Below are 70,851 nucleotides of genomic sequence, written 5' to 3' on the forward strand. Positions count from 1 at the left end.
CATTTTTTTCCTTTAAAGTGGTTTTAAGCCTAAGTGTAGGTTAGCTCAGGCATTTCAGCGGAGGGGGCGGGGGGGGGGTCCTACTCAATGTGGTTGTAAGAGGATGCCAAAAATTTCATCTGGCCTGTTGATTTCAGCGTGGATTATAGACATTCAAATCATGTGCCTCATGTTTAAACAAGTGTTTCTATCAGGGGAGAAAGTTGCCAAGCAGAGCTTTGTCATGTAAGCTGTATGAATTCACTGCAGCATAATGAGAAAAGTGGCTGTGGTGCTACATTTAATACTGTTTCATCCCCCCCACCTCCATTTCCTCTCCATGATATGGTGAGCATTTCAAGCATTCCTCCAGCTTCCATATGGGCATCAGTGGGGTTCGTACTTTAGAGGAAAGAAAGGTGGTCACCTGAGGCCCATTCCCCATCATGGCAAGAAAACGCCTCACACACACTCTTCAAAGAAACTCTTCTTTTTGGCGTGCGTGGTTCTAACAAGGCCAGCAAGCAGCAGCAGTAAATGATGTGTATATTCAAAGCTGAATATTTCATGTTGATTGATCTTACTGACTGCCACCCACCTGCTCCTCCTCCTGTCCCACCGGAGCTGGCATGAGGAGAATTCAGTAATTGAGAAGAGCAGAGCATGGTCTCTCTTTGCTCACATATGACAGATGGGGCATCATTGCTTCAGAGGAGAGCATTTGGAAACAGGAGGAAGAAGGGAGGGGGCAGAGGGCGAGGGGCTTTGAAGAGAAGCTGTGCCACTCTTTACAGGTGACAGGAACCACCACAAAAAAGGTTGCAACTACCTGGAGCATGCACTCCAAAAAAAAAAAACTGAGGGGCAGAACTTTAAAAAACTGTCAAAAGGTGAATTCATAAGAAAACACACACACACACACACACACACACACACACACACACACACACACACACACACAGGGTGATGTTTAAAGATTCTCAGTCACACTATGAGTCTTTAATAGCTCCTGCTATTAAAGACTCGTGTGAGTCTGCTTCAGTTCTGCTTTCTGACCTGAACCTGAAACTGATCATAAGGAAACAGGCTACTGATCAGCAGGATGACGTGTGATCTGAGAACGTATGGAAACATTAAATCGAACGCCATGACTCTTTTTCACACACACCTCCTGGAAACATACACAGTAGCTGTTTGCCCGGTAAATGGTATTTTCTTTAGTTACACATCGTTTTAATTCTTCGCTCCCTTCTCGCCCTCGGTCACACTTACTCTTTAACGCCACGAGAAAGGCGCAGGTCCACCAGGACCTGCTCAGAAACTTAAAACTCTCTCACTACAGACTGACTAACGGTCCGAGGAAATGTTAGACAGCCGGCGGTGATTCCTCTTACCTGTCCGGCTGGAGGAGGCGCGGAGGACACGCGGTGACGGCTGAAGTTGAGCAGAGACTCAGTAATGTAGAACCGGATGACTGACTGACGGGCTGTTTGCTTCTCACGCTTTGTCACGGCCGTAGAGCGCTCAGTGGAACTCGAATTTCTCCTCAGGCTGCCGCTTCCTGTCTTCACAGAAGCCTCGGACGCTCTCCTCAGACACGGGCAGCGGAACGCGGTGCTCTGGAGTGCTTCCACTCTCTAAAAGAGCTAATGAAATCTTATAAAATAACTGGAGATACTTCGACTTGTCCCGAAGCCGTATGTCTCCCTCATCTGGCCGCTGGTGTGTAAGTGTAGCACCGCGCGTAAATAGTGCACCGCCGTCCCCATCAATCCTCCTTCTGATGAGCGTGTCTGAGAGAATCCTGGGTGTTTGTGGCACTCAGGGTCAGAGAAGTGAAGGCTACAGACAGATTTAAAAAAAACGGTTCAGATTTTTAAAGAACTCTATCAAAAAATGCGAAATAAAAAAGAAATTGAAGAAGGTTTTTCTGTCTAGACCACATCAGATCAGGTCCTAATTCAGATTCCCTGTTCAGAGAATCGACAGATCTGGACACCATTAGGCTTTTTAAACCTAAAAAAGAAACAGGTCAATTAAATAAATAATAATTAATTAATTAATTAATTAATTAATTAATTGATTAATTAATAACAAAGAGATCGAGAGAGGGGATGTTTTAGCCGAATTAAGGCATTTCTGAAAAACTGTGAGGCTTGGAGTAATCTAGCCTAAATCTGACAGGTCTAGGTTTTGTGAGTCAAAATAAGGACCTGGTCCTATGTGGCCAACACAGAAAAAATAGCCCATTATATTATTTCATTTATACTTTTCCATGTAGCGTAGTGGCCCTGAAGCTCACAACGCTGCAACTTTAGAAAGCACATGCAAAAACACAAAACACAGGCAAATTAAGAAAACATCTTCATCAATTTGACGACAAGTGCGCAGCTTTTAGAAAATGCGCTGCAAAGACCACAACACAACACATTAGAAAAACACGCTGCAAATACACCACAACACAACGGAAGTAGCTAATTTCAGACACTAAAGTGATGCACATCTGTCGACACACTCGTTGTTGCCGGGGATTTACAGTCACAGCTCTATTATCTTTCCGTCAGTTGCGTTGAGAAATGAAGTGAAAAGTGCATGTTTTCTATTTATTTTACATTGTATTACAGTATATGCACAGGTCGCTCCACATTACCTCGAGGTGGCTTCGGCATTTCCTGTTACTGAAAGAAAGAGTAGAAAGTAACAGTAGACAGTGTTATGGTTGCAGAGTTTCAATAAATAAGGTGTTTGCTGGAGTTGCCTAAAGTGTCTGACAGTGGTATACAGAGAACTCTAAAGGTATCGAGTACAACACCATTTAAAGGGATAGTTCAGTTTTTTTGAAGTGGGGTTGTATAAGCTCTATGTGACCACTAAGGACATTAGATACAGTAGAAAGTTGTCTCCTCTCCCTCAGTAAGACACAGACTGTAATCGATGGTGATGAGGAAATAGACGCTAACAGGGAGAGACTGTACCAAATTCAGAGATGTTTCCTCTGTATTCCTTTCAGTCGCCATCTGTAGCAGCTCTTCTTCTGTGTACTCCGGTTCATACAGGTATCCTTTTGGTTCCAAAGTGAATGGAACTTCATCGTCGCTGTCATAGTCACTCATTTTGAATTTCCTCCGCTGCCTCACAATCCTTAGAGTACAAACAAAAGAATTACGATACTTGATCAAACTTACACGAGGCTACAACCGGCGCCGAAGCTTGTTTACATTCCCTGCAGCTGAAAGGAGGAGGGGGGACGGAGCGCACTAGCGCTGGGCGGAAGGATAAATGACCAGTTAGTTAGGTCCGGATAAATGTTTATATTTCCGAAGACCTAATGCACTTAAAAAATATTTGATATAGCGTACTCTTAAACTGTGGTATTTCTTTTTGATTTTAGTTCTTGTAGGCAGAGAAAATAGCCTTTGAATTTGGTACTAGCGATCTCCCTTAAAGCCCCATAATGGCTTTATACAAAACTCTCATACGAGAGATTACTATTTCATACTTTCAACATATTATATAGCTCTTAAGCTACCAAAACACTATAGAGCACTTGGCGCTTGATGCTAACGTACAATGGAAATTGTATTGAAATTCTAGCGGTTAGTACACATCCATACAACGCCATTTCTCCACAAAACATCAACTTTTATCACTGAACACACAGAAAAGTGTCATAGTCTGGCACATGAGATTTATTTTTAATCCATTCACATCATAATCAACCAAAACGCTACAGAGCACTTAGCGCTAACTTGATGCTTACGTACATTGCATTAATATGCTAGCGGTTAGCACACATCGATACAACGTTGTTTTTCCAGCAAAATATCAACTGTCATCACTGAACAAATAAATGTACATAACTTCCTCCTAAGAGATTAATTGTTAATCCATTCTCCATTCCATCCTCTTTCCATTGCTAGGCGCTGCCCAAGTAGCTGCCTGTTGCAGAAGCTCTCTAGTCTTTGTCCGTTTCTTGTAATTTTTCTGTCTCTTTTTCGTAATATTTGTATTTGGAGTGGATCATCACTTTGTATGGTTCATTGTTGGACACGGACACCAAACTTTTTGTGGCTTCAGCGATATTTTTACTACTTTTCGCCTGTGTTTGTCTGGAGATCTTACATGTAACCATGGCTGCATTGTTTACATGTGAACTCAGATGTTAGCAGTCTGTAGCATGTCAATGCTAACTAGTGTAGGGCTTGATGATTTCCCTCAAGCTGAGGAGGAGGAGGTGAGGACGACGTGCTGGTTGTCAGGTGTGAGCTGGGAGGTGATGACGTGGACCTGTCCTTCCATCCATCATTGTTGGGAACGTGGGATCCAGGGGCGTCACTAGGATTTAGGGACAGGGGGGGCTTCAGCCCCAGGAGATGCAAATGATCAAATGTGTAACAAACGAAACACAACACATAGAGTTAATTACTGCTCAACATAGAGACTAATGCCATGACTTTTGCAGACAACACAATAATAGTTTTTCTATTTTGAAGTCAGATTGATAAAATTTTGGCACATAAGTAACTAGAAAAGATTTAGAATAGAATTTAAGGTTCTTTTATTAGTCTAAAAAATCTCTTAAATGTCTTGCTCCTTTATATTTATCAGATTTGCTTTTATCATTTGAGCCAAGCAGGGCTCTCAGGTCATCAGGTAGTCAACTTTAATGGTACCTGAAGTTAGAATTAAAACATATGGGGAAGCCTCTTTCTATTATTATGTCCCCCATCTGTGGAACAGCCTACCTCAAGACCTGAGGGTAGCTCCTGCTGTTCATATTTTTAAAAATAAACTGAAGACCTACCTTTTTAGTCTGGCTTTCAGCTGATTGTATTTAGTATAATTTATTGTATCATTTTATTTATTTAAATCCTCTTAACCTGTTTTATTTCTCCTTTTTAGACCAGATGTATTACTTCTAATTTTATGACCGCTCTGCTTTAGCTGTTATTATTACCCACCAAGTTAGGCTATCTCATCTTTACCATATTACTTATTCAAATTTTGTTTTATTTATTTTCAGTGTCCTACAGACAAATGACTCACCTTTCCAGTGGAGGTCATCTCATTCCCTGTGCTCCTCTGCCCTGACTCCTACAGATCAATAGGGATGGTGGAGTGGCTATTGTTAATGTATTATTGTATTATTGTTGTTATATTCATCACAATAATATGATGATAAGAACAATCATAAACTACTGTTAGCCGGGGGGGGAGTCAATTGTTAACTACCATCAGTGATAAATTCTTACTTTTTGGAAAAACTTCCTGATATCCATTCTATATTGATGGCTTAAATAAAGACTCCTTGTGTCTTCCTTTACTCCTGAGTCCATGACAAGAAGATAGCCTCCATCCTTTTGACTGTCCGTCCAGTAACAAGGAAGAAGAGACGGATAAAGCCTGCCCACCGCTCCTAGCTTAGCTGAAAGTCAATATGAAAGTTTAGCCTGTCTCTGCCTCATCAGATAAACTCTTCAGCCCTCCAAACGGTCTTGTGTGCCCTTTGTGAGTCGTTTTTACCTCATTAGTTAAGCTAGCTTCTACTATCAAAGTGTTATCTCCTTTCACTACTAAAAAGAGGCTTTGTTTCGTAACTTCAGTTGTACTAGTACCGGGATGGTTTTCGCGGAGGATGGGACGTTCTCGAACGAGTCGACTCTTTTGAACAGCGCTTTTCAGTGAACAAAAATAACTGATTCGCTGCTCTGTCAGCCCTTTGTTTGCAGGCCATTACTGAATACAAATTGCCTGCACGTTTCAGAACGAACAGCTCACTCACGACTGTCAATTGGTTCTCACCGTTCATTTGAAAAAGCTATACAAAAGACTCGACACGTTCGCGATTTCACATCTCCCGCGAAAACCATAGAGGGTGAGAGTAGTATGTTGAAATCACCTCAAATCATTTAGGGGGGCTTGATGATACTTTAGGGGGGCTTCAGCCCCTCAAATTAGGCCTAACGACGCCACTGGTGGGATCTATCTCTGGTGGGATGGACGAGCTAGCCGTGCTAACCCAGTGGCATCGTGCTGTACAAGGACGTGGCTGACGGAGCTGACATCGGATGCTGGCGCCACATTGGAGGAGCTTCGCCTGCTGTGAGCAGACAGGATCCAGGAGACAGGAGGGAAAGACTGAACAGACTGCTGGGGAGGCTCAGTCCTGGACCCTGTGGAGGTGGAGACTGGCTGGGCAGGAGAGTGGTGGACGGGATGTTGTCATCTATTTTCTTATAGACCTTTTTGCACTTTCAATACACTTGCTTACTTTTGTTTTATTGATTGCTGGTGTGACTCCTGAATTTCCCCTCGGGGATAAATAAAGTATTTTCTATTTCTATTTCTATTTCTATTCAGAATTTTATATCTGTCCTACTCCACACAGCAGTGGTGTGGAGAAGGCTGAAAGAGCTGTCATTCCGTCTATAAAAGGACATTACGTACAATCACACGTTACTTCCTTCAGCGCGTAAAAAAAACAAGCCATACTTAAAATCATCAACATAACTATATAAATTAACCACACAGCAACAACAAAAATGCACCGTTTCTGATGATCTGACGACAAACATTCAGTAAATCCCCGGCAACAACAAGCGTGTCTACAGATGCACATCACTGTAAGTGTCCTCTGGTAACACTTCCATTGTGTCGTAGTATATTTGCAGCTCATTTTTGTAATGTGTTGTCCATTTTTCTAATGTGTTGTGTTGAGGTCTTTGCAGTACGTTTTTTAGATGCTGGACATGTCTTCAAATTGATCAAGATGTTTTCTTAATCTGCTTGTGTCTTGTGTTTTTGCATGTGATTCTTAAGTTGCAGCACCGTGAGCTTTCAGGGCCACCATAGTAAAGAGTTTAGTCTCTAGAACAAAAATTGGAGAGTTTTAGAAAATAGAATCCAGATCAAACAGTCTTGTAGTGGTTTTGGGTCAGGGCCAGGTTTCGTAAACCTTCACAGCAGAATCAGGAGCTGAGTGTCAGATGCCAGACACGTGGTAGGCTGGTGTTGTGTTTGCTCCATGTTCACAGTGTAAGAAAAGATGGTTCAGTGTTTAGCTGGTACATGGCTTAATTAAATTTGGTGCTTGTAACCTTAATCACATTTCTACAACCTCCTAACCTTTACTGCGCAGTCTGTTTACAGGAGAGAGAGCCACAACTTTGGACCAAAAGGAATGCTGACACAGTTTTTGTGAGGACAATCTGTTTGAGTTTGGTAGCTGTGGCACCTTTGGCTGGAATCAGTGGTGGTTTTCTTCGATAAGGACTCAGTTTCCCATAAGCCCCCTCACCCGCCTTTACACAGATGCCACTCTTGCCAAAGTGCGTGTTTGTTTTGGAGGGCAGAGCTTCTTTTTTTTATTTCTTTTTGTATTTTTAATTTTTTTTCTTTTTTTTCTGATTTTATTGGTTTGCCAGGTGCTGCCCCATTGTGGCTGCCTTTTGCGGCAGCTCTCTCTTCCTTGTCTGTTTCTTGTCATTTTTTAATCTCTTTTTTGTCATCTTTGTATTTAGAGTGGATCATTACTTTGTATGGTTCATTTGTTGGTCAGGGACACCCAAATGTTTTTTTTTTTAGGTGATATTTTTTACTTTTTTTTGCCCTTGTCTTTGTTGTGAGATCCTACATGTAACTGTAGCTGCATTATTTACATGTGACACCAGCTGTTAGCAGCCTGTAGCATGTCAATGCTAACCAGTGCAAGGCCTGATGTTTCCCCACAAGGTGAGGAGAAGGAGGTGAGGGCGATGTGCTGGTTCTAAGTTGTGAGCTAAGAATGACAACATCGAGACAACATGATTTCTGTCCCAAAGACAGCGCACCCCAGGGAGCCCAACCACTTCAGACCTGTGGCCCTCACTTCTCACCCGATGAAGACCCTGGAGAGGATCGTTCTGAGGAACCTCCGCCCCATGGTGAGCTCTCATCTGGATCCTCTGCAGTTCGCATACCAACGGAACAACGGGGTGGACGATGCTGTCATCTACCTCCTGCAGAGATCCCTGTCTCCCCTGGAGAACACCGGCAGCACTGTGAGGGTCATGTTTTTTTGACTCCTCCAGTGCTTTCAACACCATCCAGCCTTCACTGCTCAGGGGGAAGCTTCAAGAAGCAGGGGTGGACTGTCACCTGGCTACATGGACTGTGGATTTGTGAAGCTCCAGGACTGTGTGTCTGACATGGTGATCTGCAGCACAGGAGCACCCCAGGGGACAGTTATCTCCCCCTTCCTCTTCACCCTGTACACCTCGGACTTCTCTTATAACTCTGGGAGCTGTCACCTCCAGAAGTTCTCCGATGATACAGCCATCGTCGGATGCGTACCACAGGGGGACGAGCGGGAAAACAGGACTGTTGTCTCTGACTTTGTCAACTGGTGTGACATGAACCACCTTCAGCTCAACGCCAGTAAGACGAAGGAGATGGTCGTGGATTTCTGCAGGAGGACACCCCAGACAGCACCTGTGAACATCCAGGGTCTGGACATCGAGATGGTGGAGTCCCACAGATTCCTGGGTGTTCACCTCAACAATAAACTGGACTGGTCAAACAACACAGACGTCCTGTACAAGAAGGTCAAAGTCGTCTCCACCTGCTGAGGAGACTGAGGTCCTTTGGAGTGTGCAGGACTCTGCTCAGGACTTTTTATGACTCTGTGGTGGCTTCAGCACTTTTCTATGCAGTGGTCTGCTGGGGAGCAGTGAGTACAGAGAGGGACAGAAAGAGACTGAACAGACTGGTCAGGAGGGCTGGTTCTGTTCTGGACTGCTCCCTAGACTCCCTGGAGGAAGTGGGTGAGAGGAGGATGCTGGCTAAGCTGGCATCTATCATGGACAATCCCTCTCACCCACTACATGAGACTGTGAGGGAATTGAGCAGCTCCTTCAGCACCAGACTCAGACTCCCACCCTGCAAGACGGAGCACTACCGCAGGTCATTCCTCCCTCCTGCAATAAGACTTTATAACACACAAACCTGAACTCACACCATGACATCAAGCATTTAAAAATGCATGCCTTTTTGCACCCCATTCCAGTACTCACTGTAAATTCTCATTGTCAAGTGCTTTTCATTTTTATTCTCCAGAACCAATCTTGTATATATACCTCACTCCTGTATAAATATGTAAATAGTAATATTTTTTTCTATTTTTCTATACTTCTTATATTCTTTATATTTCTTCAAATTTTTAATCTTATATTCTATTATCATTATTCTATTTTTATTGTTATTGCATTGCTGCACTTTTTTGTGAGTTGCCGTGGCAAAAAAAATGTCCTCCAAGGGGGATCAATAAAGAATATCCTTTTCTATTCTATTTTATTCTATTCTATTCTGTTCTATTCTATTCTATTTTTTAAGTCTACTTTATTCTGTTCAAGACACCTTTTCTCTGATGCAAAGGTACAGGGGGGTATTCACATAGTTATTGTTTGTATTAAGAGAAAAAAAAAAGGAAATTTGGTAATGATAATCTCATTTTAATTGTGGATTATTAACAAGCAAATATATAAAAGTGGGACTGTTTCTTGATGACCTAGAAGGTCTATATAGAGTTTTTGTATTTGTTACTTCAGAAAAAAATTGACTGACAAATTCAGAAGAAAAGGAACCAACAGAGAAACAGGTCCTGGTCTTGGTGTAGCCGAGTGAATTTGAAGTCTCAATGCTCTGTTTCTATAATTCTGGCAGTTAAAATAATCAAAGGAAGATTTTTACGTTTCAAATAGGCTTGATTATTCTTGTTGGGTTCAGTTTATCCTATGACTCTCATGATCAATAAATCTATTGTTCTACTTTAAAATTTGAAAAAATCTATTAGGAAAAAAAGCCCAGAATGATTTTCTACATAAATCCTTTCAATCCCTGGTTATTCTCTGAAGATTATTTCAGAGAAAAAAACGAGGCAGACACTCTGAGTGTGTCCTGTTGTAGGACACAGGCAGCAGTGTGAGGATGGATGTGTGGTGACACTGCAGAGCTGTGACATCAGTCTGATCACCGGAACATGTTTGTCTCCCACTGAGCTTCATCTGAGCAGCAGAAGCAGGCGCTCTTCTAGGTTGAGTGTGTGTCCAAAGAAGCACTCTTACTGGCTGCTGTTTAATCCAGTGACTCTGACATGCAGAGCAGCTCTTCCTCCCCTCGTCTCAGGCTGAAGTACCTGTCCAGAAAACAATACCTGCTTGATCCTTTATTGCACAACTCCCAACAAATCCCCCCTAATCCCTGGAGTGTAGATCTGTGTGTGTTTCAGGTTCATTAAATAGTTTGTGGGCCTGGTTTCTTTCTAATGTAGCTCCTCTATGTTCCAGCATATACCTTCACAGCTTAACCTACACAAGCCCATTGATCTGTGTCTCACCAACACAACGTCAGCATGTTAAGCATCGCCTAATCTGTCTCATGCTACCTGGATTTTCATATTGGAGAAATAATCCTGATGAAGAGGAGGGGGCAAAGTCACCTAAGGACCTGTTTAAAAGCTCCTTATCAGAGACCTGCACTCCCACCGTTTAGCTTAAAGGGGGGTGATAGCCTTTCAACTCACAAGCCATGGCTTTAATTAAAGCTGCTTGTAGAGGGCTTTAAATACAGGGTGTGTATGAGCCGCCCTGCTGAGAAAATATCAACTACATCACACAGTGCAGCTCAGTCAGTTTGAGACAGCCCTCAGCTGTCCCTCAGGAGTCAGGTCTGGCCCTGTGCTTGTAGGTGACACCAAAATAACACCTCTGGTAACCCTGATTCAATTATTAATAACTCTGTGTGAGAGATGTTTCCACTTCATTTCTAAACTTTTCACCAAACTGAAAAAAAAAAAAAAAACTTTCATTTTCCCTTTGGCCACATGTGAGATCTAAGTAGTTTTAAAAGATGATAAAGACACTATCTATATCTGCTTAAATATAATATACACACCACTTCTCAATGGAAAGGTTACTCCACACATCTGTTTCTCGGGACAGGTGCATTGGAGGGCTGGGTATCCAGCAAACAGTTCAAAAGTGAACACAGACTGTCCAACCTGCAAAGAAAATGGCTTTTTATTTACATTAACTTACATCTCTCTGGGAGGCTCTGAGATTCTCCTGTAGGTTCCTCTGGATTGTAGCTGCTGCTGTGGACCCATAATAAGTTTCACCTTAACAATCGCTTCATCGCCAAAGTTCGGATTGTTCTGTGTGTGTGTGTGTGTGTGTGTATGTGTGTGTGTGTGTGTGTGTGTGTGTGTGTGTGTGTGTATGTGTGTGTGTGTGTGTGTGTGTGTGTGTGTGTGTGTGTGTGTGTGTGTGTGTGTGTGTGTGTGTGTGTGCCCGCACTGTTGTGGAAATTATCCTGTTTCTGGTGAAGAATGAAATAGAGACTTCTGCTGGCCAGCAAGGTTTTATTTTCTTTGCAAAGAAAAGGTCAGTCAACACCCAAGCTGTCAGAATGAAGAAAGACCTTAAACGATGGAGAGAGAAAACATTTATACTTGAGGAAACGCCCCCTAAAGTGCTCTTCATGCTCCTCTGTCTGCTGCAGGAATCCACATTGAGGAATCAGGAGATGGGGCGTCTCAAGAAGTGAAAACAGAGACAATGAAATTACAGTTACAGCACGCACGCATGTATGTTAGAGTATGAGAGTGTGTGTCTTCCTCTACCTCACATCCTGTCCCTCCTTCCCTCTCCCTATTTCATCACCCACCTCTCTCCTTCTCCCACTCCCTCTCTCCTCTATCTATCTCTCTCTCATGCCATCTCAGTCTTCTCAGATGTCTGTCTGTCTGGTTCTGTCCAAGGTTTCTGCCCGTTAAAGGGAAGTTGTTCCTCTCCACTGTAATTTGCTAAACGCTGCAAAGTGCCGTACTTATGTTGGGTTAGGTTGAGATAAGACTCCTTGTCTGGTCTTGATGTTGGGTTTCTGTTGATAAAATTCTATTAACATTAATGGGGTAGACCTGTTAATCTTTCTGGAAAGTTTCTTAAGATAACAGTTGTTATGTTTTGGCGCTACACAAATAAAGACTGATTGATGGATTGATTGATTAATTGATTGATTGACTGATTGATTGATTATTTGCAACAATTCGGGACAAGACCTTGATCCAGCAAACAGTTTGTTCAAAAGGCCAGGACATGTTGGACAGCAGCCACACTTGAGCTGCTTTCCACCAAGCAGACCGGTTCGGTTCGTCTTGGTACAGCGCGCTTTTTGCAACGTTTCCACTAATTTATCCCAGGACAGATCCCTAAAAACCAAGAAGAGCCGGCCTACTTTTTTGGGACCCTTCTGTATGGGTGCCAGACTGAACCGATCCGCTCTCGAAAGGTAGAGCAACACACTGCAGAACGGTGATTGGTCAAAAAGAATCGTCACTTAACCTGACAGCGGCTGCATTTCTCCTGGAGGCTCACAGACTTCTCTGAAACAAAGCTTGATTGTTCTTTGTATCAAAGAGCTACATGACAATCACAGAGAGGATGAAATGCTGCATGTCTTCCATCTATGCTCTTTGTTTACTGTGCCACATATTTCTTCTTTGTTGGATTTAATAGCGGGGTAAGCTGCTATGTGCTATGGCATCACGCTATTGTTTAACAGCTGCAGCTTCCGAAATCCACCTTACACCCCACCTACCACGAGAGGGCACAGTTTGCTGTTGAAACACAAACAGGATCAGGCTTAACTGTACCAAACCTTTGCAGCCACCTTCATGACATCAGAGCTCAACTGATCAAGATGATAGACTTAAAAAAAAAAAAAAAAAGGTGCCATCTTGCTAGGTTTGCGGTGAAGTTGCCACAAAAACTGCTTCCCCTGGTGGCTGGCTGTAGTACAGGTCAAAAAATAAGGCTCTCCAGTCAGATGTGCTGTGGTCAAACTTTAAAAATTTAATACACCTCATAGAAATATTTCTCACATTCTTTTGTTGGGGTGATTTAAAGATTTAATTGGCTGCCTTGTATTCAAGTTCGCTTTTTCTCTGAAAAGTTTTGTTTTCATTAGTTATAAGAGGTTGAAAATTAGGTTTTACGTTTCGTTTAACAATGATTGACGACTGCCATCCTTGTGATTTTTTTTCGGGGATAATAAAATATGTCTGAAAAAAAAAAAATATATATATATATCAAAAAGCACAAAAACAGGTGACTTAATTTGAGCCTGGTTGTCAATGTGCTTATTTCATATGTGTGTAGGGAGCAAGATACTCTAGCCCAGGGAAAAGATTTACCTTAGAAAAATCAGAAATACATCACAAGAACATCCAACAAAACAACTGTTCATGAGAAAACATCCAGGGTGATTTCATCATTGATCCTTTTTGGAGCCAGCGTTTGAAGATTGTGGATCCAGTTTGCCTCCTACTGTTATAATAGTTTAACAAGGGAAAGGAGGGTAACTTGTTCAGTCCCACAGAAGCACAGCACTGATGTCATGGGGTGCATCATTAAAATACGCAGTCACAGGACAGTCTCTGTCATTGGGTCTTATTGCGCTTTTATACTCAGTGACCCTTTAATTTTCTTGTTTTCACTACATAGGCAAGGGCACAAGGGCATCGTGTTATGTAGATCATGTGCGTGGATGCCCAGGTGATCACGCTTTGTTATGGGAAATAGTCTACCTGTGCAGGGATGAGACAAATTGTCAGTCTTCCAGGTGTTGTTGCACTGAGCACAGATGCCACATCGATAGTTTCCTTTAGGGAGTGGCCAGAGGAGCGTCAGTGGGTCTAGTGGGTACATTTTACTCAAAAGTAGTAAGGACTGAGAGGTCCACAATGTTCTTCTGTCTCCAGGGGAAGGGTCCTTAAACACAAAGGAACGATCACTGTCCGACTGTAGAATGTGCCAATGTCTTTTAAAAACTGAGTGGATGGTGTCTATATGGACAGAGTGTTGAGTTTGACATGTTACAGAGAACCTTGTATCCATTTAACCCTCTTTTTATTCATTCCCCACCAGCTTTTTTGCATGCCAGTTCATGTAATCCAAGATATAAGATATAATTGGTGATGAATAAAAATATTTTATTATTACAATCATAAAATAATGTCTGATAAATGAAATTTCTAAAGGATGTTGACTTTTAATTGGGATGAATTCCTGGTCCTTACAGGTGCAAGTCCTGCCCCTCTCTCTGGCTGTCCTGACTGCAGTGAAAAAAATATGAAAAACAACTATAAAGAAGAGAAATAAAAAACAGTGTGGAAAAAGAATGAGAAGAAACCTCTGGATTAAGATTGTCACAGGAAAGTCACATGCCTAAATTGCTGTCTGGAGGTTTGGGTACCACCTACAGAGAGCACCCTGCACTTACTGTATTGTGATGCTGACAAAACGACCACAACAAACACATTGAGTCAGTGTTTTTAACTCTGATTTTTCTCCATGTTCATGGAGCTGAAAAAATTTAACAGTCCACACTAAAGTACAAAACAAGGACAGGTTTTTTGGGATTTACAATCCAAAAATGTTGACAGATTTTAGAGGAAAGCTAAACCTAAAGAAACTCAGCGCTCTAAAAACAATGACGAGTTTGTGGAAAAAAGTCTGTGCGCAGGATTTGTGATGTAAGCTGAATCTGGGACTAAAACTGAGCACAAACATTACTCTGTTCAAGGATCTGGGGCCAGGACAGTCAACTGACCGGAAGTGATCATGATCTGAATTCTATTTGTTTGGCACACGCTGGAGTCAAGTGGACTGGAAGGTGTTGGGTAATAGGAAAAGGTGGACATGCTAAAAACAGAACATTTCAGCCTGACAGCCCCAGATCTGTCCACTATTCTAAGCTAAGCTATGCTCCACTAAGCTTCATGATCAGTGTTCACATTCAGGCTGTATTCAGACCAGAAAAGTCCTTTGCTCCACTTGTTTGGTCAGGACCAAAGCAGACTTTATTTTTTTCGTTTGGTGCAGTTCGTATTCAGATTGTACTTTTTGCAAGTGGGCTATATTCTGTAAACACATCCACGTGTCTCATTGGACAGCACTGACAGAGGTGGCACACAGAGTACAGACCCAGAAATGGAGGTAAAGGTGTGTTTGTGCTCTTATTAGAGCTGCAAAATCATTTTCAGTTTCAAGAGCAGCTCCTTCAAAGCAGCTTAACAACACCGTTTACAATTTTGGAACAGCGAAGACGAATGTGCGCAGCAAGGAGGCGCTATGCTCTGTGTGTCCTGACCCACAACATGCTAATAACAGCGTGGCTAAACAGAAGATGGAGGATCAGGTATGAACCAAAGACGGTTAGGTTACGGTGGCTTTATAGGCCAAAAAGGTGCATGTATCCTGTAGTTAGTTCGGATGAACCTTGGTTTGTATTCAGACCCGCACCAGGGAACCACGAACCGCACCAGAGTTAGTTTGGAAGCAGACCAACACCACCTCAAAAAGTGGGTCTCTGTCTGGTTGTTTGGTCCGCACCAGGGTTCATTTGTGTCTATTCACACCTGCATGAAAAGTCCGCACCAGCGTGGGAAACAAACCCTGGTCCGTTTAAAGTGGACCAAACAGTTCAGGTCTGAATACGCCCTCAGGTGGCTTTCACACCCAAAGCATTTAGTCCGCATAAAGTGGACTGGAGTCCAGAACACCTGCAAAAATAGTTTACTTGGCCTGGTGTAAAAGGGGACCAGTTTTTTTTAGTTTCGGACTAAAGAACCGCACCGAGACCACCAATTGGAGGTGGTCTCGGTGCGGTTTCAAGTGAACTCTGGTGCGGTTCCCTGATGGTGAGAACGCTACTGGCCTCGATTCGGCCCAGCTCTGTAATGTAGCGTCCTTTTTGGTCTACGGAGGCATCCGTGGACGTGGTGCATTCTGGGAAGAGCATTTTTCATTGCTCCGCACAAGTTTGTTTTGGAGATGCTAGAGATGAATCGAGGACAAACGTGGTCGAAGAAGGAGGTACAGTGCCTCATCGAAATTTGGGCAGATGAGTACAGTTGTGCTCAACTGTCCAGCACCCACAAAAATGCAGAAATGTTTGGAATTTTCAGCTAACAGATGACAGAGCGCGGGTTCATGCGATCGGTTGAACAGTGCCGCGTCAAAACCAAAAAACTTCGACAGCAGTATATCTGTATATCTATATATCAAGGAAAAGTTCGAATGGTACGATGCACTGGACAAAATTCTCGGTACTAAACCTGATGTACAACCTGTTGACATTGCTGAGTCATATGAGGACACAATGGAGCCTCTGACAGATGTTGACACTGAGACCGAACCTGTCCCCGGGCCATCTGCGTCCCTCGATGGTAAGAAACTTTTCCTTATAACAAAGTTAAGACGTTGAACTATTAACTTCAATAGATATTGTGCTGTACTCTATTACAGCGGAGGATGCAGACATCAGCGTGGACAGTGATGTCTCATCAGCTCATGAGAGTGAACCCACCCGAGCCAATGGGAGGCTTGAGAAGATTCTGGAGGAAATGAGGGAGGAACAGTCCAGGCAGGTTGAACAGGATCAGGCTCTACAGAAGGAGATGCTCAGTGCTCAACAAGAAGCAGATAAAAGATTCAATGACATGATGACCCAGCTCCAAGCCCAGCAACAAGCCTCAAATCAGCTGATGGTGCATCTTTTTTTCACAGCTCATAAATAAGATGCACACACAGGTTCCTGCTTCAACATCCTGGTCTGGTGTTCCATCTCATCAGAGCCCCTCTCATCACCTTCCACACAGCACCCCTCATCAGCTGCCACCGTCTGGAGCCCCACCACATCACAACACAAATCCAGAAAATTACAACCTTTAAGATTTTTGTGTAGCATATATTTTGTCAGGTCTGTTGCAAATTATGCTGTACCTGTGTGTTTTAAAATTTGAAGTTTACATGTTGTTTTATCGCCTTAAAGGTAGATGAGCTGATTTATTTTCTCATTAGCTACAAAAAAATATACATATTTTTTCAATATGTCGCATAAAATGTAACATAGCAATCCACAAAATTAATGTCAATGTGTGAGTGTTTAAGGAGGAACTTGAGAACTATCAATTCATTAGAGCAAAAATGCTTTTTGTTTTTTTACAATGTTGAAAAATATCTACATAGGACATCGTGAATGTCTGATTGTTGCTGATATCACCAAATCTCACCTCCAGAACAGCTTCAGCATCTTCCTCAGTTTCATTGTCTTCATTCAAATATTCTTCATTGTGCATTTCTGTAAAGTTGTGTAAAATACAACGTGCTGAGACAATTCGGCTCACAAATGTTATGTGGGCATCACATGTTTGTGACAGGCAGCGCCATCATCCTTTAAGTCTTCCAAATGCACGCTCAACTGTCATGCCGGCCTGGCTCAGCTTGAAGTTAAAGTTGATCTGATCTGCTGTAACTCCTGCTCCTTCAGGGTAAGGTTTCATAAGCCACAGGAGGAGTGGATAAGCAGAGTCCCCCAGCAGAACCAGTGGCACTTCAACATCCTCAAATGTTTCTGTCCAGTTTGGGAATAAAGTTCCATTAATGCCTCTTTGGTACAAAGAAGACAAAGCAAATACACGAGCATCGTGTATTTTACCTTCACGACCCACGTTAATGTCCCAGAATCTCATCCGATAATCTACTTCAGCCTGAAGAATTATTGAGTAGTCCCCTTTACGGTTGTGGTAGGAGGCAGAGTTTTGTAATGGAGCACGTATTTTGATATGCGTACCATCAATGGCACCTGCTATTTGCGGGAAACGCCATTTGTCTCTAAACCCTTGTACAATAAATGGGGCCAGCCCGCGAGCTAGTTCAGGCAGTCAACTCGAGCAGCACTGCTATACACATACCACGTGTCTCACACGTCATAACCATCTTGCAATCACACTCTCTCAATTGGGTGGTCTATTTAAACCGGGACTCTCTCATCCCTCTCTGCCTGTCAATGCCTTGGCTGCCCTGCGTTTGTAATGCTGCATGTTTCTTTGCCACTCGTGATTTTACCTTCTGGCTGCGTAGATTGCGGTGTCTCTCGGCGTTTCTGATTCAAAGGGTGGGTCTCGACTTTTGCATTTCCTAATTGTTAAATAATGCCTATGTGGAGTTGGTGTGCAGACAGCCACCCTCGCTCTGTCTTTCAGGAGGCTCACTCCTGCTAAATCGAGGAATTAATAGGAAGTATCTTTCAACTCCGGTGACGTGCTGGCTCTTTCCAAAGCTCGGTCTGTTCTCCCCAATAGATGTTTTGTGAATCATCTGAGTACTGGTTTAGTTAAAAGATTTTAGCAGTCCTGTGCTCTTTAAACAACCTTGTCAAATTCTCAGTAAGTTAAAGTCAAACTCCCTTCTCCATTTGGAGCAAGAGCCATGGTGTTGCCACAAGGAATGTCAATAAAGTTAAAATAATAATATAGGTTTCATTAGATCTCTCTTCAGTTGCAATGACTTTGTGGAGACTTAAGATTCTCTCTAGTTTTTAATGACCCTGCTCCATTAGTTGGTTTTGGGGGATTCTTTATGGTTAATGGTTTGCTCGTCTGGATTTGGTTTTACATTAGGTGCTAAGACTTCAGAGTCTTCCTTCCATTCTGCTGCTCTCAATGACTTAAGGCATATCCTCCAAGCAATGATAAAGAATGCCCCTCTTTAAATCACTGGTGCACAAGTCAGTGTTGAGATTAAGACCTTTTTGACTTCTATTGTACTTCTTTGAGAAGCAGTTCTCTTCATGGCTTTATAGTTTCTCAGTGGCAAATCCAAATCTAGGCCTCTCCTTTATTATCATTTGAGCTCACTATTCTGATTCAACTTAGAAGAGCACATGTATTCCATATTCTTGAAACTCTGACAGATCTTGCCAATGGTTATTGCTGAAACTAATACCATTATTTGTTCTTTGTTTTTATTTATGATGGAATATTGGCATTATCATCCCTCAACCCATCAATCGTCCTCCTGTTCATCATCGATGGTCACAAACCTATAATGAGATTGTGGTTCTCCAAAAGCTGCTTGCTCTCTGCCTGTGCTACTGCCAGCCAGACGAACTCTAGTCCCCTCAGTCCCTGACGATCAACGATGCCCATTGCTGCTCATCTGCCTGCCTCAACACTCAAATCCCTGGGTTGCTGGTTGTCTTCTGCTAGCAATGCTACGATGGTTCTCAAGAGATCCAGTTTGCTCAAAAGCCCTTGAACTTCTGCTTGAGAGTGTTAATAAAAGAAAAGTTGAATTTACTTGCTGGTTAATACCGTCAATGCATATCAGGTGTTTTGCTGGGTTAAAGAAAGTATCTAATAAATGCTATAGGTCTGCATCTTCCACGTAGAATGTTGCCTTGCGGCCACAGTGCAATCAGAGAATGGCCTCACAAAGTAGAGAACACTAGATAGTATATTCCCCGACAGGCGCTGTACTGGCGGGGAATGGCCTCACGGCGGCTGGTGCCATGGTCACACAAGGTAGAGAACACTAGATAGTATATTCCCCGACAGGCGCTGTACTGGCGGGGAATGGCCTCACGACGGCTGGTGCCATGGCCACACATAGAAGGCTCTAAATTCTGGCCCAGGCTCCTAAATTTTGTTTTGGGGGATTATGTTCAGTATGTTTTGCTCATCACTCCTCAATGTCACTATGTAAATTTATTGTGAGGGGTGATGAGGCTGGAGCCTGGACGCCAAACATAAAATATATTTGCTGCTAAATAAACAATTCAAACGTGAGTTGTCTGACTGAAATGGGGCGAGCCCGCGAGCTAGTTCAGGCAGTCAACTCGAGAAGCACTGCGATGCACATACCACGTGTCTCACATGTCATAACCGTCTTGCAATCACACTCTCTCAATTGGGTGGTCTATTTAAACCGGGAGTCTCCCATCCCTCTCTGCCCGTCAATGCCTTGGCTGCCCTGCGTTTGTAATGCTGCATGTTTCTTTGCCCCCACCACCACCCCAGCAACCACCTGCAGGCTTCGTGGGGGGGGGGATTATGTTCAGTATGTTTTGCTCATCACTCCTCAATGTCACTATGTAAATTTATTGTGAGGGGTGATGAGGCCGGAGCCTGGACGCCAAACATAAAATATATTTGCTGCTAAATAAACAATTCAAACGTGAGTTGTCTGACTGAACTCTCATTTCTGGTGTAGTGGGAAGCCGAGTGTAATTTGGTTTCAGGACAACGTTTATAGCAGTCGCTACCTGTTGAGTGATGAGGCAACAAGTGGAAAGTCCTTCACCAATCAGATGTGAAATTGACCTATCCAGCTCTCGCTTCAACTGGCACAGCCTGCCTGTATTTGGTGTTTTGACGGATCAACCAGGGGCGAAGCATGTTGCATAGATTGTTGAAAGTAGATCTTCGTATTCTGAAGTTTGCACTCCACTCAACATCTGTCCAGCTGTGACTGACATACTGCCACCAGTTGCCAGGCCTTTGGTAGGTCCACACACTCCTGAAAAGCATAAAAACGATTAATTCACTGCTATGAGATGTATAGGTATTATGGTGTAGTGACAACAATTAAGAGTAGTATAAAAACCTGTGGTGTAGTGAACATGGATATGTATGTATGTAGGTACTGTGACAAAATAGGTGTGCCATTTTGAATGTTTTTTCGATAGGACACAACAAAAAATACTTACTATCTGGTACTCTTGTGAATTATTGATGTTTTTTCAATGTTCAGTTGTAGTAAGTAGGCATTTACAAATGTTCACTTAATTCCACACGATAAGTAAAATAGATTCTTACCAGAGAGATTTCCGAAAATGCCTACGACAAAGAAGTTGGCTGAGGCTTACGAGCTTAGCCCATTTTCTGCGGTGTTGTCTTGCTTAGCGTCTTCTCCGTGCCAAAAACAAATGTGTATAGTTATAGTTATAGAATGCGCATTTCATGTTGGAACAAGAGCCAAATCTGTACCTGCTGCACAAAGCAATTATGGTAAAATAATGCAAGAAAAACAAGCAGAAGCCCACAGTCCATCCGTACATCCATAAGGAACATCTGCCCATTGTTTTTCTGGGATCTTTCACCTACATCACCCAAAGACACTGTATTTTGTGAACAGCGCTGCCACATGAGGGGGGATACATATCATCTATAGTGGTTGGTCTGTTTGCAAAAACACTGGTGTGAATGTGAACCAAACTAGTTGAGAATTGCAACATTGTTGCAACTTTGAGGGCCAATCAAACCACTTCACCGGACTACCAGGTGTGAAAGCAGCCTAAGACTCCTCAGACCCCTTTCTGTCAGAACCAGCAAGAACAGTTTCAGCACTAAGCGCCAGCAGCTCCTCTGCTGGACCAGAGTGTCCATGATTCACCTGGTTCCCCTTTGGAACCTCCTCTGGTAGGTACTTCCTCCTGCAGGCCAGGAACACCCCACAGGAGCTGCAGTGTATGAGACACTGTGGCCCAGATGTCTGACTATCAGTCTGGTTCTTTTTGGAGTCGCTCACATCCTCACACTCACATTTTTCTGCTTTAGCACATCAACGTGAAGAACACAAGAGAAAACGAAAGAAAAAGGAAGAAGACGATAGATTGTAGTCAAAAGTTTTTATTTTGCATGTATTTTCATTAAGCTTATGTGTCTGTCTTTACATAAAGCTGGTCACAGAAGATCACATACATTCATCAGGCGGCTCAAATAGTTCTGTTTAATGATCAAACACAAAAGAAGGCAACTTGTCCTAACAGGCAGAGTCTACGCACTGACCTACACTGGCACGGGGAGGACTAGACAGGAGCAGGAGACAGGTAAATATCTGACAGACAGGTAAACAGCATGACAGGCCTCAGAGAGTGATGGACAGCTGCAGAAAAAGCTGCTAGCAGATGAGTGCAGGACAGAGGGAAATCAGTGTGCACACAGAGTCAGTGTTGAAGCTAATGGAAGACTGAAGGAGAAGATGAGGATGCTTCAAGAAACCAAAGGAAACTGAAAGGCTTTAAAAAATGTGAAGTGGATGTTTGTTCAGTCACTTCTGCTGCAGCCGGGCAGCTTTGAACTTGGAAACCCTCTTAGGGGCTTGCTCAGGCGGAGCAACATCAGGCGTCACCTCCTCTTGTTTCCTCTCTAGGATAGTGGGCAGAGCTGGAGGAACGATGGTCAGGTGAGGGACACTTGATGGCATTGGGTCCTTTTCTACCACCGTACCTGAAAAAGCCTTAAGAAGAGAGAGATCTGAAATTAAACTGATGATCCATGGCTGATCAGTTCATAAAGGTCAAGGGTCAAAGGCGAGTCAACCTTCCCTTCTCTAAAAAACGCGACTGTGTTTTAACTGATGAACCAACAATGCTAAAAGCCAACTATTTGATTTTTCAGCTGGAGCTGAGCCTGAGCTGCTCAACCAGGCAGTGCAAGTGTTAAAACTGTGACTGAGACTGAGATTACAGCGAAAAGGATTGAGGGACAGCACTGTGGTTTACCTCAAACCTGCTGGCAGGGTGCAGTGGGACCGCCGTGGGGCTGTCCTCCTCTGTGATACCGTCACTGGTGTCACTGTGCATCGCCTCATCATGGCTGAAGCTGCGTCCAATCATGCGGCGCTCCTCGAAGTCTGCAGCACTGCTCTCGCTTGTGTCACTGCACACACTGTTCTCTCTGCTGCGAGACTTGAGGATGGACTTCCTGGGGATGGGCTCACCATTTTTCACATCTACAAACAGCCTGAGTGACAAAACGGACAACTGACACTGAGCTGGGTTTCTTTTTTTTAACTTCACCAGCAGAGCTCTAAACACTTACACTCAAATATCAATCAACAAACTCCACAGAAATCTGACCAAAGCAGATCAACAGTGACGCTAAGAGGGTTCTGTTGTGGTGAGGTAATCCCTTAATTTACCAGTAGGGGTTGTGGTGTTTACCTGTAGATGTCAGTAGGTGTTGTGGTGTTTACCTGGGCCCTGTTCTACGAAGCAGTATTACTGCCTAGCGAGGTAGCTTTGAGGATAGGTTCCGGATTCCCTGTTCTACGACACGGGATCACTCCTCAGCGAGGCGAGTCTCCATGGCAACACACGCTGAACGGCTAACCTGCTCCGGGGCAGGTTAAGTTCCAGATTGAACTCGCAGACTATAAAAACCCCGCCCATTGACCAATGAGCCCTCATGAAAAAATGGCTTGTCCATTCTTAGAGGATCCCGTGGACATCAGAGCTCGCATTGTCCGAGGAGCACTCTGGGGCGCGAGAGTTTTCAGGGACCGCACCGACCCACTCTCTTTTTCAGATGACCACCTTTATGAAAGTTACCGGTTTTCCAGGGAGGGGTTGGTAGTACATGACACTTTCTACAGGTAGTTAAAGGGAATGTAGAACTCTCATTGCTGTAATAAGATCTTCAATGTCAACACTTCTGTTCCATGACAATATTTTATTGCTTGTATTACAATTGTGATAGGAATTCATGTAGGGCTCATGTGGGCTACATATCACACAAAAAATGTAAACACGATAGGAATGAACAAATGAATAAATTCATCTAAGAAATAAATTAGGTATGTTGCATGTTACAGTAAAAGGTCATGGTGAACAGAGCTATTTCAGGATGATAATGGCACAAAAGATTTTTTTTGCTCTACACTTACGCATTTAGACTGTCAGCAATTTTCTGCCAGCACTCCTTCCGTGCTTTAGCAGCAGCGACGGTGTTGCTTTTAACGTTAATTACATGTTTCAGCTCGTCATACTTCCTCACGATCACCTCCTGCTCCTCCTGTGTGAATTATGCGGTCCTTCTCTCTCTGGTCTGCTCTGACTGCTCCATTTTTCGTGATTGGTCAGATGCAGCGGGCCCCGCCTTATATGTGTGCATGCGCTCATTGCCTAGCTGGATCCACTTATGAGGTTGATAACCAGCGTTGTCAAACCGTGTAGCGAGACTGCCGGCTACCGCGCTCAGTTCAGCGAGGTAGCTCCAAGGCTATCTCGCTAGGCTGAACTTGCTACGTAGAATAGGGCCCAGGGGTCTGTTTCGCAAAGCAGTTTCAATAAACTCTGAGTCTTATTCTGAACTGTGAGTTGATCCACTTTGAGATAGAAAACTCTGAGTTTTCGGTTTCAGAACAGCTGATTTGAGGTAGTTTAATCAACTTGGAGTAGTTTTACCTGGAGTTAAGCATGTGCAGCCCAACCATAAAAAGCCATCATCAATGGAGCCCAGATTCGATGATACGCCATGGCAACAGAGAGGAGAAGGGTGTTTTTCACCCCAATTCAACTAGAAATTTTAATATGCTCAAATGAAGAGTCCGAGCATGTTTTGTGAAAAAAATAAAACAGCAACCCAGTTGCAGCTGCAAGAGAGACGAGACAGCATGGGAGAACATTCCTGCTCGGGTCAGTGTGCAAGTATAAATGTAGTCCTTTTCAATCCCAATAACATAACTGGGACAATCTGTTTGAATTAAATAACTTAAACTTATTAATAGGTGCATAGTAATTAGTTTAATTTATTTAATTTAGAAGCAATATTATGGAGCTGAAGCACACTTGGCAGCAGCTAATAAAGAAATATGAAGCATTGTTCAAGCAGGTAAAATCTCAGCATGATTTCATGGGAGTACCTCATTTTTAACATACTTTACATTTTAGAGTAGATATTGAGTGATTGTTTGACTGTGTAGTGTTTTTTATTTTAAAAATAAGGCTGTTTTCACACACATAAAAGTTTTTTTCATCAATATCACGTTTTGTTAAATAACTAAGACTTTTTAAACGAACACAGATTTCTAATAAGCTAACAGAAAGAAGAGGAAAGCCACAAAGACTGGTAAAAGACGTTTCATGGTGAGGCACACGTTTCTGCCCGCTCTGCTTACAGTTGCCTTACTTAAATGCTCAGCATTTCCGATACTATACAAAAAAACTTCTGTTTGCACAGAAACGCAATGCAACACACAATATCTGCTGGGAAGTGAGCACATGGCTGCGAGCAGTAATGTTGCAAATGTAAGGATGGATTAAGTTGTGTATGTAAATGATTGACTGAGATGTGATACGGTGCCGCTCAATAAGGTAACTGTCTGAAGTGCATCTATGCCCAGTCTGATGATCAACTCCTGACTTCTCTGAGCAGTAATGCTACACCTTCATCCACAGGGTTGTTGACAAGAGGATGTCAGTGAAAAAGGTCGGTAGCGCGCACTGTGCCTGATGAACTACAGACTCTGATTTTTTAAATGATTTTTTTAATGACAGATGGCGAAATAAATCTACTCAAACTTGCTGCTAATTGAATGAATGAGGAAATGAAATGGAGTGTGACTCTAAAAGAGGGCGAAGACAGAGAAAAACTTGAAATTCATTAAAAAAAAACTGCTCCCAACCAGGTTAGATCCAGAGACTCAGTTGCCAGAGTAACAGACACAGAGTTTTAGTTACACCTCTTTGTGAAACAGGCTTAAGTTTACCCTCTTTTCATGGTTTGATTAACCTCCCTTTCTGAAACCAAAAACCCAGAGTTTCCCTTATTTCAGAGTTCATAGACTCTGAGTTTTCAGTAAACCTGCTTGGTGAAGTGGACCCCTGTAGATGTCAGTAGGTTTATTTTGTTTACCTGTATTATTTACTTATTACGGTGTTTACCTGAAGATGTCAGTAGGTGTTGTGGTGTTTACCTGAAGATGTCAGTAGGTGTTGTGGTGTTTACCTGAAGATGTCAGTAGGTGTTGTGGTGTTTACCTGAAGATGTCAGTAGGTGTTGTGGTGTTAACCTGAAGATGTCAGTAGGCGTTGTGGTGTTTTCCTGAAGATGTCAGTAGGTGTTGTAGTGTTTACCTGTAGATGTCAGTAGGTGTTGTGGTGTTTTCCTGTAGATGTCAGTAGGTGTTGTGGTGTTTTCCTGAAGATGTCAGTAGGTGTTGTAGTGTTTACCTGTAGATGTCAGTAGGTGTTGTGGTGTTTTCCTGTAGATGTCAGTAGGTGTTGTGGTGTTTTCCTGAAGATGTCAGTAGGTGTTGTGGTGTTTTCCTGAAGATGTCAGTAGGTGTTGTGCTGTTTTCCTGAAGATGTCAGTAGGTGTTGTGGTGTTTTCCTGAAGATGTCAGTAGGTGTTGTGGTGTTTACCTGGAGATGTCAGTAGGTGTTGTGGTGTTTACCTGTAGATGTCAGCCGGTGTTGTGATTTTGTGCTGCTCATGATGAGAGTGTCCGTTGTTGTGTCCATTTTTTTTTTTCCTCTTGGAGTGCTCTTTCTGTTCTTTCCTTTCGCTGAACTTCAGAGTTGTGTTTTTCCCTGTGTTGATCCTCACCTGATGTTTAAGAATGGTAAACCATCAAACAGCTACTTTAACACACAGGTTAATAACCAACCATAAATCTATAACACACTTAAAGTATTTTACAGTTCTTACCTTCTTGGGCTCGACAGTGTGAGAGAAAAAAATGGTTGGAAGACAGCTGCTGTCGCCTTCATCCTCATCCTCATCTTTCTCCCTCCTCTCCACATTGGCCGGGGCTTTGTTGAGATGCCCAGATGTCCAGCTCGGCTTCAGACTCAGCCTGTTGATAGGGAGAGCAGCCTCTCCTTCCTTCTCCTCTTCAGAGGAGAGGGACGATGTGTCCTCCCCGTTCATGTCTGTGTGATCTGATAACCTGGGGGGGGGATTTCTGAGGTCAGAAAAGTTTACACATTAGTCCCTCTGAAAACAGACCCTCAATATTTTATCCTTTACCTGTCCTGCTCGTCTTGAAGCTTCTCCAGCTCCTCTAGCTCATCCAACCGAGCCCACAACTCCTCCTCGTTCAGGATGCCTTTCCTGTTCCCTTCATCCCTGCCTTTTTCTTCCTCCTCCTCTTCTTCCTTCAGGTCCAACACCACTTCATACTTGGGCATGGAGTTTGGTTTGTGAGCTATTCTGTGCTTTCCTGTTAACAAGGATGGAATGGAGAGGAGTGACATTAGAGCACAGACTTTGAAATAAAGAAGAATGAAGTAACAGCTGGCTAAAAGTGAAGCCAGAGATCTAATAAATATTTGCCAACATGGTTAGTCTTTATCATAATGATATACGACCTGGAGCTTAATGTGAGCAGTATGAAAGTGCTCCTAACATTGGTGTTTTGGTTTCATTTTTGGTGAAGATCCGTCTTTAGATACTGTCACCTCCTTGTTCTGATGAGGATTCAAGCAGACCCAAGGTTTGCTCTTGCAAAGATTAAGACAGGTTACCTTTGGTGGGGGCTGAATCATTGTTTCTGTCCTCCTCTGTGATGTCAACATAGTCCCCTTCACTCTAAAATAAGCAGAGCCAGTACCTGGTTAATATACTGCACAACATCTCGTCAGAGAAACCACTCGTAGACATCCACTTACATTTGAGATTTTTTCAAAATCCTTTACAAAGCCAACTCTGGCTTCAAAGTTCTTCATCATCTTTGCCAGATTGTCCATTTCCCTCCTCACATCTGCAGAAAATCAGGCGCATTAGCATCAAAATGTTCAGTGAGAGAGAAACAACATGTAAAAAGTGGCTAATGTCAAGCTTTAAAGAGCAAACATTTAGAGGAAGAGCAGCAGGCAGACGCTCAGGGGTTAAACTCCAGAACAAGTTGGGGGGAAAAATTTGAAAAATGATGACACAAACAGTTCATAATATCTTCTGCCCTGAATACTACTTCGGATCATTAAATCTTGACAACAATTAAGCCCTTTTGCTAATAGCAGCATAGGGCCCCTGTTTCCATGGCGATGTGAAGCCCCTCCAGTCAGTGCATCAACTGGAAGTGAAGAAAGGTCAAACACAGAAGGCCTGACAACTCCACGCTGTCTGACACATCTCAGCTAGCTGTGTTTGTATTACAGCACTTAGCTCTGTAATAGCAGGGTGGGCAGGGTCAGAGTGTGTGTGTGTGTGTGTGTGTGTGTGTGTGTGTGTGTGTGTGTGTGTGTGTGTGTGTGTGTGTGTGTGTGTGTCAGAGAGGAGGGGTACAGACGGCTGTGGATGGGCTGTGGCAGCATATTTCTGCTTCACTTAACAGTCTAATAATATTCACAACAGAGATCGTTACTCGGGCCCATTTGACTTCATATGAGAGTTTCAGCCCCAGAATGAGCAGTGGAGCAAACACAGGCGAGGAACGACTACGCGTGCGCGCCCGCACGCACACACACAGCATGTTTGACAATTAATACAGGCATGGCAGCCATCATTACTGCTTTAAGTTCTTAAACAGAGACAGTGATGATGTTCCTGACATACCACTGGAAGTTCTGAAATCTCCCTGGCACATTTAAACAAATTAAAGATGGATATGTCATTAAAACTGGAGCTTCACACTTTACCTGTATCACCAGCAACAGCACAAACACAACTTTATTTTACAAACAGCTTAAGCTCTCCATGGTGAGGAGAAAAAGGGAAGCTCAGTAATTCTCCAATGATCAGAGAGTTTCCTTCATGCAGCACCAGCACCCTCTGCTGGATGATGAGGAGAGAATCAAATTATAAACACTGGACCTCATTCACCATCATCTTCTGGTGACGTTTTCCTTGATTGGTCGTCAAGGAAGAGGCTGCTTCACAACCCTATTCTTAGTAATAGTGAATTGTCCTTATAAGTAGGACTTTAGCTCCAATAAGCAGGACTGATGATGAAAGATAGGCTAAAGTAGCTTTAAAATGGGGGCTTTGCTTGCTGGAAGTGACACAAACAGGCTGCATTAAAAATACAACCTGAGTTTTAAGAAGGTTCAGACTCTGAGGAGCCATGGGATCACAGGATAGGAAGGACAGAGGGATGATACATGAAAATGCTTGCGTAACATGCAGATGTGAAATCAAGAAAAGCACAAACTATGCTGTATCATATTAAACTCAAATGTGCTCCATAATTTAGTATGAAGAATAAAAATCAGACTCACATTGCATTCTGTGCTCAACAAGTTTCTGAGCCTGCTTGGTGGAGCACTTGGCAAACCAGTTGTCCCCGAGCAACGCTGTGACCTCGTTTGTGTGCACAAGCTTCCCAGGCATGAAGGCCAAAGGGCCGAATGGCACCTGTTTGTTATCAGCACAGAGGATGGGAGAAAAGCAGAATCAAACTTTTAAAGACAGGAATTATGAAACCAAAGAGGGACAGTTTCTGCGTACTGTTTTATTAACGTTAACTGGAGTAGACTTGTTCAGGGTTTTGAAAAGTGTCCCGAGATATCATTTGTAATGATTTGGCGCTGCATAAATAAAGACAGATAGACAGATTGACTGATTGATTGACTGAAGGACTAAAGAAAATTAAAGCTGCAAGCAGCGTTAGACGGGTCCTCGGGCTCCTGCCGGTTTTCCCTCCAATGTGTCCAACAAAATAAGACGAACATTTTGGCGTTTGTTTCATCTCTCTACGACATTCCTAGCCCCAGTTAGGGCGGTTTTGCTGTGCATAGGTGGAAGTGAGCCTAATGGCTCTGAGAGAATATTATGGGATGTCAGGGAGTCAGTTGATACCATGGCAACGTATCCTCTGCTATGCTGAATGACATCACCACCTGCATGCGTGGAATTCTAATTAGCGTGACACTAGTGTGACTAGAGGCTGGAGGGAGTTTTTATCAGGCATCTTATGTAAAGAAATCCTCACAGAGTCCACAATTTTACCCCAATCTGTGTCAAAAATATCATGTTGATAGGAATTTTTGTCAGGAATCCATTTTTGGCATTTTTAAAGCTGTACGAGTTATACTTTTTTCTCTAGAAGCCCAAATGCGTCACAAGAAAGATGAAAGAGTGCTGGAAATGGATTTTTTATTTATGAGAAACGTCCAAACTACTTGTCCTGTAGGTCACAATGTTGGCTTAATCTGTGTAAAAATATCATATGGTTGTAGACAATTTTGTCAGGAATCCAACCATGTAGTTTTTAAAGCTCTATGACTTTTAGTTTTTTGTCTAGAGGCCCAAATGCGGCACTAGTAGAATGTGTGTTTTGACCTGAAATCTTTTCTCCTCATCTGCTAACATGGAGAAATCCTGAATCGGCCAAAAGCGGTCGGCGGCTTTGAGGGCTCGCCATTCGAAAACCGGGCCAGAAACAACAACTTCCTTCACAACTTTTGTAGAGCAGGGTCTAGTCTGTCATGTGATGGTATTTTCAAGCATGTGCCATTTTTGGTTTCAGAGGAGAAAATTTTTGCAGAAAGGGAAAAAATGCAGAAAACTCTTATTTTGAAAGGCAAAATAGCCAGCTTCCTGTTGGAGATAGGTCATGGGTAGCAGCGTATGATTTTTGTGTCTCATTGAGCTGAAAATTTTGGTGTTGGTTTCATCTCTCTACGACATTCCTAGTGGCGGCTAGGGCCGTTTTTGTGTGTTTTTGTGTATTTTTTTTTTAGGTTTTTTGGTTCTCTAGAGAGTATTATGGGATGTCAGGGGTCATGTTTGGTATTTTCTCGAATTTTTTGGCGATCCTGATGTGCGTGCCGATTTTGGTGAGTTTTCGAGCATGTTTAGGGGGTCAAATTAGCGTTCATTGACGGTGTGGAATAATAAGAAAAAAAAAAAAGAAACGGACGAAATACAATAGTGCCCTCGGCCTTCGGCCGAGGGCACCTTCTAGCTCTTGCTAGAAGGTGCCCTGGCTCAGGCCGAGGACCCTAATAATTAGTTACATGACATGCCCGACATGGATTACACTCACCATGATGTCATAATACAGCTGGTCAGGCAGCATCTGCAGCTGCTCGTTCAAGGCCTCATAGTCATCAGACAACTTCTTCCTGTAGGGGCACGAATGAATGTTAGCGCCACAGCCCTTTTCATTTGCTTTCATCTGGAACCACTGAAACTATCGGGGTGGAAGAAGAAAATTGATTTGTTTAAGTATTGGGATTTTAAAGCTTTAAATCACAATTTTTTGTTCAAAATCTTTTCTTTTGTTTCCAAAAATTAAATCCTTGATTTTGGTTTTCATTTATAAGCTGGGTTTGAAAAAGTTACCTTTTTTTTTCAAGCAATTTTTTTTCTCTATCTAATTATATGATCCCCTCAATAAATCCTAAACTGACTCACATGTGATGTGCATTTTTTTTTAAATGTGGCTCCTGATATTGTCTGTGGAAATCATCCTCGGAAATCATCCTCATTTAGCTTTTGCACATGATCTGGTGGAGAAAAAAAAGCTCAAAATTGCAAAAATCTATGTATTTCGAAGAATCACACTTTAAATCGAATTGGAATTCCAAAATTATAAGAAAAATAAATCATGTGGAAAGCATAACATGCCAGTCTTAGTTATCATATCCATGTGGTTTACTTTGGGGAATAACTAATTGAAAAGGAAGAAATTACTTTTCAAGAGAGAGCTAAAACTTGATGTCAGGCAAAAAAATAAAGAAATCAGACTTTAAATTTCCAATACAGTTAGTTTTAAATGCAGTGATCTCCTCTACAGTGTCATGTCTGTTTTTATTAATGCAGTGATCTCCACTACAGAGTCATGTCTGTTTTTATTAATGCAGTGATCTCCTCTACAGTGTCATGTCTGTTTTTATTAATGCAGTGATCTCCACTACAGAGTCATGTCTGTTTTTATTAATGCAGTGATCTCCTCTACAGTGTCATGTCTGTTTTTATTAATGCAGTGATCTCCACTACAGAGTCATGTCTGGTTTCTTTTTAAATGCAGTGATCTCCACTACAGAGTCATGTCTGTTTTTATTAATGCAGTGATCTCATCTACAGGGTCATGTTTTTTTATATTAATGCTCTGATCCACTCCACAGAGTCAAACCTGTTCAGTAATGCAGTGATCTCCTCTACAGTCATGTCTGTTAATAATGCAGTGATTTGAATTTGGCTGCTGTGTTATTTTCAGAATTAAATTATACAAACATTTTTTAATGTGTTAAATGAAAACAGTTAAGGCCTTTGATCAGGTCAGACATTAACGGTGAATGAATGCTATTCGTTCCCTTGCATATGGTTTAAGCAAAGCTCTGCACATGAATGAGATATAATTTAATTATCTTTAAATTCGTTTTATGCACTAATGAGGATGCCCAAAATCAGGTACAACTTAAGCCAAACATACATTTTTTGAAGCTTGCGATTGTACTTTTAACGGACCCCGGACATTTTTATAAACTTCTACATATGAGCTTCTGAATGACCACTACTTCCAAGTTTATACATTCCTGAGCTAAAGTGTAAACATATTGGACCATCTTTTGACCAACTTTTTGTGACAACATACATTTTAGTGTGTCATCAAAAGCATCAACGCATTCACTATGCAACAGTTAAAGACACATATGACTGCCTTAATACTTACCAGTGCTGGATCCGATGCTCACAGTCTCTCACCACCTGTTTTAAGACAATTCATGTCAAAGTGAATCAGGATGAAACCTTGAAAAAGTCTCGTATGATCTAAAAGCCTAAACATTTTGGTTAAATGTTAGCAATAAATAGAACCAGATTCAAGAACTGGAAATTCTGTTAAGCAAGGGCATTGATAATGAATCTTTAGTCAAAGTAAACGCCAGCTCAAACTCTCAGAATCAGAACAAAGCACCAAACAGGATCGAGGAAGCAGAAGAGGAAGACAAACACAGCTGAGAATACGGCATCCAGATGGCAAGGACAAACAACCCTGAAGTGATGCATAGTGGGACAGCTGTACATGGAGCTACATACAATTTGTTTAAACCAACTTCAGACAAACATCCAACACACAACACATTGTGAGTGATATTAGAATAACCTTGACATGAAATCATAAGGACACATGATGTGTTCTAAACATTCATCATGTAGCTCATGCTGTCCGCATGGACAGATTGTCCGGGGTCGCATACCATAAAATTCATGTCCTAATCATGGAGCATGCTTCTGTTATGACTCTCTCACTGAGCATGCTCAGTTAGACCCACTCGGCAGACAGAAGACACTTCACGAGGTTGTGGAGTCATTATGTCAAAAAAAAAAAAAAAAACCACTCGTGTTTAAATAAAATAATTGACAAATCACAGATCTTAGTACAAATTTTGACAGGACTTGCCACACAACATTCAAACAGGAAGTTTCTCATATGAACTTTAAGGCTTATGTAGAGACCATCTCTCAGTCAGTGTGTTTACATGATACAAAAGTAACGTATTGCACAGCGCAACTTACTGAAACTAAAACTACAAGTAAACCTGTTATTTGACTGAAATCATACTCTACACGGGTCATGCTGGGCTTTGACCCCGACATCAAACAGCACTGAATGCATGCTGCTTGAGGAGGTCAGGTACTAAACAAAACCTCAACAGAAGAAAGAAAGAAAGAAAGAAAGAAAGAAAGAAAGAAAGAAAGAAAGAAAGAAAGAAAGAAAGAAAGAAAGACCTCAGAGGCAGGCTGACGTTCATAAAATAATCTCTCGAGTGTTTCACCTGTTTGCTTACTTAGCTCTGCATATCCGTGCATGTAAACAAGCTCAGACTCTTATTAAACGAGTTGAGTGAACTAAATACTATATTACGTTTATATTAAGCGGTTTGTTTGATTTGTAGACAGGTATTGGTTCAATGTGCAAAACGTGTCAGGTCAGGTCCAAAGAAACTCCGGGATTCAGAAATGCAGTTGCACGAGTCCCCTCTCCCCCAACATTAAAAGGCCATTTTCCCAACTGTGGACGAACTGACTGGTTGAAATGCGGTTAAAGTGGACTGTTACTCTGAATATTAGAAATTAAATGCAGTGGTAGAATCACAGCCGTGCAAAGAAACAAAAGTAAACACACACCCCCCGAAAATATCTGGGCTACTCAACAGGGACGGACATAAGAGCTGCTGCGAAGAGGAAGCTTCTAGAAAGAGGACATGGTACAAACATTGGTCCACAGCTGATGACTGTGACACGTAGGTTAGTATGATCGGTGTTCAGACGTCTGTCTTCAAAGGAAGCGGGACTTGAACCGGACACTCGTGGCACAGAGCCGTTGGTTGTCCGCCGTGAGGCCAGTACCTGCTTGTGGTTCGGCTAACGGTCAACGTTAGTAACACGCCAGTGCAATGTATGGTGTCACCCATGGATTTACCTTCTCGTGTTCCTCTCGGAGCCTGACAACTCCACCATTCAGCTTTGAGTTCATTTTACCTTTCCCAGCCATTACCAACCCGCGTGCACAACAGGGAAATGCTGCGTTTAGTGACCCCCAAAGAAAGCTCAGGGATTGTTGTGAGTCCTAAAGAAGTGTTTATAAATGCAGCAGAAGCTTTTCCTCAGAGCCGTTCTGCTCGTTGTCATCAAAAAGGCTGTTGAAGTTATCCTCAATCTCTGGGCTGATAACATTTCACACTCTCATTTCAAGACCGCTGCGTCACCCCCAAAAACATGCATGCGTTTTCAAATATTCCAAAGATCTGACGATATTCCTCCCTACTCTCGCTGCGACGTAAATCAACATACGTCAAGACACGGCAATACCATTGTGACTTCCTGTCGAACACTTAAAAGTAAAAGACCTCAAAGTGTGTGTGTGTGTGTGTGTGTGTGTGTGTGTGTGTGTGTGTGTGTGTGTGTGTGTGTGTGTGTGTGCACATGGGTATGTATGGGTTGGCTGTGTGTGTGTGTGTGTGTGTGTGTGTGTGTGTGTGTGTGTGTGTGTGTGTGTGTGTGTGTGTGTGTGTGTGTGTGTGTGTGTGTATTTCCACAATAGATGTTTTGAGTCCTGAATCACCAGTGCAATGAAAATAATTTTGTAAGAAATTTTACATTCAGCATGACAGCATACCATGAGTCCATGCGGGTTGCGGGTAGATTCAGGGGCAGAGCTAGACCGGATCTGTGATCCTTATCCTATCCGAATCCGTCCCGCCTTGCAAGTGATAGAGCTGAGAGCCTACCATCTGCGAAATCAAAAGTAGAACTCAAAAGTAAGTTCCTTTATTTTGAAAGAGAACATTGTACTTCCTATCTGTCAGCCGTTTTGAAGCAAGCTTAACGCGGCTGTTCTCCTGATCTCCTCCCGATGTACTCTGGGTAAATGTTGGTTACACAAATGTAAATAAATTGGCACTCTATGGCAAGCTGTGGTCTGTATGGACATACACGGGGACACGCTGAGGCAGGCACGTTTCCGGAGCTCTGTTAAACAGAAGCTGTTAGCGCCATGACTCTGCAGCCGCAAACATCGTAGATTTCAACTCATTTATGCACGGAATGGTGCTGCACGGATTTTTATACTCATGCGGGCCGACAGTTATAGCTGTGTTATGTCAGGGCACTTATAAAATCAAGTATGGGTTCAGGTTATTAATATAATCCACCCATGTTGGTCCCAACCCGGCCCCCTTCTTGTCACCAGCCCGTGGGCTGTTTTTGTTGCCTTCACGAACAGTCCGGGAAAGAATGAGTGTAAACTACGGAAGCAGGGACAAATAAAACTGTTTTTCTTTCTTAACCGCACCACCTGAAATTCAGTGACAAACCCTACACACCACATGTGTTTGCTTTCATTTTATTTTCATTTACATGGGGGAAAGGAACTGTACCTTGCCTAGGGAGTCACAGAACTAATGCCAAGTTCCCTCTTCTGGTTAAAACATCAATTCACCTTGTTGATAGAACGCCGTCACTCCTTCGGGTCTGTCAAATCCACAGCGGACAGATTATTTTTGTGGTGTTTGAAGCAGACACCCACAGTTATGGAAAGTTCAGTAGGTTGTGTTGGTGTTTGTAACATTTCCTCTCCCATCCCCTGTTTTCACATTAATAAATTGATTCAAACTAAACATGTTCCTTCTTTTTAACATGTTGTAAACAGATTTTACAATCTTCCCAAAACCTGTAGACTGTAGACTTTATTGGTAAACAAGGAAAACAAGCTTTCTTGAGAAGAAAAAAAAGCAGACATTTCGAAAAACTACTGAATTCAGCTCCTTAACCAAATATAACAGAGAAAATAGATTGTATTCAATCATGACCTCTTTAGGGCCTGGCTTATGTCGGAAAAAAGGTGGGGGTGATTTTCTGACCAAACAGAATGCAATTTGTCCAATTCCCCTGAACGTGGCACCATTCTCGGTCCCACAATGCTTTGTGTTACTAGCCGTGACAGTGCACGCTTTAAACGTATAGGTAGCCGTATGGAGCAGAACGGGGTTGACACCTAAAAGTAACCCTAGTGAGGTATTAACGAGGATATTATATCTATCTCATTAAGGTATGTGGGTGGTACTTATTGTGATTGTGACGACTTTTCATTATAAAAGCTAAATGTATGTCAATGTTAACGTCAACCTGACGCTGAGTGACGCTCACCGGTACAATCAGAGCTATTATCCTACAGTTTAGGTTTATATCATAAACATAATTGTAAATATATGATATAAAAAGGACCTACCTATATTTTCTTAAGCTGTTGTGATATCAATATTCTGTGCATTAGTGTTTTGTTTTGTTTTTACTGTATAACGATGAACAACGCTGACACCCGTCTGCGTGTATCATATCGCAGTAAGGTTGGATTTACGTTGGATAATCGACGGACATTCACTACCGATCAGCCAAAATTCTCACTCCTCTCCCACTCCCATTCTCCCTCATACCCAGGAATGGCAGGGGCAGTGCGGCGGAGTCTACCCATAACCCTCGCTATCAACTTTAGGTGTTGAAAACAAGGGGCCGTCGATAAATTTCCAATTAAAACCCCCCAAAATAGAATAGAATAGAACTTTATTAACTTTGTTATAAAAAAGGCAGTTTTCTTCAATAGCTCCCATGTCATTTGACCAGTAATTCTGAAATCAATCTGAAATTATAAAAGTGTCTTGGAGCAATGGGACACACCCTTTTTATCCCCAATTTGTCCTCATTTTTTTGGATAGATTACATCTATAGATTACATATATCTACAATTTGTACTCCAGAAAGTTTAATGGTTGAATTGAAATCCAAATGCAAACTCTTTTCTTCAATACCTTCCATGTAATGTGGCCAACTACACTGGAACTGATCTTGAAAAATGGCAGTGTCTTGGAACATTAAGACACACCACTTTTTTCTCTATTTTGTACTCCAAAAAAACTAATGGATAGATTAAGAGCCAAATTTTGACTCTTTTTATGAATAGCTCACATGTCACATTATCATCTATTCTGTAATTGATCTAGAAAAATATCTACACAACAGACAAATAGGACACACCACTTTTTATCTGTAATTTGTCCTGAGATGTGTCTTATTGTTCAAAGCTGTTGTTATTATTTAGGTTCAGTTTTAGGACTATTGGTCACATGTGATGGAAGGTATCAAAGAAAAGAGTCCAAATTTGGTTTAAAATCTTTCCATTAATGTTTTGGTGGGCAAATTGGAGATGGAAAGCTGTGTGTCTTCTTGATCTTGTCAAGATCATTTTCAAGATAATTGATCACATGAGATGGAAACTATTGGAAATAAAGAGTTCAAATAAGGCCTTCAAGTCAAACATGCATTCTTTTCAGAGATAAAAAGAGATGTCTTATTGTTTTGAGACACTGCTATTTTACAAGATCAATTCCAGGATAATTGGTCTCATGACATAGAAGCTACTGAAGAAAAGATTTGAAATTTGGCTCTTAATTCAACCGTACATTCCTAAGAGTACAAATTGGAGATAAAAAGTGGTGTGTCTTATAGTTTCAAGGTGAGGTTGTTATTCAAGATCAATTTAAGGGTAACCGGTCATATGGTATGGGGGCTATTAAAAAAGGTTAAAATATGGCTCAAAATCAAGTGGCAACATTAGATTACTAAAAATGAAGCCTTTGCTTTTCAAGTGTTAACAGTTGCTGTTCATCAAGAATCCGCTTGAGGCTGGATGCAAAGAGACTGGAAGTCATGTACACACCCAGCCATAAAAACAGACTTTTACAGCATTAAATACATATTCACAGCCTGGTTCAGAAAAAAAGCTTGGGTCTAAAACGCTGCTTTCACTATTGGCACAAACGGTACAGTGAGTAAACTTTTTTCTAACTCAGCAGTTTACGAGTTATTAGGATTGTTTGATTGTCCAATCAGAGACACAGCTCAGGCCATGTGACTAATGGGCGCCCTGTAGTTGATCAACAGGAACCTCACAGCCAGCGTTATATCAAATGTGGCTGCATCCAGGGGTTGGCGTCATTTAACGGTATCTAGAACAGACAGGTGATGTCGCAGAGGCTACATCCATGTTTTATACAGCCTATGATTAAAATCTATCCATACATCTTTTGGTGGACAAATTGGAGATGGGAAGCTGTGTTCCTTTTGATCAAGTTCATTTTTACGATAATTGGTCATGTGACAATTGGAGCTATTGAAGAAAAGAGTTTAAATTTGGCTTTTAAGTTAATCATACATTTTTTATAGTACAAATTGGAGATAAAACAAGGTGTGTTTTATTGTTCCAGCGTGATGGTACCATTCAAGAGCAGTTCCTGGATAATTGGTTACATGACATGTGAGCTATTGAAAAATAAAAAGGAGTCACAATTCGGCTTGAAATCTGTCCAAAAAAATTTTAAAGGACAAATTAGAGATAAAAAAAGAGTGTCTTATTGTTCCGAGACACTGCTATTTTTTAAGATCATTTTCAGGAAACTAGGTCAAATAACATGGGAGCTATTAAAGAAAAACTACCTTTTGGGGATTTTAAATTTTTTTAAATTTTTTTGACAGTTCCTTGTTTTTAACACCTCAAGTTAACAGCGAGGATTTTGTTAGACTTATCCACACTGCTGCTGTCATTCCTAGGTATGAAGAATGAGAAGGCACCGGTTGGTCGGCAGTGGAGGTAGATGTCTCACAGGTTAAATGTCTCTTGTGTTAAGCTGTTCTGATGTTTCGTGAATACACACTCACACTATGCATGGCCCACAATAACTAATACCAGGATAGGTGATATCTGATAAACTGTAAGACAGTTGTTCCAGATACATAGATATCTAAAGAAATGCTTCTAAAGTTATGTGCAAGGATAATGTCTTTAATATTTCAAAGTGAGTTCACATTGGAGTGTAAAAGTCCTCAGTTTGGGTACATGTTTGTTAATTTTGACCAGAAATTATTTTCTTTTAATGCAGTTGTGCAGTTGTTTGATGTTTGAATGTCTCGCTGTGTGTTTTCTAACATCAGACTCTCATCTTCAGTATGTGTCATCGCGTTGATGATGTCATGAAGCTGTGTTGTGAGTTGTCAGCCGATCAGCAGATCCAGACTACAGTGAAAGGTTCAGGGAAGGGCGCAGCAGCAGCTGGGGGACTGGCCTTTGCTGGGGGGCTGGTTGGGGGTCCTCTGGGTATTGCAGTTGGTGAGTAGAGTAACAAAACCTTTTTCCTGGTGTGTGTTGGTGTTTTTTGTCACACATGACGGTGAGGGATGTTGTTGTGGCGAGTTTTGTATAAATTATAGATGTAGTCTGGGTGAGTTGGCACCTGTTTGTCTCTGATACAGAGTGATGAAGTTTGTCATCGTCAGGGGCCATAGTGGAAACGCTAACTCAGCTTAGCTTTGTCAAGAGTAAAGATGAGGTAAAGAGGTGAGCCTTCAGCCTTTTTGAAGACAGTTACAGGGTACCTGTCAGTCAAGTTAGCCATGGCCTCATATGAGCAAAACTTGTAAGTTTAATAGCTTCTAAAAAAGCAAGTTACAAAAAAGATTCTCCCTTCATACAGTGTGTTCTGATGAAATGAGGTACTCTGACCTGTTGTGCTTTTGCATGGCTGTAACATGTTTGTTTCTGCTGTGAAGATCTGCTTTTTTGAATGGATGCGTATTTGGTTTCTGGTGTTATGCGGCCAGCCTGAAGTGGAAGTGGAATGTCTGCATGTTTCATTCTTTCAGACTGAAGGTTACCTCTTAGTTTAAACCCTCTGAACCAGATTGTGTCTCCCTGCAGGTGGTGCTGTTGGAGGTCTGCTGGGCTGCTGGCTGACCAGTGGACAGTTCAAACCTCTGCCTCAGATCATCATGGAGCTCAGTCCTGAGCAGCAGCAGAAGCTCTACAGCAATCTCATGGTCATCCTTGGAGACATTCAGTGGACAGATTTAGCTCAGCTCACCGCTCTGGTGATGGGAAACGGCGTCTTAAAGCAGCAGCTCACGGCCACCCTGCTTGGGTACATCACCAAGGAGCTGCAGGCAAATGTGCACTACGTGGATTAATGGCCTGCCTCAGGACTATGTGAGCTGGAGAGACTCTTTACTGATGTAAAAAGCAATATGTAAATTGGCAAACACTCAATGGCCAGTGCATTCTCTGTCTCCATGGATATGAATGGCCACAGCTTTAAAACTGGCTTTATTGTGTGAAGTGCACATATAAATTAAAATGTATTTTAGAGAGTTTTTTTTTTAGTGGCGCTGGCTATCATGTGTGGCTTTAAAGGTTTTCTGACGATGAGGTAGAGTTGTCATTATTTGAATTTATAGGGATTATGCACTGAACCAGAGCCAGCTGTCTCGAAACATCCTATCATCTGCTGGATACAGGATGCTCTCACTGAGAATCACCTTTATTTCTGTGAGGGATTTCATTAAGACAGGTTCGTATTTTACAAAGTAAATCTTATTCCTCAGGATCATCTGCACTGTTGGAGGTAAAACTGTCAGAGTCTCTCTGGATGGATTTTAAGAAGCTGCAGGCCTTCTTGGTTCAGATTTGGATTTATGAAATGTATATAACTCATCACAGGCAACAGAAAATATGTGTTTAAATGTTTACCTTCTATTAAAGTTGTCGCTGTGCATGAGTTTTGCATATTTCTGCACTGTTGTGGCATTTTTAACTCTTTCTTTATTTGCACTCTTTAGCCTTAAATATTTTTGTTTCATCAGCCTAATACTTTATGTTGAAGTTTTCTGTGATATCTCCCATGAGACTACATTTTTGATTTAAAAAAACTAGCAGAAAATGGAAGCATCAACATGCATTTGGTAACAAACAAATAAAATATCTCTGTCCTAGAGTTTGAAATATAACTTTATTAGTAATTACACATCCCCATCGCCAACAGAGAGCCTCTGAAAACCACGTTATACAGATAGGAGCTGAGAGAGCGCAGTGTTTATCCCACCACCACCGTCTCCTCATCAGGAAACTCGTAGAAGGGCACCTCCAGGTTAAGTGGAGCAGGTCCCTTTCTTATTCTACCAGAGGCGTCGTAGTGAGAGCCATGGCAGGGGCAGTAGTAGCCTCCAAAGTCTCCAGCGTTGGCGATGGGTACACAACCCAGATGGGTGCACACGCCCAGGACAATGACCCAGCTGGGGTTGATCACTCTATCCTTGTCGTGCTGGGGGTCACGGAGCTCGGCGAGATTCACCGCCGCCTCTGCAGCGATTTCCTTGTCTGTGCGGTGGCGGACAAACAAGGGCTTCCCTCTCCACTTGAAGGTCATGTTCTTGCCTTCGGGGATGTCACCGAGCTTGATCTCAATCTTGGACAAAGCCAGGACATCAGCTGATGCGCTCATAGAGGACACAAACTGGGTGACCACTGTCTTGGCTGCATAGACGCCAACCATGGTGGTGGCTCCTGTGACCAGGTAAGAGAACGCTCTTCTAGCCTCACTGCTGTCCTGGGAGGACTTGTTAGGGTCAAGGACCTCGGGGCGGCGGTAGTCAGAAAAGTCAGGGATCTTGATGTCTGTGTGGGCGAGGCGGATTCCTCCATGAGCTGAAAATTAGAGATGGGTTTCAATTTAAGAGACAGAAACAGAAGAGGTCAAATTGATTTACCCTAGAATATCTGAATTAATGATTCTGTGAGGTACCATTTGCTTCCCTGTGGAGAAAGATTTACATCTTATCACTGTGATGAGCCCGTCCTGTGCATGCCATGATTGTATTATCTAATGAAAAAAAAAAATTCTTTCCTGCATACATGGGTTTCTCATTGAGAAAATTTGCTGTTTTAATTAAATAAACGACTGTTTTTTAATCATCTTTTGTTATGTTGTTGCTAGGCGTTGCCCTGTTGGTTGTGGCCGCCTGTTGCAGCAGCTCTCTCTTCCTTGTTCGTTCCTTGGAATTTTTCTAAATCTCTTTTTCGTCATCTTTGTATTTGGAGTGGATCATTACTTTGTATGGTTCACTTGTTGGCCACCGACACCAAACTGGTTATGTCTGAGTGATATTTTTACTATTTTGGCTAATGCGTTTGTCTGGAGATCCTACATGTAACCATGGCTGCAGTGTTTACATGTAAAATCAGCTGTAGCGTGTCAAGGCTAACAGATGCAAGGCCTAATGATTTCCCACAAGGTGAGAAGGACGAGGTGACAACGACTTACTGGTTCTCAAGTGTGAGCTAAGAAGTGATGACATCGACCTGTCCTTCCATCCATCGTTATTGGGAACGTAAGATCTATCTCCAATAAGATGGACAAGCTAGCTGTGCTAACCCAGCAACAGAGGAAATACCAGAGAGCAGTGATGGGTCCGGCAACACCGATGCGTTGGCGCATGCGTCGAGCTCATAGAGCAAAACCCATGTCGGTGCGCGTATCACTTTAAGAAGGTCACATGATCGATACTGGAACTGTTTCGAAGTGAAACTGACGCGCCAAACTGTCTTTAAGCGCATCTGTCAACGAGATGTGTCGGCCAAACAAATGTCTGATCCGATCTGACGTGATCATCGTAAAATCCGTCACTAATTATGGCACAGCCTCCGCCAAAAAGAAAGGTTTCCGCCGTGTGGGACCATTTTGATGTCATGACGGAAAATAAGGTATTTGTTTTAACATCCTTGTTTCATCCTGTTCCTCTCAGAGTTTCCACTTGATCTATCTGAATTCAATTTCAAAGGGACTCTTAGTTTACTATTTATATTATTTTCTGCATTATTATTATTATTAATTTTTGACTTCTTTTTTAACCATCAAGCCTCCAGAAAGCAGATGCTTGATGAGGCTGTTTTAAACTTCATCCTGAAGGACTGCCAGCCCCTCAGCATTGTAGAGTGTGAAGGGTTCAGGGAACTGGTTCAGGTCCTCGAGCCCTCATATGACTGAATTTCAAGACTTTGGGCGAAAATATTTTTTTGGATAAAAATTTGTAGATGAAAAACTCCCAGTCCACAAGCATCCTCATTCACAACACGTTTACTGAGATTTTCACGTTATGACACATGTTCACATTATTTATTGACTGTATCTGCAAATATCAGAGATAATAATTCAAACTTAAATGAAGAAAGGAAATAATACAATATTAAATACAATGACTTAAATTATATTATTGTATATATTAGGTCATTATATTAGTGTCAGTTGAGTATGTTTACTAGGTTGCCTGTGGGAATTTTTAAGGTCCAGCAGGTGTCAGTATTCAGTGACACAGTATCAACACAGTGTCAATACAGTTTGGCAATGTGTCGAAACGCTTCATGACACCTCATCTACCCATCACTACCAGAGAGCAGAGTAGCTATTCACAGACACGGCTAACAGAGCTGACACTGGACACAGCCACGTTGGAAGAATTTCACCTGCTGTGAGCAGACAGGTTCCAGGAGACAGAGACTGAACAGACTGCTGAAGAAGCTCAGTCCTGGACCCTGTGGAGGTGGAGACTGGCTGACTGGACGATGATGGACAAGCTGTCATCATTTATCTTGTTATTGACCATTTTGCACTTTTTATACACTGTCTTACTTTTGTTTTCTCGATTGCTGCTGTAACTCATTCTGAATTTTTCCTTGAGGATAAATAAAGTATTTTCTGTTCTATCTGCTCTGTCATCTCCTCTAACGGCAGCCCCAAGCTACTCATGGTCTCTTTTGTAGGTCACAGAGAGGCATCTGTATCAGTTTCAGGTTGTTTTACAATCAATTTAGAATGCTTCACTGCTTTCACAAGTCCTCTCTTACTTTACATAGGAACAGGTGAAACTACAGACAAAACCAAAAGCTAAATTCATTATTTGGGGATGGTAAAAATACATCAACACTAGTCTTGTTCTTTTCAGCCCACACGATTAATCCAGAGAATAATCGTTGTTTGAAGCTCTGTAATGGGTGTCAAGTAACCTGGATTTCAGTCATCACTAAATGTATCTATAGAGAAAAAAACATATCGCGTACTAAGCTTGACACACATGCTTTCGCCTCAGATGGTACGCAAGCAAAAACCCTTTTGTCCACGGTTACATACCACAATTTGATGATTGTTTACGGCTAGATTTCCCAAAAGGTCACGCATTAGATTTGGTATCACATAGATACCGATGAAGTCGGAGACTGTCTAAAAGTAAATATGGCCAAACAGTAATGTCAATGCTCCCCCCCGTCGGGTAAGGTTCTGTTATAAAACCCCAGCGATCCGCTGCTAGCTCCGACGACTCAGTACTAAATCACTGACGTGACTTTTGAGAAGAGGACAACAAAGTCAAAGTTACACAGCATTCACATTTACTAATACTATACAAACGTGTCTCTTAGATATGACTATGTAATTGATAACTGGTAAACTTTGGCTCAGACCAGCAGCAGTGGATTTGTAGATCATGTTTGGTTCTGGGTCTTACCCGCAGCAGGGGTCAGCTCTGTGGCTCCAGCGGACAGTCGGCAACGAACCGTGTGTTTGGAAGCCTGTAAGTACGGGGCCAGGGCCCCAGATCGAGCCGTTATGGACATCATATTTGCCCAAAATGTGAAAAAAAACCTCCCCTCGCTGCACAGCTGACGACCTTGCGTCGTTTCTTAATCGTCTGTGTGCTACTGCCAATTCGGTGTAGCCAGAAACCCACTTCGCCGCTACAAGGTTCCTGTTCTTCCTCGGGGTTTAATGACAATCAACGAATTGGTGCATATCCGCCACCCACTGTTTGGAGTGTGAACATACAGCCTGTACTGCTCCAGGGGGTCTGCAACGTTTAATATCAAAAGAGCCATTTACCCCCTCTTTTCACCAAAGAAATGTGGTCTGGACACAAATAGCTTTTAAGTTTCATAAGTTTTATTCTTTGTCTATTTTTACATGTTATAACATGTAATAAAAGAAAACCCAAAACAGAAGTGCAGTATGTTGGCCTACTTTGAAATGAATTCCACATAAAAAAAAAATATCTAGGCCTATTTCACTCCTTTCCATATTTATTTAAAATGAATAAAAAAAAGAGGCCCACTTAAATAAATATTTTTTTAAAAAACAGTGGCTGCTTGGCAGCTTAGTAAAAAGTAAACTTAGGAATATTTGTGACAAAAGTCGGGCTGTAAGATGCGACTTTGATCTCAATTTTCTATAACCGTTTCTGAACTGATCACTTTCGTTCCTCTTCAATTTGGTACTTTTCAGAAAATGCTTTGTGCTTGTTCTGAAAATGCCTTTTAAAGTTTACAATTTTAGTTGTATGCTTTTTTTTTTTGCCACATATATGCAAATTTTAGTTGACAAATTATTCAAACTATTTTAAATCTGATGACAAAAAGGTTGAACCCTAAGATAACTGTGGAACAAAATAAACAAAAAAATAATAATTGACACTTAGGTAAAGAAATACATTTTATTTATCTTCATGATTTTCTTTGTCAAGGCCAGAGGAAGCCACTACAAGAAGGCCAAAAAGCCACTTGTGGCTCCGGAGCCACAAGCTGCGACCCCTGTACTAATCTAAAAGAAATTATTATATAAATAAACAAACAAAATAAAGAAATTAAAATGAGGGGGCATGTTTAACCATTATTAGTGTTATGGTGTCCACCACCATTATTTCTTATTTCAAAACTTTTTTATTGTATGAAAAAATTTACGGCTGTTGTATGGTTATTTAAAATGTATGGTTCATGACTATGTGCCAAAACATCAAATCAAATTTGTTGAACTGACTTTTGGTTTTTTCGTTTTCACACAAAAAAATGAAAATTCCACTTCATATTTCATTTTGTCAATGGGCGGGGCTTTGAAGCCAGACAGTGCTATGCCCTTCACAATAAAAGTCTCTCTGTCAGGTATGGAGAACCAGACTTTCAATGCATTGCCTGCATTTATTCCAAATCAACACAAGTGGTGTACATAGTACATACATAAACACACACGCACACATACACACACACACACACACACACACACACACACACACACACACACACACACATATATATGATATGTAATAAAAAAGTTAAAGTAATGAAAAAAATAATAATTTTATTATTATTACCATTATTATTATTATTATTATTATTATTATTATTATTATAAATCTTTATTTCTCCATCCATAGCACAGTGAAACTAAGACACGTAAGATGAACATAATACAATCCAAAGTTTGACGGATATTAAAACATGCATCACTTAAACACACTTAAACTAACATCAATATTGCACTGCCTCATCATAGATATATTGCACCGTCCAGTTACATAAATATTACAACATATTTAAATATTGCAGCGTCCCTTCACCTGAGTATATTGTGACCCAGCTCACTTCGCCTACCAAGGGGTGCATCCATAACTGGCCAACATCAATGAACTTGGAACCTTGTTCTCCCTCTAAAGTCTTTTAGCAAATAAACACATTTTAGGGAAGGATGGCATTTACAACCAACAACGAGTTTCATTTGAATAAAAGCGATCGAAGCGTACTTTTGCTGCTGTCTTCTCACACACGAGGCAATGATCAGCCTGAGGCAAACCAGGGGGGTATTCCACGACGATGGCTTAGCTCAAAGCCTGGCTTATTTCGGTTAGCCTCGCTAACTTTAGTGAGAGCTGGGTTCCACAAACAAGGCTTCGGGTGAGGGTGGCTTGGTAAGCATGGTAAATTAGCAAGCGTGACAAGTCTGGTCCCGGGCAGGCTTACGGTCAAGCTTATCTTAGCTGCATCTCAGAGAAGGTCTGACGGGCTTCTAAAATAAGCCTTGTGAACTGCATGTCTCACATTAAATTAATCTAGAACTGTAATGAATTATGTTCTTGTTCAAAAACATAAACTGAGACCTTTTGGTAACTTTTCTGACACCCCCTGCTTAAAACCCAAAAAGTCAGAAGAGGCGTGAGGCCCCGCTTTGTGCAGGACGCAGTCTCGCAGTACTTTTTATTTTACTTTCCGCATGTGTTCGATCCCACCAGTGGTAACTACTTCAAAATATCTTATTTTATTTCCTCTGTCACCCTCAGAGTACAGTCAACACATGACAGAATAAAGGCACAAATTGTATTGTGATATAAAAGGTGACAACAGCCACAATTTTCCATATACATACCTTCCTTTTACCAGCGGTCCATTCTGATCATGATGATAATGTAAAGGTGATTCCAAATGGTGAGATAACTTTGTGTCTTCTCCCTTGTTTAAATGTAAAGCACTGTATCACTGTCATCTCTCATAAAAAAAAATTGCTACTCCGGACGCGCATTAAGCTGCAGCTTGGATCAGCCTGGCTTAAATAAGTGTCTCTGAAAATCAGCTGAGCCTCGTTAGTGGAACGAGTTGCAGCTAAGGTTAAAGTGGCCGCTTATTCAAGCCACACTTACGGGTGATAGCCCGGCCTTTTTTAGCCAGCTTTGTGGAATACCCCCCTGAGGGGTATTGCACAAAAGTAGGATAAATACATCCAGGATAAATGAGCAGGCGCGGCTTGAATAAGACTAGTCGGCGCTTTCTCTGATTAATTGGTTGCACGTTTGGCAGGCCAGGATGAAAAGACGTGGCTTAGTCAAGCCAGGTGTGGATCATTTGGATAAGTGGGCGTTCACAGCCTTCTTAAGAAGACCACGAGATCAATCACAGAATCACAGACTGAAAATAGAACAAGGACGTGCATCTTTCTTCACGCGGGACGAACAGACAATACTTTTTCAACTATATGAAGAAGTAAAACATATAATCCACAAGAAAGGCAACATGAGTGTGGTAAAAAAGGAGAGGGAAAAAGCCTGGCAGTTAATAACGGACCAGCTTAATGCGTAAGTAGCGCGAACATGTACAATTAAGAAACTGTACTCCACACACTGTCATAATTATAGTTAAAGGATGTGGAGCTGATGACTTTTCAAGTCCACTTATCAATACTTGTGTTTTTCTTTAATGTGGCCCATGGAAGTGCATGTTACTCAGGTTATTTGATGTATAATTAAGTTCAAAGAAAATTTCAACTCTGTGTCCGTGTTATCTATTGAATCAATTTTTCTTATGTTTCATCCCTCATCTGTCATGAAGAACGAACCTGTCTAGCCAGAAAAGAACCTGGCAGCAGGTGAAAACCAAATATAAAATTATTCTGCAGTCTGGTAAGTTACTTATGCGTAGCCCAAAGAGCAATTATCAAATGAAGTGATAAATTTATTGTCTGCTGAGATTGAATTTCTGTACGATTTTAGCCATGAAAAAAAGACATATCAAACCAGCACAAGGGGTGGCCCTCCAAGCCAGGACCTGACCCCAGCAGAGGAGCTGGCACTCGACCTAAATAAAGGGAGGCCAGTGATGGAGGGGATCCAGGGGGGACTGTGACAGATGGTGATATACATATTAATTAAACCTCTGACAGCAGTTTGACAAACTGTCTTTATTAGTATTGCAATATAACAGTAGGGCTGACAATGAGACTGAATGAATGAATAGAAAGATTGTTTAAGTTAAAGAGTGGAGTCAGAATGATGTGGGACCCTTCACTCCTAAAGGTGGAGTCCTAAAACAGGATGATTTTCCTATTTTCAGGAGACAGTTATGACAAAATTATATTCTGTTAGTTGTAGTCCATTTCAGTGGTGTGATATATTTATTTTTTCTTTGTTTCCCCTCTTTCTCTTTCTCATTCTGTAGGTTTAGGGTTGTTGTTTTTTTTGTTTTGTTTTTTTTTTTCATTTATTTTACATCAGTTTGGTTCAGTACCAATTTCAGTAAGGCCTGTTTTTTCCATTTTCTTTATAATAATTTTAAACCTTTTATTGTAGGACTTTTATTGATATAGAAAGGATTCTCAACTGTCTGTGTTAAAAGTTATTTTTGTCTTCATATAATCTGTGCAAATAAACAATACTAAAGTCAACCAGCAAATGCAATGACTACAGTTGTAAGATTTTGGGTGCAGGATGATTAAATGATGTAATGTATAGAAAAGGCATGGAAATGCTGTAAACCACGCTCATTTCTTACATTATAGAGAGCAGAGCCAGCGCAGGATTAATATCCACTCTGTGGAGGACGCTGATGTGCTTGCTGATACTGGGTCTGCTTTGGATTTTGGGGTGGTGCCGGCAATTGGGGTAGAGTGTGTTTTGGGGCTCTACACTCACGATACCAGTGACCATATTTCCCACATCTTCTGCAGCATCCTTTTCTTTGCCTGTTGTTAAATCTACGTTGTCTGCTGTAATTTCTCATTTGAGACTGAGCCTGATCCTGCGGCACTTGTTGTTGTAACATTTGGTTTGGGCAAGAAGATTCTCTCGTACTGAAAACTTGATTTCTGTACAGTCCCATCATCTCATTCACAGTATCTTTCCACGGCTTTGTGTACCAGTGGCGAACCGTGGCCCCAGCCACTGGGCCTTCAGTAGGACCATGGGACCACACGTGGCAATAAACAAACAAAGAAATAAAAACTGTGGTGGAATTTCATATTGCTTTATGCCTTTCCTTAGTTAATTCTCTAAATTGCCTCTATATGTGTCACAATAATACCTGTATTTGCCTTAAAGTTATCTGCACACAGAGACGGTGTTTTTCCTAGTCTGGGTTTGATCCGATTCACACGTTCCTGTCTCCTTGAATGCTGTTTCTCACATTGAGTTCCCAAGCTAAGCTGAACCCCCCTTTCTGATAGATAGACATAACAATCCCAATCTCAAGAATACTAAAAACTGAGCACACGGACTGGTCTGTTAGAACTGACTTTGCATTACACTGGGCACCATGTGTACTGTCTGTCATATTCTCCTCGGTCGAGCTATATAAACTATTTCAACTTAAGCCATCTGAGTCTCCTGAGTCTTCTTCATCAAGTGTCAAGATTCCTGAAATTTCTTTAACAAAAACAATAGCCAGAATCATGTGACATGGAAGTTTAGTATATTGATAGTTTTGTGGGATTAAAATTATCATGTGCCTGAACACTGCAACACCTAACACAACTTCAAACAATTAAAAAAATGAAGGTATAAAATTGAAAAAAACAAAAAACAAAACTGAGTTTCAAGTAATCCAGCAACCAGTCCTCTCCATTACTTTCCGCCATTTCTCTTCACGTTCTGCCAACTTGATCTTCTCTTTTCTCCTCACTCACTCACAGCTACAGTTAGGCGCTTATCCATTAAAGTGATACTCCAGGATGGAACAAGTTGGGTCCTATCACAAGGTTTAGGGCAGAAATTACCCCTACAGCAGTGTTTTTGTGCAGCAGAAGCCCAGAGCGCTCGCACCAAACACCCCCTCCCATCTGCAGCTAGACACTCTTGGGGCTTTCCTCTGCACTCAGACGGGGCCATATTTTACTTGACCACACAAATAAACGGACTCCCACCGAAAAAATCTGATATCGCCCTGCATTCACACTTTGTGTAGAGAATTTTCAGCGCGTTACTTTCACACAAAAACACCGCTAAATAAGGTTCTAGTTCTCATCGTGTCTCTTCGTCCTGGCAGACTACCTGCGTTTGTTTATATCTGGCACGCCGTGCGCGCGGACTGATACTCTAAGCTGCGAGCGCCTCGTAGCCAGTTGTGGCTCTGCAGCGGAGGTAGCACCGTTTAACAACACGATGAGAACTAGAGCCTTATTTAGCGGTGTTTTTGTGTGAAAGTAACGCACTGAAAATTCTCTAAATAAAGTGTGAATGCAGACGGGTATCAGATTTTTAGGTGGGAGTCCGTTTATTTGTGTTTTTGGTCAAGTAAAATATGGCCCCGTCTGAGTGCAGAGGAGCAGGGAGGGGGTGTTTGGTAAGTATTCGCGAATCCCCGGAAGACGACAGGAAATGATCCAGCCCACAACTTAACAAAATATGATTGGCTAAGACAGCTGTCATTGTCAAATTGTGTCCACATTTGCTTGAGTTACACAGACATTCGTTGCAGTTACTGAAGGCCCTGCCTGCTAGAATGTGTCGCTGATTTACCAAGATACCATCAAAAGGAAAATTGTGATTGGTCCATTTTTCGTTTAGTTCTATTAACCCATTGTTTGCCAGGACAAGTTTAAAAAAATAATATAAAAGTCATTTCTATGATTTCATTGACTAAAATAAATAAATGAAAACAAAATAAAACAAAATAAAGAAATAGAATAATTATTTAGGCGTACCAAAATTCTTTCAATATTTTTATTAGGCCTTCACTGAATACCTTGAAGGCCCAGAGGGTTCCTCTCTGTTGTGTACCATGCAGGAACTGCTAACTTAAAACAAGATGCAATGTCTGGTTTCACATTTTGAAGAAAAGTCTGTACCGCAAGCAAACTGTTTTCTTCTCTGTCTATTCCAGCATTTTGATCCCATTCTTTCACAAAACGCACAATAATATCAGGAAGCAACTCATTGTTCCTTTGAGTACAGTGGACAACTGCAGTGAAATTACTGTTGTTTCGTGCACATGTTCTTACATATTCACCAACCTCATTCAACCAGATTGCCAAAGGTTTGGCATCAGGCCATTTTCCACCTTCATCAGGATCAGGGAACTGGAAAGTGTCTTTGCACAGAACCCATTCAGATCCATATGTGTGGTCCAGCAATTGTTCCACATCCGGTATCATGCAATCATAAAGCTTGCCTATCCGTCTGAATCATGTCAGGTATGTTTTCGGGCACAAAATGGGATCAGGGGCTTCTTTGATCATATCTCTGACCTCTGCAGGAGTCCAGGTTCTGCACACAGCTGTATCACCAATCAGATTTTTGGAGCGTTCAAATTTGTAGACTGTGAAGGTTCTTGCCTCTTTTTCTCCAATTTTGTGGAATCGTAACGTTCTGGTGCACTTACTTCTGGTCTGAGTCTGGACTTAATCGTTTTGGTGCTAGAACTAGCAACACCTGAATGAGTCCTGCTCTCTCCTCTTCCTCAGATTTTACTGCACCTCCAGTGGCTGTGTGTGCAGCTATCTCCTGTCTCACCTCTTCCTCGTCTGAGTCTGTGTGTGTGTGTCTGTCTTGCTTTCACTAAGTAAAGGACGCCTCTCTGCCTCCTTTCTTTTCCTTTCCAGAATAGCGGTTACATTCATCCATAACTCATCCTCACTTTGTCTCACTCTGTCTCTGGCTTCTTTATCCTCCTCTTCTCTCCTGTCTTTCACTACAGCTTTTTCCTCACTGCTAGCTGGAGTTATCTTGGGCATAAGATGGGAGGCATGCTGCTGTAACAGATTTTCTGGAAGTGGTACCCCAGCAGTAAAAATCAAGGCACAGAGAGTTACAGGGGAAGCTTTGTTTTTACCCTGTCTCTTAGCCCACATGTAAACATATAGCTTTAGCACATGCCGACCCTTCACTGTGTCGTTGTTTAATTTTCTCAAAGTCTGTGTTAGAAATGTCCAACTTCTCCTTTAGCTTTGCCAGATGACAAGTAGCAACATAGTCAATGCACTGACTTGTGAAAATCTTCAACTCATCAGACAGCCATTCACATCGCTTCTCATTCACACTTTCATTCTTACTGAGCCTGATCATATCATTTTCACTCCTGTCAGATTGATCACCAGTGAATGCTCTCCTATGGTGTGACCTAGGTGATGAAGGATTATCTTTAGCCCTTACATTGTGTGCTTTAGATTTTGGATTGCCATTCTTTTGTTTAGGCTCAACTTTTTGAGTCCTGTGTCCAATTCCTCTTTTTTCCCCTGTTGTGGACTGATTATTACCCATTTTAGTAACAAACAGTAACAAACACTCAGATTAATTAGCACAGAACACAAACATGCACTTAGCAAACATGCACAACCATTTCAACAGCATCTTGAGTCTTTCGCAACAACAACTACTAACCGCTTTGTCTGATCTGGTGGTGGGGTATTTTTAGAAATATTCAGCAATCACCTACAGGCGAATTGCTCAGCGCTCATATCAATATAACACTGCTCTAAAGTCACCGACTAAAGAGTCTTACTTTCCCAATGAACACAGATTCACAAACTGGTCTAGCTTTAAACGGAATGGATTCTAGAAAGTAATCCATCCCGGAACGTCTTCCCAAGGAAAAAAGCTCACACTTGCTCCGTCTGTGTTGAGTACAGCTTTCAGCTGCCCTGGAAAGTCCCCCTTTGCAGGAGGGCTGTGGTGGCAAAATCAACACACAGTCTTCTGTACCAACAACACTTCACCAACTTCAATGAAACTCAAAGTTCATCATTATCAGTTTTAAATCTCAGTTTCAAATTTCCAAATTGTGAATTTAAACTCAGAATTCCAGTTGAGGGATTCCATTACACATTAACAATCCAATTTTGTCAAGCTCCAACCAATCAAACATTTACAGTTTCTTTCTGATCTCCTCAAACTCAGACATGGCAGTTGCGAAAAAAACACTATTTGCGCTTACCAGTCGTTGTTGTGTTGAGATCCTGTTTGTGACGCCAAATTGTTGAGGAAATTTCAGGAATCTTGACACTTGATGAAGAAGACTCAGGAGACTCAGATGGCTTAAGTTGAAATAGTTTATATAGCTCGATCGAGGAGAAATTGACAGACAGTACACATGGTGCCCAGTGTAATGCAAAGTCATTTCTAACAGACCAGTCTGTGTGCTCAGTATTTAATATTCTTGGGATTGGGATTGTTATGTCTATCAGCCAATGGGTTCAGCCTAGCTTGGGAACTCAATGTGAGAAACAGCGTTCAAGGAGACAGGAACGTGTGAATCAGATCCAACCCAGACTAGGAAAAACACCGTCTCTGTGTGCGGATAACTTTAAGTCAAATACAGGCATTATTGTGACACATATAGGGGCAATTTAGAGAATTAATTAAGGAAAGGCATAAAGCAATATGAAAATTCCACCACATACATCAGTGTGGTTTAGTACCAATTTCAGTAAGGCCTGTTTTTTCCATTTTCTTTATAATAATTTTAAACCTTTTATTGTAGGACTTTTATTGATATAGAAAGGATTCTCAACTGTCTGTGTTAAAAGTTATTTTGTCTTCATATAATCTGTGCAAATAAACAATACTAAAGTCAACCAGCAAATGCAATGACTACAGTTGTAAGATTTTGGGTGCAGGATGATTAAATAATGTAATGTATAGAAAAATAAATGCAATATTTTTTGCTGTGTTTTTTATATTGTGATATTAAACAGTGACTATCATCATGTAATTGTTTATCCTACCTGTCTGCAGGTTTGTTTATACTCAGCTGGCAATTCCAAGTGGTGTCGGGTGATAGGTGTCAATTACACCAGTTGTGACCAAACAGAATTTCTTTTCTCACCATGAACACTGGTCTGATCACAATTACAGCAGCTTTACAAGAACTGAAAGCTCAATACAAGTGCTAAAACTAGAAGAAACACTTACAGACTACACCAGATTATTCTTCAAAGATATGTTTTTATCAAACTGTCAACAAAAATAAAATCTGAATATGATACAAGACTTAAAAATACACAATGCTTTACGGTGTGAAATTATTAAGTGCAAATGACTGCTACAAAACTTAAAAATACACAGACTTTTACACATATAAATAATAAAGTGAAACTAGGTAGATAGACAAAATATTTTCTCTTCATTGAAACTGAAGAGCCATCCATGTTCACAAATGTATCCTCTGAGTTGGATCAATAACAGTAAGTATGGTAGACATGGAAGGCATCTTAAATAGTTTAATATTGTCATAAATGAGAGGATGAGGATGTCAGCATGTCACCTGTCTGTCTTATCTGTCACAGCCTTTTTTGAATCATAAAGGAGAGGCTGTTTGCCAGCCAGCAGCAAACAGAGTGATAATTAACTTATAAATTGTTTAGTGTTTTAATGCACTCAATCGTGATCCTTGGTGCTCTGTAGTCTGTGTCTGTGTGTGCTCACCACATTGGGCGGAAAGCTTAATCAGCGTCTTGTGTTTATTTAAAGCATACTGTCAGACTTCAGACAAAGGAGTTGACATTTACTTTCATTTTCTCTGTGTGTCTGTCGAACAAGCAAAGTTATAACTGTTCACTCTTTCAATGAAAGCTACTTACTTAACCACGATCCTCCGCTCTGCCTGTGCGTCTGTATTTGTGTGCATGTGTGTGTGCAGCATCCGTGGGCCCTGCTCTATGAAGCAAGTTCAGCCTAGCGAGATAGCCTTGGAGCTACCTCGCTGAACTGAGCGCGTTCTCGCTACACGGTTTTACAACGCTGGTTATCAACCTCATAAGTGGATCCAGCTAGGCAATGAGTGGAATGAATATCCTATCTTAAATCAAGAGCATTTTAAATTGATTTCAGAGCAGTATTTTATTGATTTCATGCTCAGATTTTATGATATTGTCTCTCAAAACTCTGCTCTTGCGCTCAAATTTGCTCTGCGCGAGCTCAAACTGTCTCCTCGTGCTCAGTTATAATGCTGCAGCTGCGCGTGCTCAAACTGTCTCCCCGTGCTCGGTTATAATGCTGCGCGCGCTCAAACTGTGTCCTTGCGCTCGGATATAATGCTGCTCGCGCAGATTTCCTGCGTTCACACTCCGATTCTTCCTCTCGCGCGGAGGGAATTTTTGCTCACAGATCTGTCTGCGCTCGAATTTTTTTGTGAATCCACCAATAGAAGGCCGACTAGTATTGACCAATCAGATTATCCCTGTTTGTTCATGGGTGTGTTTGCTGTTGTTTACGGAGCGTCACATACGGGTGGGCACTCTTTCAACCTGCCTTATCAGCCCCTGACCTGCAGGGCTGTAATAAATGTGATTTCTTTAATTTTTTGTCCACTGTTAAAATCAAACATCATTAAATAAATACACGAGCACCCGTGTTCTTAGCTGAAATAGCGATGTTGTATACTCATAGCTGCATGACACAGTGCTCTTTGAGGTGTGCTGGTGGAGAAAACAGTGTCACCATCATGAAGCTAGCGAGACAACAGCTCTCATAAAAGATGGACCAACAGAGTCAAGAAAATCAGGCAAGTTGTTTTGAATTCATTCTAATGAAAACTATATTGGGCTGTGCACTGAATATTTGATGATATACCTAGCATTATGCCTGAACAATACTACACCTGTATGACAGTTAATAAGCTACCTTACCTTGATTAGCCAATGCATCAAGTAAGGTATAAATGCCCTTATGCCCGTCGTTATCAGCTATAAATGAACATTAATTACTGATATTAGAAAGCTTCTTCCTGCAGCCAAGATGAGACTGATAAACCTTTTAAAAAATAATAGATGTTTCATATTCCAGTCTACAGCATGATTACTAGAGATTGAGATAAACATGATGAGCAAACACGTTAGAGCCAGGCACCGTTTTAACATGGTTTGTAAGCATTAATCAATGGTTAACGTAATGATGACTAATTGATAAGTATAATGTTCAGATAAGCCCCTTTCCAAGTCCTCCTAAAGGATCACATCTTGCATACAGTATGATCATCCTTTGCATTTCTTAATGTTATAAATCATTTTCAAAACAAATTAAACAAATACAGGGTTAGCCTACATAAATATTTTTTTTGGTATAGTTTCCATGTATCTATAACCCCAGGTATATGATCAAATATTCAGTGCACAGCCCAATATAGTTTTCATTAGAATGAATTTAAAACAACTTGCCTGATTTTCTTGACTCTGTCGGTCCATTTTTTATGAGAGCTGTTGTCTTGCTAGCTTCATGATGGTGACACTGTTTTCTCCACCAGCACACCGCAAAGAGCACTGTGTCATGCAGCTATGAGTATACAATATAGCTATTTCAGCTAAGAACACGGGTGCTCGTGTATTTATTTAATGATGTTTGATTTTAACAGTGGACAAAAAATTAAAGAAATCACATTTATTACAGCCCTGCAGGTCAGGGGCTGATAAGGCAGGTTGAAAGAGTGCCCACCCGTATGTGACGCTCCGTAAACAACAGCAAACACATCCATGAACAAACAGGGATAATCTGATTGGTCAATCCTAGTCGACCTTCTATTGGTTGATTCACAAAAAAATTCGAGCGCAGACAGATCTGTGAGCAAAAATTCCCTCCGCGCGAGAGGAAGAATCGGAGTGTGAACGCAGGAAATCTGCGCGAGCAGCATTATATCCGAGCGCAAGGACACAGTTTGAGCGCGCGCAGCATTATAACCGAGCACGGGGAGACAGTTTGAGCACGCGCAGCATTATAACTGAGCACGAGGAGACAGTTTGAGCTCGCGCAGAGCAAATTTGAGCGCAAGAGCAGAGTTTTGAGAGACAATATTACAAAATCTGAGCATGAAATCAATAAAATACTGCTCTCAAATCAATTAAAAATGCTCTTGATTTAAGATAGGATATTCATTCCATAAAGCCCGCTGCATCTGACCAATCGCGAACATGGAGCAGTCTGGAGCGTCAGAGCAGGCCGGAGAGAGAAGGACCGCATACTTCACACAGGAGGAACAGGAGGTGATCATGAGGAAGTATGACGAGCTGAAACATGTAATTAACATTAAAAGCAGCACCGTCGCCGCTGCTAAAGCACGGAAGGAATGCTGGCAGAAAATTGCTGACAGTCTAAATGCGTAAGTGTAGTGCAAAAACAATCTTTTGTGCCATTATCATCCTGAAATAGCTCTGCTCACCATGACCTTTTACTGTAACATGCACCATACCTAATTTATTTCTTAGATGAATTTATTCATTTGTTCATTCCTATCGTGTTTACATTTTTTGTGTGCTATATAGCCCACATGAGCCCTACATGAATTCCTGTCACAATTTTAATATGGTCAATAAAATATTGTCATGGAACAGAAGTATTGGCATTGAAGATCTTAAAAAGAAAGTATCATGTACTACCAACCCCTCCCTGGAAAACAGGTAAGTTTCATAAAGGTGGTCATCCAAAAAAGAGAGTGGGTCAGTGCGGTCCCTGAAAACTCTTGCGCGCCAGAGTGCTCCTCGGACATTGCGAGCTCCAATGTCCACGGGATCCCCTAAGAACGGACAAGCCATTTTTTTGTGAGGGTTCATCGGTCAGTGGGCGGGGTTTTTATAGTCTGCAAGTTCAATCTGGAACCTAACCTGCCCCGGAGCAGGTTAGCCGTTCAGCGTATGTTGCCATGGAGACTCGCCTCGCTGAGGAGTGATCCCGTGTCGTAGAACAGGGAATCCGGAACCTATCCTCAAAGCTACCTCGCTAGGCAGTAATCCTGTGTCGTATAACAGGGCCCTACTGGGTGAAAGAGATTGGATCAAACCACTGCGAGGATCGCGAGGGGTGTGTGATCTTTCAGTATTTAAATTTGTCAAACCGTGTGTTTTAAGTAGCATGACTTGTATTGTACCATTAGAAAAACATTAATATATTATGACAATTAATTACAACTGATTTTTTTTTATTTATTTATTTATTTATTTATTTTTTTTTTTTTTGGGGGGGGGGGGGGGGGGGACTATATGGAAGGGGGGGACATGCCCCCTGCATCCCCCCCCGGGATTTCCGCCTATGGTCCAGACTGAAAGGAGACTGAAAATAAAACAATGTGTTCTGTTAGCTCTAGAGAAGTACCTGGGCCCTGTTCTACGAAGCAAGTTCAGCCTAGCGAGATAGCCTTGGAGCTACCTCGCTGAACTGAGCGCGGTAGCCGGCGGTCTCGCTACACGGTTTTACGACGCTGGTTATCAACCTCATAAGTGGATCCAGCTTGGCAATGAGCGCGTGCACAGATATAAGGCGGAGCCCGCTGCATCTAAACAATCACGAACATGGAGCAGTCTGGAGCGTCAGAGCAGGCGGAGAGAGAAGGACCGCATACTTCACACAGGAGGAGCAGGAGGTGTTCACGAGGTGAAACATGTAATCAACGTTAAAAGCAGCACTGTCGCCGCTGCTAAAGCACGGAAGGAGTGCTGGCAGAAAATTGCTGACAGTCTAAATGCGTAAGTGTAGTGGTGTAGTGCAAATAAAATATTTTGTGCCATTATCATCCTGAAATAGCACTGTTCACCATGCACTTTTACTGTTACATGCAACATATCTTAGTTCTTACGTGAATTTATTCATTTGTTCATTCCTATCGTGTTTACATTGTTGTGTGATATGTAGCCCACATGAGTCCTACATGAATTCCTGTTACAATTTTAATATGGTCAATAAAATATTGTCATGGAACAGAAGTGTTGGCATTGAAGATCTTATTACGGCAATGAGAGTTCTTCATTCCCTTTCGCTACCTTTAGAAAGTGTCATGTACTACCAACCCCTCCCTGGAAAACCGGTAACTTTCATAGAGGTGGTCATCAAAAAAAGAGAGTGGGTCGGGCTCCGATGTCCACGGGATCCTCTAAGAACGGACAAGCCATTTTTCGTGAGGGCTCATTAGTCAGTGGGCGGGGTTTTAATAGTCCGCGAGTTCAATCTGGAACCTAACCTGCCCCGGAGCAGGTTAGCCGTTCAGCATGTGTTGCCTCGCCTCGCTGAGGAGTGATCCCCTGTCGTAGAACAGGGAATCCGAAACCTATCCTCAAAGCTACCTCGCTAGGCAGTAATCCTGCTTCGTAGAACAGGGCACTGTTGGTGAGTTTTTGTTTGCAAAAAGTGACTTAAGCAATTTACCTTTCAGAACGCTACAATAATAATAATAATACTAATACTACTAATAATAATAATAATAATAAATTTTACTTAACCTTTATTCAACCAGGAAGGTCCCATTGAGATTAAGAACCTATTTTTCAAGGGAGTCCTGGCCAAAAGGCAGCAAAGTTACTCAGTAAAATTATGGCGATTTGCAATCAAAAGTTAATATTACGAAAAACTGGTACAATTTCAGGAGGCTGTCTCAAGTGCTATACAATATATAATAATAATAATAATAATAATAATAATAATGATAATAATAATAATAATAATAATAATAATAATAATAATAATAATAATAGAAATGCCTTGTTGTGTTCAGGCAATTTTCAGGTCAGCTTTGTTAGGGGGTCCTCGTGATGTAAACAAGGGTCCTCCCACAACATGGAGACGAGCTACACAATGGTGACCTAAGTGAGAAGAAAACATCAAATCAACATGAAAATACCCAAAAGAAAACTCTTCCTTCTGATAATCTTCGCATACGTGGCGTTTTCACTCTACGCTGCGTACAATGTGTTCTTCAGCACCAAGGTGATCTCCCGCGTTCACAGGGTGGTGAAGACGGAGACAGGAGCACCCTCCGGTAATTTAACCCACCGTGACTCCACCATGTCCCAACCACGCAGAGAAACTAAAGCCGTCATAGATCGACTGCTAGGAAGCCTTGAAGGTGTTATGATGAAGACCTCTCTTCATGTGTATCATGAATCGGTGTGTAAACCTCGGACGCTATGTTTCAGGTGGTGTCAAAGATGGCGGTGCCGCGGAGTCGTTTGTAGCAGATGCGTGGAATCCGTGGGAGGATGAGCGGGTTGAGTACAACTCGGCTCTGATTGAAAAGAGAGAGGCCTTCAAACAGCACATGAGCCGGATTGATAAAAACAAATCAAAGAGATATAAAGTCCAGATCTGGGGGAAAGCTGCCATCGGTAAGTAACGAAGTAAGGAGATACTGTATGTTCAATGAACTACACCCTTCAGGGGAGGCCTGCTGTCTCTACATGAGTGATAATGCTCTGAAATCAGTTTGACTTTTTGGGGGGTTATTTCAGTTCTTCTTTTATTTTGTAATCAGATCACTTTCACAATGCCTTACTTCACAGAGCTCAAATTATAGTAATCTCTGTAAGGGAGAGATATTTCAACAGTCACCACTAACCATTCACCAGTTATTTAAATAGTTTTCTACATCTATAAATGCATATGGTCTATGTATATTTCTTAGCTTTACAGAAAGTTTGCACTAAAACTCATTTTTGTTCCTTATTCTGTAGTGGTTTCACTGGGAACCCTTTGATGCTGCATACTTATTGATCCCCAAGGGGAAATTACAATGTCACACCTCTTCTACTGCAGGCTTTCTCTTGTTACTGGGAAGTTTATCATGCCATTAAGGAAGTTTTTATTTATAATCTGAAAAAGCAAACAGCTTTCAGGTGCCCTACAACCACCGTGAACAGTTATATCACATGAAAGCCATGAGATGGTTAAATAAAGTTTAATAAATATGTTGTATGATAAGGCAACTGTCACATGAACTGTTCCATTTTTTATAATTATGAAACAAATAGTTAGAAATCATATTCCATTTCCAGTCTTTCTTAAATTTACAGTTGACTGATTATGGTTTCTCATCCAAGCCAAAAGGTTAAGAAATTTAGCAACTGGTGAATAAAGCATGGGACAAGAACAGCGAAGTGGAGGTGGAACAATTCTGAACACCTCTACAAAGTATCAAGCTTTGAAAATAAATGTAAATATAAGGTTTAGTGGTGAAAATGTGACAACTATTGAGGTTTAAAAAAAGTAGAAATAGATCTTGTTATTTCTGGCACTTCAGGTGTTGATTAAATGTCGCCTTTGCAGCATGGCCTTTTTTCCTTTCTTACAATTCACTTAATAGAAATTCAGTTAAGTTTGTGCAGAACACAATATACAAATCAATCAGTCTTTATTTTTAAAGCACCAAACCATAACAAACGTTTTCAGAAGGCACTTTCCTAAAACATGAACAAGCATAGACCTGTTAACCTTAATAACCTTTTATTTATCAGCAGAAACCCAACATCAAGACAAGGAGTCTGATCTCATCTTAACCCCGCATGAGTACAGAGCTTTGCAGCAAAATCAAGTTACAATGGAGAGGAACAACTTCCCTTAAACTGGCAGAAACCTCTGACAAAACCAGACTAAAGTTAGATAGACCTCTGAGGTAAAGTGTGCAGGATTTAATTATTAATGTTGTATTCAAAGGTACAGTGTTTAGTATAAGGTACAGTGTGTAGTATTTAAAGGTACAGTGTGTAGTATTTAAAGGTTCAGTGTGTAGTATTAACAAGTACAGTGTTTAGTATTTAATGTTACAGTGTTTGAATGTTCAGCGTGGAGTATTTACAGGTACAATGTTTAGTATTTAAAGGTACAGTGTTGAGTATTTAAAGTTACAGTGTTTAGTATTCAGGATGCAGTGCTTCGTATTTACAGGTACAGTGTGTAGTAGTTAGTATTTTTTGTCAGAACTGATATAGCTGAACTGACAAGCCATTAGCATGCCTCCCAGAAGGTCAAAACCCTGACTGGAGGCAAACCCAAACACACAATTACAGAAAGTGACCCGGAAACCTTCACCACTGCTCTGAATAAATTTTACACCCATTTTGACAATCAGGACTTCTCACCTGAGTGTCAGGCCACACTGAGAACCCTCCCGCCACCAGACCCTGAAGAACCGGCCCCTTTTACAGAGGAGGAGGTACGGCATCAGCTGAGCCTGTGCAAAACACACAAGGCCTCAGGACCTGATGACATCCCAGCCAGGGTGCTAAAGACCTGTGCCATGGAGCTCTCTCCGGTTTTACACTCACTCTTCTGTCAAGCGTACCGGACTGCCACAATACCCACAATGTGGAAAACTGCTGTCATAATCCCAGTTCCAAAGAAACCCAGACCCACAGAACTCAACCACTACTGCCCCATAGCTCTAACTTCCATAATAATGAAGTGTCTGGAGAAACTCCTGCTGAACATTTTCCTTCCACTTGCCACCCCACACCTGGACCCCCTCCAGTTTGCCTACAAGGCAAAGAGAGGCACAGAGGACGCTGTAGCCTGCCTGCTGCACCTCTTTCTCCAGCATCTGGACTCCCCAGGCAACTTCGCCAGGATTCTTTTCATAGACTTCACACTTTACCCACAACTTCCTCACTGACAGACAGCAAGCAGTAAGGGTGGGCTCAACCACATTCCCTGTTCTCACCATCAACACTGGGGTGTTGTGTGTTAAGCCCTTTCCTGTACACACTCTTCACCAACAACTGCCTCAGTATCTCACCCACCACAACATATCTCAAATACTCGGACGACACAGCCATCCTTGCACTCCTCTCTGACAGTCAATCCACCTCAGACTACTACAACACTGTCACACACTTCACAAACTGGTGCACGGACAACCATCTACAAATCAACGTAAATCAAACAAAGGAATTACTGATCAGCCCCCTCTCACCCCAGCACCCCATCATCATAAACACCCAAACAGTTGAGACAGTAGACACTTTCCAATATCTGGGAATAACTCTGGACAAAAACTCACCTTTGATCAACACATCACGGACATTCAAAAACGTAGCTAACAAAGACTGTCAGCCATCCGAAAACTTAAAGGACTCTATGTTGCACCTCACCTCCTGCTGTTACTCTATCAAAGAATCATCCAGCCTATCCTCCTGTACTGCTCCACCTGTTTCTACACCATGCTCTCTGTCACCAACCGGGCCAAACTCACAGGCATAACAAAAACAGCAGCGAAAATCATTGGTCTACCCATTCCCAACCTCACAGAATTAAATAACAGGTCCATCACTCGGTTAGCAAACACCATAGTACAGGATATCACCCACCCACTGAACCAATACATTATCCCACTACCTTCAGGGCGCAGGTATAGTTATATCAAGTTCAGAAGGGCTCGCCTGGGGAAAAGCCTGATCCCCTCAGCCATAGCTGCCTTGAACAACAGGCCCTGCTGACCTGTCCACAGCTCAATGATTGTTGTTGTTGTAATGTCTGGTGTTGTCTGTTTGAGGTGCAATGTTTGTTGTTGTTGTTGTTAGTCTGTAATGTTCAGTCAATGGAAATGAATTTCCCCTCTGGGGACCAATAAATCTAAATCTTAATCTAAATTTAGGAAGTGGTTGGGGGGCATGTGTCAGTTGGAAGACAAAGAAAGGGAAAGTGCTTAGGGCTGGACAATTAATTGGATTTTAATTGTGATTTCAATTTTGCCATCTGACAATCATAAAAACAATATAATTGAAGAAAAACAAGTAATATGCCACACAGTGTAGATGTATGTAAGTTCCTGTGCTTCATAGCTCTTCTGTGTTCCATGTGCAGCCACAGCGAGTGTGTGTGACTTATGTGTATCAATAATACTGTATGTGCCACTTGCTGGTTCTTTAAAGTTGTGTTTAAATCAGTACTGAAGTTTTTGAATAAATGAATAATTGTGTATATTAATTGTGATTTCAATATCACTTAAAATAATCGTGATTCTTTTTTTTACCATAACCGCCCAGCCCTACTTGTGTGTATAATAATTTTTTGACTGACTTTTCAATAATTAAACTGGACAAATAGTGGATCATACTCATCATGAACCACAGAAGCTCCTTATCTTCAAAAGCTAACATCACTTCACAAAAGGAAGGGAAACTGTCTCACATGTGCTTTGAAGGATTTTGATTTTTTAACACTTGTCTGCTTTTTGTGAACCATGTCTAAACTCTTTCTCTGTATAATTTGTATGATTAACTCAGCTGCTTAGTTTAAAACTTATCTGATCATTCTAGGGCCCCCTTTTGTATAAAAAGCAAAGTGCATTAAACTAATTTACACTCAGCAGCTTGGAAATTGCACAACAACATTACAGTGCTTGTGTTGATATTTTTACTGCTGCTCACACCTTTTTGTTTCCCCCAGGGCTCTATCTCTGGGAACACATTTTAGAGGGACCCCTCAACCCCACTGACAAGGTGGCCCAATGGAGAGAGGGAGAGCTGCAGGCAGGAAAGATCGACTTTAGGTAACAAATCCAAAAAGAAGACTAGTAAAACAGTCAAACTCAAGTAGACCCCTGGGCTCAGTGCAACACACCATGTCATGATAGGACTTCTGAATAATGCAGAGCATCAGATTTTCCTTCCTCTATGCTCTTCTCAGTTTCTACACAGGTCCTGCTGTGGTCCAGGGTCATGTCCCTCTGGATATGAACAGCCTTGTTCTGGTTCTGAATGGCCGTGAGCAACAGAAAGTGTCTTACTCCACACGCTGGCTGGAGCATGTTGAAGCTCTGGTTCAGTCCCACACGGTGTCTCACGTGGCCGTGGTCCTGCTGGGCAATGAGCACTGCAACAACGACTGGATCAGCCCTTACCTGAAAAGAAACGGGGGGTTTGTGGAGCTGCTGTTTGTGGTGTACGACAGCCCCTGGATCAACGACAAAGACGTCTTCCAGTGGCCCCTTGGTGTCGCCACGTATGTATTTATTCCCAGTCATACCTGTGTGTCTGAGAACAATGTGTTGTATTTAAACAGTCTCTAACATTCCTCTATTGTGTCTCTGCAGATACAGGCAGTTCCCTATGATCAGGCCCAATGCCCAGCTCATCACCTCTAACAGGCCATACCTCTGTAACTTTCTAGGAACTGTTTACAAAAACTCCTCCAGGGAAACTCTCATGCAGGTGCTGAAACAATCTGGTCTGGATAAAGAGTGCATCACCACTGCCAGGGAGAAGTAAGTCGATGTGAGACAGTTTTTGTTTGTGCTGTGGGAGTAAAACGATCTGAAGTTTTCAGGGTCTCACTTGTAAAACAGTGTTAAAGATTTTGAAAGAATGATAAACATAAGGAATATAAACCAATTATATTTTTTGTTGAAGTTTCAACATGCTCCACTAAAAGTCCAAAGTAATTCCTCATTAATTCTGAATCCCGTCTTCTGTACACTAACAAGAGCTTATATAAGACTTTATGTGAGCTTTTTCAAAAAAGCAACTCTTTATCATCTGTCCCCTCTTGTTTTCTGTAGAAATTAACTCAAATATTCTTAAAGGCAAAGATCAGTTTTAGTTTGGAATTGGTTTTATACCTTCAGTCCAGGAACCTTCCATATTGATGATAGCTAGCATCTTGAGCATGTTTCTCCATCCTACCCTCCCCTCCCCTCCTCTCCTCTCCTCCCCTCCTCCCGCCCCTCCTCTCCTCTCCTCTGTTCTGTTTCCTGTTTGTGAGTGGTGGTGGTGGAGCGTGAGTATCACAGAGTTTTTGAATTGTTTGCTGTCTCTTTTTTTCCTGTCTTAAACTGCATGATCAGATAAGGGTGTCTTTTCCTTAGTTTTAAGTGTTTCTAGGTAGGTTAGACAAATCGTTGGAGGGGTTGTTAGGAGGAATGGCCTCCGTTGAGGCACCACCTCCGACTCCAGCAGGGAGTTTGGGTTGTTCCTCCGAATGGAGCCGTCACCGTGGAGGAGGTTTTGTTAGCTGCAGGTGAACAGGTAGGTCATGGTAACCTTCTGTATGCTTCCCGAATGAACAGGGCTGTGGTGGTTTTCCTGAAGAGTCAGGTTCTGGTGTCTCAGTTGTTTGAGAGTGGTGTATTCATTCATGATCTCTTTGTCCAAGTTTCCCTGCTGTCAGTTCCCTCTACGCGGATCACCGTATCCAGTGTTCCGCCTTTCATTTCCAATGAGTTGTTGGAGAATAAGCTCAACAGATTCGGGAAGTTTGGAAGCGCCTTCAAAACTGTGAGTCTAGGGTGTACAAATCCCAAACTGAAACATGTTCAGTCTTTGCGGCGTCAGGTGTTCATGTTTTTGGAGTCTCCCACGCAGACTCTGGAAGTCTCCTTCCGAGTCAAATACGTAGATGCTTCTTATATGATGTATGCCAGCTCGGGACAAATGAAGTGTTTGGAATGTGGTGATGTGTGACATAAACATTTTGCTTGTCCGCACAGACAAGAGGAGCAGGTTGGTGGTGCTGCTGATGTGGGCGGCTCTGTCCATGCTGCGCCTGCGCTACGGCCACGCCTGCGCCTGCAGCGGAGGTCGCGGTCGTGACTGCAGGTGGTTCTAAGTCCTCACCCGCAGCTCTTGGTGAGGCTGCGGCTGAGGTTAGTTTCTTTAGCTCACCAGGTAAAAGGAGCATCAGCTCCCAGGCTAAAGAAAAAACATTAACAGCAGAGGATGATAAAACTGAAGCCTATGAAGGTTCTGCAGGTCTAAGTGCTTCAGTGACAGAAGCTAAGGCAGTGTGTCAGACGTTATGTGAAGGGGAGGAGATGGAGGAAGAGTATGAGTCAGATAATGCATCCATTGCTGATTCATTGAGCAGTGGCTCTGATCTTTATTCCTTAGAGACAATAAATAGATTCATGGATGAAACGTATGAAAAGTCAGTCAAAATAAGTGATCACTTAGTGACACTGAGAAATTCATTAAGTCAGTTAGTATACTGAAGAGACAGGTTGGTTTCGATCTCCTGGATGAGAAGAAAAGTTTCCATCTAAAGAAACACATTACTGCACCGAGTAAAGCTGATGGCCTCTGGAGAGTCCCAGGTGTGTGAGAGCTGGAAGGCTCCTTCATCCCTGTTGCTGGTGTCAGTGCCACATTTCCTCATCTCTATTGATTCCTTTCTCCATCTCTTGTATGTGTTGCTTTCTGATCTGATTATTGTTGATTTGTCCCAGTCCATTATGTGGTTTTCACGTTTGCAGTGGTCTGATATTACTGATTTTAAGTTTTCCTGATTTGTAACCATACCTTCTTGTCTTTAAAAAAGAACACTAAAACACTGAACCACCCTGCCCGAGGTACAGACGAACATAACCAGGCGCTCCCAAAGCCTCATCTTGACCAATTACAGCACAGCAGTGGGACTGGTTGCTGGGCAACATACATAAGTATTTTAGAAGAAAGACCAAACAATTAATGACACCAATATGAAGCCCATCAATTATGATTTAAAAAGACCAACAAAACCAGATCATGTGGACTCTGAATTGAGGCTAGATGAGGAAATGGAGCAAAGAGGAGAAATTGACAGGGAGGGGAGAGTTCGTGTTAGATTCAGACACGGTTTCTCAAGACGCCGGAGAGGCAATGCTGCTGCCGTTCCCAGTTGTAAGAGATACAAGTTTAATGCTGACTGGCAGAAAGCTTTCCCATGGCTTCTTTACGTGAACACATCAATGTATTGTAAGTACTGCATGGCGCATAAAAAAACAGCTGGGGAGTCTGTTTTTGTCACCCTAATCTTGAACAAGATACTGTAGTAAAACAGTCATGTTGCATGCCAAGAAGCGTAATTAAGCGTCCTTTGTAATTAAAGGACCTACATTGATGCGAACCCTTTCCTCAAAGTTCAACCACTTCTGTAAAAACTTCATTAATGTTGTGTAGAGAGATTATCAGTCTACATCATCATAAAGATGCACACGCATCTCGACTGCCTAAGTGGCATTTAGCTCCATTCATTCAGACAAGTTAGCATTTTTTAAACACTAAATTCAACCTGTTAGAAGCATCAAAATGTACGTTTTTTCTGTGGAAAGCTGTCAAAAACAATACTACACAATAGAGGCAACTTCTGTCAAGTTTCGACCGTTACAGTGCAACCAGTGTTTTGGAGTCACTAGCGACTATGCTAACTGGTGACTTTCAGCCGACAGCAGCTGTGATTAACAGCCGAGAGTCACCAGTTAGCAGAGTCACAGTTTACAGTGATACACCAGCAACGTCTGCGTGTGTGTAATTAAATGTTTATTCTTTATCCAACCTCAGTTAACCAGGTTTGACTGCAAACAAGCTATAATAAATGCTGATACTCAAAATACAGATTTGACTTGGTTTATTTAATGAAAAAGTTGGTTTGGGGCTGAGGTTCTGACCAAACATGGACTCAATATGGACAGTAAATAATGAGTGAATCTATAAATTATGATTAACAGAAACGTTTTTTATGACCTAAGTAAATTAGGGAATATTATGAAACGATGTTTACATCCTGGTCTGTTACAGTCTGATAATTGTCCACGGGTAATGCAGTCATGAGCATTGACTGAGAGTTGTGTTTTCTCTCTGGGTACACGCTGGATTTCTCCTGTAAAAACGTCTGTCCACCTAATATCTGTCCACTTGCTGATCTCTTCTGTCCACTCACTGCTATTTCACAAACATGGGAGCATTTCGCCGTCCGTCAAAGTTATGACATTAAGTTAAAAATGTGTTTTTTGGTGGTTAACTCCCCCATGTCAGTTGACAAACCATTATACTCTGCAGTGCTTCTGCCCCCAAGTTGCGCGCCCATCTGCAGTTGTTGATAAACAAATAATCCCTCTATACTATAACACAGTTTATATAGGATTAAATCTGTTGGAGAAATGTATTGGGTTAGGATAACCCGTTAATAACAGACAACTGTTACATTATTATTTTTTTTTTTTATCATCTTGTTTTTGTACCATTCCTCTGTTGCACTGTGCACATGAATTCACTTTAATTCACTTTAAATCTATGTTTATGTCACTTTCAAATGTATGTTTATATTTCAATAAATCTAGTTATTCTGCTTACAAAGGCCTCCTCCTTGACCGCATATCTTTGTATTAAAGAAAAACATACTACTTGGTAACTTTTCATTGTGCTACTAAAAATATTTTTGTGCTACTAGAGTTTTCATCTTGGTAGCCCCTGTGCTACTAGGGAAAATGCTAAGCGTCAAGCCCTGTTCCCTGGTCCAGATATTTTCCCAAAAGGCAGCTGGAGGTCCCTGTACAACCCTAGATCTGGGCTGTTGGGGGTGTTCGCTGCTCTCTGACGGCTGATGGAGAGCTGGTTCTTAATGTATGATTTTTGTTTTGTTTTGTCCGCAGTATCTTTGAATGTAATCTAGGAGACATTTAGTCTCTGTCTTTTTTGATGTGGCACATTGATGTGGTTTTCCTTTGAGCATGGAAAAGAAAGGGTGTTTTAACCCCCCACCCCTCTCCTCTCCTCTCCTCTCCTCTCCTCTCCTCTCCTCTCCTCTCTTCAGGTGGCTCCCTCAGGAGACAGCAGACAGCATGAGAAGCTATCAAACAGCTTTGGCTCAGAGCGAGCTCACTCTCTGCCCGGTCGGGATCAACACTGAGTGCTACCGCATCTATGAGGCCTGCTCGTATGGCTCTGTCCCCGTGGTGGAGGACGTACTGACACCTGGAACCTGTGCAGCCGGGCCCAGCTCTCCTCTGCATCTGCTCAAAGCTTCAGGGGCGCCCTTCATCTTCATCAGTGACTGGAAAGAACTACCAGCCATCCTGGAGAGGGAGCGAGGGATGAGCCAGGAGCAGAGGGTGGACAGGAGGAGGAGGCTGCTGGAGTGGTACACTGGCTTCCGTCAGCAGATGAAAGAGAGGCTCACCAAGGTCATTGAAGAGACGTTCTTTAAAAATGCCTGAATGTGGTGCTCCATGAACAAACCTTTAGAAATCAACAGGGGTCGATGTTTCATATTGGATTCAGTTATTCTGTGGATTGTGGTGAATGTGACTAACTACTGGTGAATTGAATATGATTCTAGTCAGTGTAATATTCCTGTGCTGGTCATTGAAAACCATTATTGTCTGTGGTAAGTTATAAGCTGCTGTTGATAGTCTTAAAGTATATTTATCATCTTAATGTTTACAATGCTAAAATGTCCACGTGTTTTAGAATTTAAGGAAAAAACTACACAGAAGTTGTTGAGCAATGACAATTTTCTTACTTTTTGACACGGTGTGAAAATGTTGATATATATGTTTTGGGAGCAGATAAAAAATGAATGTTGTTGCTGTGGCATGATTTCTCATCAAACTATCAATGTTTGATTTATTTCCATCCTGTGCTGCATGAACTCTTCTTTTTTAGATATTTGTTTTTTAAGTGCAATAAATAAATTGAAGTTTTGTCTGAAAGAGGAAGCTGTGGCTATACTAGCCCTATATGATTTTTATTCTTCCTGCAGAGGGTGCTGTGAGCCTGTTTTTTTGACACGCTCTCAGGTGAGATGTTGAAGATAATGGTTGAGATGTGGAAATGAAGCTGAGACCCTGTATTTCACCAGACACTTCAAACAAAGGAAATACTGCATCTTCTTCTTTTCATAGTCCCATACCCTCATCTTCTCATCCAAAAGAGATGGATTTTGGGAGATTATTATTCATGGTTACCAAACTAAAACATGTTGGA

General features: G+C 41.7%; 5 protein-coding genes across 8 annotated transcripts in view; 2 read left to right on the forward strand and 3 right to left on the reverse strand.

Annotated features, from left to right (window-relative positions):
- LOC141786432 (zinc finger protein 536-like) overlaps window positions 1-1,725 on the reverse strand; it is a 25,429-nt gene extending 23,704 nt beyond the window's left edge. The window contains exon 1 of the mRNA XM_074665076.1: window positions 1,374-1,725. The gene's annotated coding sequence lies outside the window, so the exon portion shown is untranslated. The remainder of the gene's footprint in view (window positions 1-1,373) is intronic.
- Window positions 1,726-21,482: 19,757 nt separating this feature from the next.
- On the reverse strand, window positions 21,483-34,328 carry LOC141786439 (unconventional prefoldin RPB5 interactor 1-like). Its single transcript, XM_074665084.1, has 11 exons — window positions 33,954-34,328; window positions 32,202-32,236; window positions 30,570-30,648; window positions 28,801-28,936; window positions 27,253-27,344; window positions 27,109-27,172; window positions 26,612-26,804; window positions 26,291-26,531; window positions 26,037-26,188; window positions 22,363-22,603; window positions 21,483-22,097 (listed from the first exon to the last, which is right to left on the reverse strand). Exons 1-11 carry the CDS (start codon window positions 34,023-34,025, stop codon window positions 21,909-21,911), a joined length of 1,494 nt encoding a protein of 497 aa, XP_074521185.1. The 5' UTR covers window positions 34,026-34,328; the 3' UTR covers window positions 21,483-21,908.
- A 1,596-nt stretch (window positions 34,329-35,924) lies between these two features.
- On the forward strand, window positions 35,925-40,831 carry LOC141786442 (protein C19orf12 homolog). 4 transcript variants are annotated; one of them, XM_074665086.1, is made up of 4 exons: window positions 35,925-36,080; window positions 38,636-38,675; window positions 39,031-39,191; window positions 39,780-40,831. In XM_074665086.1, the coding sequence occupies exons 2-4, from the start codon at window positions 38,638-38,640 to the stop codon at window positions 40,043-40,045; spliced, it is 465 nt and encodes a 154-aa protein (XP_074521187.1). In that variant the 5' UTR covers window positions 35,925-36,080; window positions 38,636-38,637; the 3' UTR covers window positions 40,046-40,831. The 4 variants fall into 4 exon arrangements, with proteins under 4 accessions (XP_074521187.1, XP_074521189.1, XP_074521188.1 ...); XM_074665088.1 differs by lacking the exon at window positions 38,636-38,675 and having other exon boundaries at window positions 39,017-39,191; XM_074665087.1 differs by lacking the exon at window positions 38,636-38,675.
- A 13-nt stretch (window positions 40,832-40,844) lies between these two features.
- Window positions 40,845-44,672, reverse strand: LOC141786440 (cytochrome b-c1 complex subunit Rieske, mitochondrial-like). The gene is made up of 2 exons (XM_074665085.1): window positions 44,411-44,672; window positions 40,845-41,558 (listed from the first exon to the last, which is right to left on the reverse strand). The coding sequence occupies exons 1-2, from the start codon at window positions 44,520-44,522 to the stop codon at window positions 40,948-40,950; spliced, it is 723 nt and encodes a 240-aa protein (XP_074521186.1). The 5' UTR covers window positions 44,523-44,672; the 3' UTR covers window positions 40,845-40,947.
- A 15,239-nt stretch (window positions 44,673-59,911) lies between these two features.
- On the forward strand, window positions 59,912-70,851 carry LOC141786437 (ribitol-5-phosphate xylosyltransferase 1-like). The gene is made up of 6 exons (XM_074665082.1): window positions 59,912-60,161; window positions 60,319-60,507; window positions 64,562-64,664; window positions 64,802-65,116; window positions 65,208-65,378; window positions 69,680-70,851. The coding sequence occupies exons 1-6, from the start codon at window positions 60,014-60,016 to the stop codon at window positions 70,080-70,082; spliced, it is 1,329 nt and encodes a 442-aa protein (XP_074521183.1). The 5' UTR covers window positions 59,912-60,013; the 3' UTR covers window positions 70,083-70,851.

Source organism: Halichoeres trimaculatus, unplaced genomic scaffold, assembly GCF_033239565.1.
Source record: "Halichoeres trimaculatus isolate MK-OKI-2021-1 unplaced genomic scaffold, fHalTri1.1 fHalTri1_scaffold_28, whole genome shotgun sequence".
Classification (NCBI taxonomy): Eukaryota; Metazoa; Chordata; class Actinopteri; order Labriformes; family Labridae; genus Halichoeres; species Halichoeres trimaculatus.

Excerpts from the sequence above, each read along its gene's own strand:
- LOC141786439 (XM_074665084.1), bottom strand. The coding sequence starts at position 34,025 with ATGGCTGGGAAAGGTAAAATGAACTCAAAGCTGAATGGTGGAGTTGTC. Across the intron at positions 27,345-28,800 it reads TGTTGAGCACAGAATGCAAT|ATGTGAGGAGGGAAATGGAC; the intron begins GTGAGTCTGATT and ends GATTTTCTGCAG. Across the intron at positions 22,604-26,036 it reads ACACCGGCTGACATCTACAG|GCTGTTTGTAGATGTGAAAA; the intron begins GTAAACACCACA and ends TTTGTCACTCAG.
- LOC141786442 (XM_074665086.1), top strand. The coding sequence starts at position 38,638 with ATGAAGAATGAGAAGGCACCGGTTGGTCGGCAGTGGAG. Across the intron at positions 38,676-39,030 it reads CCGGTTGGTCGGCAGTGGAG|TATGTGTCATCGCGTTGATG; the intron begins GTAGATGTCTCA and ends TCTCATCTTCAG. Across the intron at positions 39,192-39,779 it reads TCCTCTGGGTATTGCAGTTG|GTGGTGCTGTTGGAGGTCTG; the intron begins GTGAGTAGAGTA and ends GTCTCCCTGCAG.
- LOC141786440 (XM_074665085.1), bottom strand. The coding sequence starts at position 44,522 with ATGATGTCCATAACGGCTCGATCTGGGGCCCTGGCCCCGTACTTACAG. Across the intron at positions 41,559-44,410 it reads AGAGCTGACCCCTGCTGCGG|CTCATGGAGGAATCCGCCTC; the intron begins GTAAGACCCAGA and ends TCTAATTTTCAG.
- LOC141786437 (XM_074665082.1), top strand. The coding sequence starts at position 60,014 with ATGAAAATACCCAAAAGAAAACTCTTCCTTCTGATAATCTTCGCATAC. Across the intron at positions 65,117-65,207 it reads TGGCCCCTTGGTGTCGCCAC|ATACAGGCAGTTCCCTATGA; the intron begins GTATGTATTTAT and ends GTGTCTCTGCAG. Across the intron at positions 65,379-69,679 it reads ATCACCACTGCCAGGGAGAA|GTGGCTCCCTCAGGAGACAG; the intron begins GTAAGTCGATGT and ends TCCTCTCTTCAG.